The sequence below is a fragment of the Myotis nattereri genome (genome assembly GCF_964212035.1).
Source record: "Myotis nattereri genome assembly, chromosome: 1".
NCBI classification, from domain to species: Eukaryota; Metazoa; Chordata; class Mammalia; order Chiroptera; family Vespertilionidae; genus Myotis; species Myotis nattereri.
The window spans coordinates 190695129-190767217 of record NC_138075.1 but is presented as its reverse complement, the minus strand read 5'-3'; positions in this window follow the sequence as shown (position 1 = coordinate 190767217).

Below are 72089 nucleotides of genomic sequence, written 5' to 3'. Positions count from 1 at the left end.
TCAAATTTAGAGAATTGATTTCCTTATCTTTTTGACAGAAATTGAAACCAATCCAATAATAATAGATTATATATTTATTTTCTGTAGAATAAATATATATCTAGATATACTTAGAAATAGATTTATGGTCATCTTTGGTAGAAACAATTATATAAATTAAAAATTAGAAACAGAGAAAAATATTCCTATAACTAATATGATCTTTATGACATCCTGTCATGAAGAAATACTTAAATAAATACACATATACCTCTTCCATCAATAGGGCTTCTTTCTCCTTACAGAATACAAATTTAATTCCATAATGCTTATCTATATTTGTTAGAAAGTGAGTTTTTGCCTTCCCCACTAGAAGTAATGCTGCACTTTATGATAGTCACATTTTTTATAATTGTATCTGAGAATTTCATTTGAAGTGATAAAAATGTATTATATTTCATTATCTGTATTACCCATTACATTTTAAAGAGTATACTTTTAAACTTATTAAAAACTCATTTAGCGCCAAAACCGGTTTGGCTCAGTGGATAGAGCGTCGGCCTGCAGACTGAAAGGTCCCAAGTTAGATTCCGGTCAAGGGCATGTACCTGGGTTGCGGCCACATCCCCAGTAGGAGATGTACAGGAGGCGGCTGATCGATGTTTCTAACTCTCTATCTCTCTCCCTTCCTCTCTGTAAAAAATCAATAAAATATATTTAAAAATAAATAAATAAATAAAAACCTCATTTAGCAATTTTTATTTGCTATGTGCCAGCATTGAAAAAGAATAGAAAAATTTACTAAAATTACAAGTGTAGAACACACAAAGTCAGCTAGATTTCTATAAATCTTCATTAAACAGAATTGTTGTAAGAGAGTCAATGAGTTCTCTCAGATGACTTACATTATGCATTATTATCCACTCTAAGACCAGGAAGGAAAAAAAAAATACATAGCCTTAATTCCATCATATGATGTCAGATTTACTAATGCAGCTTCTTAGGCATATACATGAGATTGAAATGACCCATGTAAGTGACAACTAGAAGTGAACAGATAACATGACATTTTGCTCAATTAAGATGATATATATATATATATATATATATATGTGTATATATTTATATATGTATATATACATACACATCATCCACTTCAGTGACCTAAAAACAGTGATGTAGTTTGATTTATCAGAAATAATATGTCCTTATTTTCTGAAGAATATGCAATTATTGATAATACATATAAGAATTTCAGTGACCATTTATTGAGCCTCTACAATATGACAGGCCCTGGACTAAATACTAAACAGGGATGATATCCTTTAAACCTGTAACAACACAATGAAGTGGGCCTTTGTTATGATTATTCCATTTATTGAGATCTAAGGAAATCTAAGTTTCGCAAAATTAAGTAACTTGGTCAAGGTCATAAAGTAAGTGCGCAAGTTGGGGAGGTGACAATAGGGTAGTCCTTGGCTTCTGACACCAGTGGGATGTCTTTCCACACAGCTCCTCCTTGTGGCTCTTCTGCAGATAGCAATTAACTTTTTGGTCCTCCTGGAATTTTCACAGTAATTGTGGGGGAGGGGCAGAGTGGTTCCAAAACCACAATACAAATTTATTATACTGATATTTATAATAGCCCCTTGGTCGCTTTCATGTCAATATGGATGCCAAATCTGGTTCAGACTGGTTTTTCTTTGTCTCAGTTACAGAAAATTGAGGAGCCGGGAACCAGGTAACAGGTGGTAAAAGTCATGTCAGTTAGTGTTCCAGAGAGGACAGAAATGGTGAGGGATGGAACTTGAGGCCTTTGTGCCCTATTCTAACTTTCCTGCCTCAACATTGAGAAATGTCAAACTTACTTAAGGGACAGATAAGTTCGCCTGTGAAGTAAGATCTTAACTTTTGTGAGAAGGAACCTGAAATAGGTGGCTAAATAAACAAATAAGGATGATAAGGTAAATTCCATTGAAACATAAATAATTGGAAAGCAAAGACCTTGCTAAAACCAACCTTGATTTCCTTGACGTGTGTCTGTGCAATTGATGGGGAAACATGATTACAAGATCTCCTTATCCACATAGGCTTGTACAAGCCAAAATAAATCAACTTAAAGGAAGAGATTTTAACTAGATATAGAAAATAAAACATCTTGTTGGCTTTCATGATAATAAGACATTGTCCCTGCAAATCTTGAGATGGCAACATGCAATCACATATATATATTCAAGAGGACGGAGTAACCAACAAGCGTCAGAGCTACAGATTAGGTCATATGATCTCCAAGGTTTCTACTGACTCTGTTATTTTATGATCCTGAAAATCAATAGCAAATAGCAAATCACTCCAGTATTCCAATAACTCACACACACACACACACCTGCTATATAAGACTCTAAGGCTATATTTTAGTTAGACTTGTATACATTTTTCCTACTCTCACCATCTATCCAATTATTTGGATATCCAATTATCCAATATATTCCTCATTATGCATATATTATTTTATAATATCATTATAGATATCAACTTTGAGAATGAATTCAAACTTTTTACTATTTATAGGTAGCTGAAAATTTTTATCCATAATGGGCTAGTTTTTAATAAACAAAATGACTCATTTGATTTTAAAGTTTGTTTTAATTTCTCAACCAAAAATAAAATTCTAGTATTCAACTTCATGAAGTCCCAATGTGATATACCAAGAATACTCTCTAATATTTGTTTTTCAGCATGAGTAGCATTGTATAGCTAAACTCTTCTATTTTGAAACAAAATCTTCTAGACCTAACCTAACTTTATTTTGAATGAATGACATCCTAAAATGTCTAAATTCCAAATGCTACCTTATTAATCTGGAATTTCTGAAGCCTCAAATCATCTTAAATGAATTTAATGTACAAATTTTTAATTTAGCTCAAAAAAGTATGCTAATTCAAATAAACACTTATGATTTTTATTCTCCAACCAAAGTAAATTATTATAATAATTAACCGTTAAACACTCTCATAGACATGAGTCATCCATATATTTATTTCCTTGCTATCAACAAACTCAGACAGAGTTCTGAAAGTCAAATGTTCATGTTACACCTATATTTTTGTTTTCCTCTATTTCTGCCATACCTCTGCTTGCTAGTAGCAATTACTGGCAAAAAAAAAAAAATATTACACTGATACTCCTGTCAAAACAGTTTCAGAAAATTGCTACTAAACAAGGTAGCAACCTTTCAAATTTACCCACTTCTTCTGCCCTCTCATTCTCCAAATGATTGCCAACAATCGGACTTTAATAAATACATCATAATACCAGCAATGAACCTAATAGGGTGCATGGCATGTGTTTAACATCCTATCTTTGGAGAAAAGAAAGTAGGAAACAGAAACCAAGAATAAAGGCAATGCTGACTTTAAAGTCTCAGACTTTTTCTTCGAAGTTTCAAAACCATATTTGCTCTGATTTATTCTTATCTACTGGGTCACAGAATAACTGATTTTGTGAAGTCCTTACTTCTTATGGGTATTTCTGTTCTGCTAGTCGTTGTTCAAATAGTCTAAAATACTGCCACATTTTGTAACTCCAGGAGGCACATTTTGTATTGTGCTCTATATCCTGCGGTGTATAGTCTATTTAAAAGAATAGATAATTAATTTTGATAGAAAATTGATTTTATTCTAAGTAGCATGCTATTGTACTGACAGTACCATATGTTCTCATTAGTCAAAAATCTCAACTGACAACTGTGTAACTGCATTAAATTTTGGAAAGCAATTCTCAAGGAGGTTTTAACAACATAACAAACTCAGGTGGTATCCATTTTCTATTATGTCAAATAGAAATTCTAGATAAATTATAATAATTAAAGAAAAAAGCCTAATTTAAAAGAAATAGATAGCCTAAAGAACCAAATTAGGAGATCAAATGAATCAAGATCTTTAAGATAAATGTGATCGGTGGTCCCCCATGAAGGATTGAGGTTAAGATAAGATCTCAGAGTAGGGATCTGGATTCCCAATGCCAACTATAAGAGATGAAATCTGTCATTCAGCCCACATCAGAGCACAGTCAAAAATCAACTAAGGCAGTGTTCCTCTAGCTCAGGATCCAAAACAAGAACGCATCCATTAGCATGGACCAAATGTAAGGAAGCTTACAGTATTGCTGGGATATTTGGATAAAAAGTGATTTTTAAGAAAACAAGGCCCTCTTTATGCCTTATACATGGACTGGGGTTTGAATTTGCAGAGTGTGCATTTGGTAATATTTCTGTAAAGAAGACTTAGAGGAAAATTGGAAGTTCATCTCTGGGAGAATGGTTAAGTAATATTTGTTACATATGTACTTTGGAATACTAGATTAGTAAGCACAACTAGTTTATATAGAGCAGCATAGGTAAATATTAAAATTTATTTTTAAAATAAAATATACTTTAAGTTAAAATTTCAAGAAACAAAGTGAGATCTACAGAATGATACGATTTATAAAAATAGAAACTCATACACTCAAATGTCACATGCAGATTTTATAAAAATGAGTTCATAGTAAAGGACATGTATCAGATCGATTAGCATGGGTGTTTATGGTGGGGAAGAAATGTGAGTTTGTAACTGAAATGTAAGGGAGAAAAATAATATAATTTGTTCCAAATTAAGTGAGGGGCCAATTATGAGACTATGCTATGATAAATGGCAACAAATATTTCTAAAAACTAGTGCCCATTCACTAATACAATAAAACAGAACATAGACTTCTAAATAGTTGATTGAGGCCCAAGTGTTATCTGTGGGGAGCTCGCCTTGTCCCCAACTGTTGCTGGAGAATGTGTGTTTCTTGTGATGCTGTGAGAAAAGGAATTTTCTGAGACTCGTACTGGAGAATGAAGTTACATCCCTGAGTTGCCAAGGCTCCATATCCTTCCATCCCACCATAGAAGAAGTCCCATTTTGCCCTCAGCAGAGCAAGGATTAGAGCCATTGCCCATAGTTTTTGTTTCATGTCTGCACAATCTAGTTCAGCATCAGGCAGACTAGCCTAGCTTGTATTTCCAGCTGCAGCCCATCAGTCCGTTGCTTGTGAGGTCCGCAGGGCCATGTACCAAGTGGCCTCTAGGGGCACAGCGGGTGAATGCAAGGGAGCCACAAGAGATCCAAGAGCGCCAAGAGAGGGAACTCCTTTGTCAGAGGGATTATCTATCCTCAAATTTTCATGGGTTTGCATTGGCTCCACCTCCTCTAGCCAATCCATGATTCTCTAGGCTTGACGAACAGTCACCTTCCCTACATAACCCTGACTCACTGGCATGCACCCATTTCCTCTTTGTCCAGTGCCTTTTCCCAGTGATTTGCAGGGAATGGACATCGGCTCCCTGAGTAGTATAAAACTACAGCTTCCTAGAGATGTAATTCAATAAGCATTGCTTTTCTTTCCTTCTGTTATGTTTAACTTTCACAGTGAGCTGCAAATCAAATGTTGAGGCAAAATCTAGCAAGAGAAAATAGTATGGCTTCTCCTTATCCATTGCTTAGCATTATACATTTATTAAATAGGTGCTTAAATTTACATTTAAAACAGTCACGAATTAAAATGAATGGATGCAAATCATGAAATGATGACACTGTTCATTTTGAAAAATTTGCTTCTGGGAAAAATGTGTTTTAGTTTTTACTCTAAGAAATATTTCAGCTTCCACTTAAAAAAATGAAACCTTTCACTTGCAGGATAAATCAATATAAAATGTGAGATTTTATATTTACCTGCTTCCAGCTAATTATATTGCTATCGGACATGGTGGGATGTATATACTGACTTTGACACTGTAGGTCAGTGTTGTAAATAGTGACAGTAACAAAGTTTCTGTGGGTCAATCAATCTCTGCAGTAATTTTAAAAATGCCAATTTGCTTTGAAGATTTAAAGTACATTTTGGATAGTACATAGCCTCTTCTATATCAGTGATCATGTTCTCTTCTCAGCCTTCTCCCATCTGGCATAGTTTCTCGGTATCAGACAAAGAAAATCTAAAGTTCAAAAACTACAAGAATAAAGAATCAGTAGAATTCTCAGCACTAGTGGCTTTGGCAGGCAGAGGGGAAGTGATAATGACTGTAGATATCAGTGGGGTGACACTACAGGAGTGGAGGATTTTTCTCATTTACTAAAGTTCTCGGGTAGAGTCTGGGATCTGCTTCGTGAATAAGAACATTGGAGCACATTAGTTAAATTTTGATTGACAAAGTATATAAGGGAAGCAACAATTAGATGCTCTGAGATCACTTTCCTTGCATGGTATAATATTGTCCCTAACAGGGTTAAAGTATATCTATATTCTCAAATCAAGATGTGGGTCATAACGAGAAAAGTTTGGGTGCCTTTATTAAACCTCCTTATATTTTTGTTCCATTGCATTTGCTAGTTAGATTGGAGCAAAAATAATTAGTCAGACATGCTATTGTTGCATAGAAACATTCCTAGACTGTTTTCCTATGCTTTTAAGTCAGCTTATTTTTTAACCTAACATTATATATATTTATTTTAGGCAAATGATTGATGGAATAAATTCTGAACTGTAATGTACTTTCATTCTAATCAAAAGAGATTCGGTGATATCATTAAAAGAGAAAAATGATAGCATCCCAGATTTTGTTCCATTATGTAGTGAATTCAGTGCTCAACTTGGCAAGGACAGAATTTGAATGAACTAGTGTTAACCATGAGTATTAAATATATGCATATAATAATTAAATTCACCATATACTCAATTATCTGGACACATTTTATATTTGTCACTTTAAAAACTAATAATGCTAAATAATTTCATGTCTTGTTTATAGGCTAATAAGTATGGTTAAACACATATATTTGTTTTCTGCAGTTTATCTTAGTTTCCTACTATTTCCATTTGACATGTACTTAAATCTCTTTATCTATTTTCTATCCTGTTCTTAATCTTTTAGGGGTAGGGTTTTTATTTTTTTTTGCATTTTCTGTCCCTCTGGCACTATATTTTAACACTCTTCATTAGGTCTTCTTCATACCCATACTTTGGAAACTGTAGCCATTCTTATAACGTAATTTATTATCTATATGATGCTCCTTAAGCACATACATATATTTCAAAAATAACACACTCACAAACACATTTTTATTATTTTAAAATATATTTTTATTGATTTCAGAGAAGAAGGGAGAGGGAAAGATAAATAGAAACATCATTGATGAGAGAGAATCATTGATTAGTTGCCTCCTGCACACCTCATACTGGGGATCGAGCCCACAACCCAACTGGGAATCTGAACTGTGACCTTCTGGTTCATAGGTCGATGCTCAACCACTGAACCACATAGGCCGGCCCTCACAAACACATTTTTAAACTGCCAATCTGTTACATTTATTGGATATATTCAACGCTCAACATATCCCATTGTGAACTAATTTATGCTCTTCTCCTGTGGGCATCTAACTCCACACACTGGCTCCTCTCACAATATCTAACTCTGCTAAGTGACGCACTTCCTGTTCAAACAAGGAATCAGCTATGTTTCTATGCCCACACTGTGATCATATGACTTCAAGTCACCATAATCTCTTGCCTGGACTTGCGTCATTTCTCTGCTTGTTTTAACTCCTTCCAGTTTTCACCCATTCAATGTATTCTCCACCAATTAGAGTGAGTGACACCTCTAAAATAAAGTGAATCCCTCCCTGTTTACATTTCAATGCTAAAGTTTCCTTGGGAATGATCTTCAAACTCTTTACTATAACTTGCAAGATTCTTTTTGATTGTATCTTTCTGATGTCTCTAGACTTACCTCTTGTTACTTCACCTCTTCACTTTAATCTCCAGCAATAAATCCCTTTTAATTTTTGGATCTAATTTTTGACCTCCAGGACCTGGTATATTCTGATAGATTTACTTGGAATAATTTCCCATTTTTCTGCTTAGCCTAGACAGCTCTTAGGCATCCTTCAGGCACAATTTAATGACCATTTCTTCTAGGATCATTTCCTGTTCTTTCAGGCTAGGGTAGGTCCTATTGTGTTTACTCATTCTATCTATCTCATATTTCCTCTACCACAGCTTATTATACATCTGGTACCTCAAACCTTGTGATCCATAGATGATATTTAGTAACTATTTGTTTGAATGAACAAATTAATGATTAAAGAAAGGATTACACTCAGGCATATGCTCTGGATAGTTAGATAAGAGCAAAACATTTTTCTATCAAAAATCATGAAAGATCAAAACAGTTATATATATATATGTGTATATATATATATATATATATATATATATATATTTACATTTTACTTTTTAAAAGTATGTTTCATACATGTATTGACAAATAAACAAGATATGCTTTCCCCAAGGCATTCCATAAATCTAGAATTTGGAATCATGTCTCTGTGCTATTTTGGTTTAATATTTCCCCACCTTTTATTTTTAGCAGTTTCTTTTGCTCAGCTAGGTTTCAGTTTGTAAAGCCATGATATTCTGAAGTATGAAAATACATTTAGACAAATAATACAGAGTGACAAGAATAACCCTTTAATATGTAGAATCCATGCAATAAATATACTAGTAAGTTGGGTGGATTAATAAAATTGACCTGTATATTAAATACAATTATTGGAAATAGACAATTGGTTTTAACTTCTAATCAATTGTTAGAGGTTGTATTATACTCAGTTGCGAAGAGGATAAGTAAAATGACACATGATAATTAGCAAGGAATAATATCATAATTAATTATTGATGTCGACCAGGAGGGTAAGAAGGAGAAGTGATGGCAGGTCCGCCACATATGTGCCATCATGATATTGTGCGGTTATTCAATAGAGAAGCCAAAATGAAAGCCAAAGAATCCACATAGCTAGCATAGAAGGGGTAGAAATTTGGGCTAATGGTATTTTAAAATACCAATATATAGTAAACATAAGTTACAATACAAGATATATACTCATGTACACTCAGACATACATAAACACATATAAAAGGCAATCATTAATCTATCAATATATATAAAAGCCAAGCGACTGGAATGTTGGAATGACTGGAATGACCATTCACTATGATGCACATTGTGGCGGCCAACCAGCCCGATTGGGTCCCTGATCAGCGCCCCACAACCTCCCATGTCCCCTCCCCCTGGCTGGCCTGGCCCAATTGGCCCCCATCAGGGCAGGCTGGCTGGACCCACCCATGAATGAATTCGTGTACCAGGCCACTAGTGATATTATAACTGAGGTAACTATTGATTGCAAAAATTTACTGATTCTTCCAAGTTTGATATTTATAATGGCCTAAAAACATATCATTATATATTTTAGAATACTTTTCACTTTTAAAAGCATAAAAAATATTTTATCACCCTGACCGGTTTGGCTCAGTGGATAGAATGTCAGCCTGCGGATGCAAGGGTCCCAGGTTTGATTCCAGTCAAGGGCATGTACCTTGGTTGCGGGCACATCCCCAGTGGGGCGTGTGCAGGAGGCAGCTGATGGATGTTTCTCTCTCATCGATGTTTCTAACTCTCTATCCCTCTCCCTTCCTCTCTGTAAAAAATCAATAAAATATATTTTAAAAATATTTCATCGATTTCTAATATTTCTAATATTATATTAAGAATGAATATTAATTATATTCATTTAAATATTTTAGAATTCAGAAAGAGTCTAAATTTAATATAATATTTGCCTTTTCTAAGCAAATCTAGAGATTTATTTACATTGTAAAAATTTCATTGTGGAAATATGAATTTTATAAAACCCATTTATTTCTTTTTATTTATGTACTTCAAATGTTTTAGATATTTGCCCTTTTATTAAAACAAACAAAAATACTTATACAATTTATTAAAATAAATCCTGTACTAATACTTTACATAATTGTCTTTCATGGTTTGTAATTCAAAGTAAAATAATTGGGTTTTGAAATATATATAATTTTTACTTTTAACTGAGAGGATTAAGTTTTTCTCATATAGCAATCTTTTACTGTAATTAAATATGTCTTTTTACTAGACAGTAGGCATCATAAACAGAGATAATATTATGCTGGACTTTTTTTCCTCATCAGTAATTTCTAAGCATAAAGTATATTGCCTGGCAAATAATTTGTGTGCAAAAAAAAAAATTCAATGATAAGCCACAGAATGCATATATGACAAAACTAATAAAAGTGGACTTATATACACAATGAACTATAGTGTTGATGTTTTTAAATATATTTTTATTAATGTCAGAGAGGAAGGGATAGGGAGAGGGAAATAGAAATATCAATGTTGTGAGAGAATAATTAATTGGGTGCCTCCTGCCCGCCTCCTACTGGGGATGGAGCCTGCAGCCTGGGCATGTGCCCTTGACCAAAATCAAACCAGTGACCCTTCAGTCCACTGAGCCAAACCAGCTAGGGCAGTGTTAATGTTTTTAGAGAACAAAAGGATACCTTTTGATTTTAGTGATTGGAAAACTGATATCAAAGGAAGGAGATTACCATAAACATCTAGTAATGGTAGATACTAGTACTTGAATTCTAATATTTTCTGTTCTCCAAGTAAAATGCACTTCAAATTATATAACTTTAAAAACTAAATTTCTCTTTAAGAAATTGGTTGTATTTGACTAATTCTTCGTAGAGAATTCACTCATAAATAATATAATCTGTTACTACAATGTACCCATTCATGTAGTTGTAAACTACCTAAATAACAGCTATTAGTCCTCAAGAGACTTGCTTGAGCTCCAGGGGAGGCAACTGGCAAGTGATGTTTATTTAACTGTTTTCATCCAGTCACTCCACAAGGTGGCAGTGTAGGATTATTACCAATCACTCCATGAGGTGGCAGTGTAGCATTATTACAAAAAATACCCCATATACATATTTTTAAAAAAATAAATGAGAAAAATTTTCACACACATTGATGAATTATTTTGATTTTTTTCCATATGAGATATTTTGAATGAATATTAGACTCCATAAATTGTACAAACAAGGTAAAATGAGCTGATTTTAGATGCCTTGAATGATGCAACTATCCAAGATTTGTTAAATATTACATCAATATCTTGAAGAAAAATCTAACTGTACTGAAATACAAAAAAAACAAAAAACAAAACCCACACAACATTATCTAAATATAATCAGAGACCTTACTAGATTTCATTTCTTATTGTCTTATAAAAGCATACTATGTTCAAAGTGATGATTTATAAAATTTTATCCTGGACCAAAACAGGCTAATGATCTAATTATAAATTTAATTTCAGGTTTATTCATATAGTTTTGCTTATTATAAATAGAAAAGTGTAAATTATTTTGATTGCAAATATAAATTGATATTACCAATAGACAATTTTTAAAACTTTTAAATAAATTAATAATCTTTTAAATAAAGATCACCAGAGTCATACAAAATCAGTAAATGGAAGGACTTTTTGCTTACTTTGTATGTTTTATTTTCCAAGCAAAATTTTGAATTATAAGATTCAAGTAATCTAAGTCGATATGGGAAGCCAATGTACACATGCAGCCAAAGTGTGTCTCATCAACACTTGTAATCTGCAGTAGTTTTCATAGAGTGGCTGTGGTCATGCTCCACCACCCACGATATTCTAAAAATCCACCATTCAGTAGAACTGCAGTTAGAGAAAGGTAAGCTATGAAGCTTTTAATACAGGAAGGTTGGATGTTGGCAGAAAATTTATGATAATTTATTTTACCATTCTTCTTGTTTTTGATATGTTTGAAGCCTTATGTGTTAAAGGCAAAGAAATGTATATAGAGAAGCAATTTTATTTAATGTCTTCACAGAGTAATCTCCAACCAAATGAATACATAAGATAATAAGAACAATTCTGTTAGATATCTTTTTTTGCTTCCTTCTTTTTCTAAATCTTATTTTCTACCTTAATCAAGTATTGCTTACTAATAAAAAAGTTGATAAAATGTGAAATATTAATGTCTCCTAAATTTGGTTCTATCTTTCCATGATTACCTTCACCTTTTAAAAAAATTATGTTTTCTTGATTCAGAGTGAGGAAGAGAGAAGGAGAGAGAGAGAAACAATGAGAGAAACATCAATTGGCTGCCTCCTCCATGCCCACTACTGGGGTTTTAGTCTATAACCCAGGCATGTGCCCTTAACCAGGAATCAAACCGGTGACCTACTAGAGCATGAGACCATGCTCAACTAACTGAAACACACCGGCCAAGCTATTTTCACTTTCTTTTTATGGTACTAGATACCTGCTATTTCTTTGAAAAAAACCATTACTCCCCAACTCAAATGACTTTTTTTCTGAAGGACTTCAGTCATAATGTAGCTATAAGGTTGGACCAGTAGCCCAGGTCAACCAAATCACTCATGGGCTTGGTCAGAAAAAATTACTTTACAGGTAGACTGATGACAAAATCCAGGCAATCACAGTCCTTCCCTGGAATATGCTGTATTAGATCTTGGAGAGAGAGAGAGATTGATAAAATTTGACTGCAGTAAGAAAGAATTTAGGCAAGTACAGAACATAAAAAAAAAAAAATTGGGGCAGGGTGGAGATTCTTGACAGTACTTGATGGTTACTGCTTATCTTCTGTAAATTCTGTGAGTCTCCACAGGATTAATGCCATAAAAAAAGAAAAAAGGAAAGAAAGACTGAAACAGTTTTTTCAAAATACTTCTTTTAAAAAATATATTTTTATTGATTTCAGGGAGGAAGGAAGAGGGAGAGATAGAAACATCAATGATAAGAGAGTATTATTGATCAGCTGCTTGCTGCACTGCCCCACACCGGGGATCGAGCCCACAACCTGGGCTTGTGCCCTGACTGGGAATAGAACCGTGACTTCCTGGTTCATAGGTAGATGCTCAACCACTGAGCAACACCGTCTGGGCTCAAACTACTTCTTTATTAACAAATGGTATATTTCAAACATTTGCAAATTATATTTTTTAAAAAAAACACTTCCTTGATTATCTAGACAAATTCAGTAGATAAATGAGAAGAACATAATCTAAAATATATAATGATAACACTTTAAGTCCTTTATCAGTATGAGATTTGGAAGGAGAATTACAATAAAAAAATAAGGATATTTACAAAATACGTAAATATGTTGAGTTGTAATTTAGATAGAATTCTAATTTAAATAAGGTGTGTTTTCTTAATTCAACTTTCAACACATCTACTTCTCCCGCACTCAATACTTCCCCCTTCCACCCCAACACCACCACAATCACAAACATGCACAGGAAATCAGTGAATTGGGCAAGGAAATGGATCAAAAGGAAGAAAGGTATTCAATGATGAGGACTTGTAAAATAAAATTCAGAAGCCTGGTGGGGATGATCATCAGGAAAATATAAAAGAAATGTCAGGCTCTGTTTAAATGTGGAGTTGAGGAGAATAATCAAGTCAGTGACCATGGATCAGAATACAATGCATGAAAAGCCCACAGTGGAACATAAGAAATGGCATTGTAGAAATGATTGAAAGTTAGGAACCAGTAGAGAAAAATAAATATTGAAACTATGGGAGCTTACTAAAGGAATTTAGTATTGTAACTTAATTATTCTAGATGACATCTTTGGCTAAGTTATGTTTATGTTTATCATTCTTTAGTTTTGCTTTCACTTTGTTGTATTCTTTGTTTTGTTTGTTGTGACAATTTTAAGGGTCAAAATGCATCTACTAGATTACATTTGAGAAGCATCTTAGTGTCTCCAATCAAATGAACAAAAATGGTTAAAAAAGATTTAGCTCCTGATAAATTTTGTGGAACAAGAAAATTTAGATCTCTTAGATCTAAAATTCTGATAGTATTATGTAAAGTTAGTTTAAAGCATTTCTTGACTTGTATAAAGAAGATGGCAAAAGTAATTAAATGACCATTTTGAAAAATGTAAAGCAATGAAAGGCACTTATATTTTGAAGTGGAAAGTTGGTGCTGTTGATAAGAAACAAACAGAATCAATGACAGTGCTATGGTTATTAATTTTCCAAGAGTAAGTTTGGTTCAGAAAAATTGTGTCAGGAAAAAAGAACAGAAACGTTATCAAAGGAAAGCGTTGTACTAATGCTCAATTCTACATTTTCAGAGCTTCACTGCCAATTAAGAAAAAGCAAGGAGATAAAAAAAGTCCATCAAACTATGGGGGATTAATTTTGCCACCTTTGTGGAAGATAATTTTTTTTAGGCCATATTGATGGGCCTTTGTAATGAGGGTAAAACAATTTGTGAACTTTTCCCCCGAATTTATTCTTCCTATTTTCATTAAATTTATTGAGTTGGAAAACCTAATTGATTTCTACCTGATATATGTATGACATAATGAATTTCAATTGTAATTATTCAGAAAACCCCAATTCTGTAGTAGTGTTTCTTTTTTTTCTTTCAATTCAGGCCGTTATCTGCTTTCCATCCTTTATATTCTCTCTGTGAATATGAATGATGATGATATTTCCTCATTTGATAGCATACACTTTGAAAAGATTTAATCTGAAAAAGTGAAAAATCAAATGCATGCAAGTTTTTGTTGTGTTTTGTTTTGGCAACGTGATAATTTGCCTAAAATAATATAGCCTGATTTTTCTGGAATTATAATATAGTACCCTTTTTTATTTTCAGAAAAAAATAGAAAATAGTAAAATACTAATTTTCAGCCTAAAATACACTCAGAGATCCTCCATTATTATCCAAATAACGCCTTGTTTTGTTTTTTTTTCATATAAATTCTAGAGAATATAGAGAAGGAATTAGGCTTTAAAAATCTATATCCATTGATTATTATAGGTATATGATTCCAAAGTCTTGGATTATTGACACAAACATGTAATAATTGTTAATATATATCATTTTAAGTCTATTTCTTTTTAAAAATTATTTTTATTTATTTCAGAGAGGAAGGGAGAGGGAGAGAGATATATAGAAACATCAGTGATGAGAAAGAATCATTGATTGCTGCCTCCTGCATGTTCCATACTGGGAATCAAGCCCACAACCAGGGCATGTGCCCTGACTGGGAATCAGACCATGGCCTCCTCTCATAAGTTGATGCTCAACCACTGAGACTCACCAGCTGAGCTTAAGTCTATTTCTTTTCCTACATCTTCTAGATGGGAAAAAAATATTCTGTATGCAGGACCAGAGAAAGAAAGATTTACTCAAATGAAATGTTGGGACACAGGTGACTGGTGAAATCATAATGGTTATACTAAGAAAAAAAAAGAGAAAGGATTTGAAATAAGTTGGTTTGCATTAAAAATGTTCATAGAAGACAGTGTAAAGTATCGAAAGAAGAAAGAAAGAAGAAAGAAAGAAAGAAAGAAAGAAAGAAAGAAAGAAAGAAAGAAAGAAAGAAAGAAAGGAAGGAAGGAAGGAAGGAAGGAAGGAAGGAAGGAAGGAAGGAAGGAAAGAAGGATGGAAGGAAGGAAGGAAGGAAGGAAGGAAGGAAGGAAGGAAGGAAGGAAGGAAGGAAAGAAAGAAAGAAAGAAAGAAAGTATCCACAGGGCCATGTTCCCTCTGCAAGGTCTAGCAGAGAATTGATTTTCTTACCCTTTTTAGCTCCTTGAGATGCCTGGATCCTTGTCTTGTGGTCCTCTCTTCAAAGCCAGCAGTGTAGCGTTTTCAAATCTCCTTCTGATTCGTCAATTCTACTTTAAATGAACCTTATGATTAAGTTGCATCCACTTGGATAGTTCAGGATGATCTCGGGGATTGAACCCCCAAGCCAGGTATGTGCCCTGACCTGACCGGATATCAAACCGGCAGCCTTTCTGTACACGGGACAATGCTCCACCAATTGAACCATTCTTAAACTCTGAGAAATAATTTCTATAGCAATTCTTATCATGTAACCATGAATAGTTTTACAGTATTATTTTCATTGTTATTTATTTATCTCACCCTTCTAGACAGCAATTATGTTAAGTTTCTTCATCGACTTCTTACGGTTTGACACACTGAGGATCAGTCTAACACCCCAAATCCAAGGATACTTTGATTTTCTCCTTAAGGATTTCTTTGAAAAGTCTAAAATAAAGACATTCGCTTAAATCAATTGAGGTATTATACCACGGGAAACAGTTATTTATACGATGCTTCTTAACAATCGGAGCATATTATTTGAGAGCTCACTAGGGATTCTTAACAAAACCACAGGACTAGTGCTGATACAATGGCCATGAACAGAGATAATTTATTCTGAAGCTGTAATTTGTCAGACTTGGTGGCGAAGTTAGGCAGGTTCTTTGCAAAGTATCCAGGCACTAGACAGTAAGTGACAGGGAAAAGGCCTGGCTGATGCACACTTCCGCCCCTGCTGCCTCGCACATTGCCCACGTGCTCTCGCAGAGATTGTCCCCGGTCTCAGTAGCTGAATCAAGAGGAAAACCTATGGGCACATGGAGATAGCCCATCTGGAGGACAACCTGACTGTGGAACCAAACTTGTGCCAAAAATAAATGTTGCATCTAAATGGTCCTCCTCACATGACTGCCACTGCTGAGACAGGGCCAGCCACAGACGGAGCTAGATTGACAGAGAATGCAAATCATCCTGGTTTATTTGCTAAGTAGGAACACGCTGTTCAAATGTAGCCTACTTCCGACAACACTTCCTAATTCACTTTCCCTGGAGAGGCTATGAGTTCAGGTACATTAAAAATGGAAAGCAGTAGTATTTCTCTGTTTTAATATGTGATTTCTCAGATTTTGAGGGATTTAAAAGCTCACAGATATTATAGAATAAATATTAGCTTTACTTTAAGTAGCAAATGTTGATTTCTGCTTCTTCCCTTTGTCCCTCACATATGTAGTCTCTCTCTAGATACTTGGGATATTTTGCAACTTCTGAACTTAAACTTTCATTGTGAAAGTATAGCTTATTAACCATTTTGTTAATACAAATAAGATTCTGAACTCTTATTTATATCACCATATTTTGGTACTCACTGAATCTATAGGTGTGATACTGCTAACTAGATTAATAGCTATAAAAGCTCATTTAGTTTGATTCATTCTTCAGAAAATGGATATAAGTGTATTGTAGACAAAAAAGAGGGTAGGTTTGACACTTTGTTTACTTTACCTATATTCAGAAACACTATCTTTATATATAACTTTTTTTGTTAATATTTTTCTTTTTTTCAAAGAGGGAGGGGGTACAAAGTAAAGATAAAAATAGGTTGTCAGGCAACATCAATATAATTCAGTTCTTTGAAAGTTTATATATGTTTTACTTATTTATTTGATAAACACAAGCCTTTTTAACTTGGCTGAGTGAAAGCATGCGCTAACTAAGATGTGATTGATCGGATAAAGAGTTTATATGAGGTTTAGAGTAATGGCACTAGACCACTGTGCATTTTTTAATGTAATCTTTATTGCGCTTTTCTTTATGGTGTCATGCATATGTTTACACTAATGGCCATTGCCAGAAATTCATGCACGGATAGGGTCCCTAGGCCGGGCCGGCAATCAGGGCCAATCTATAGGGCGACAGGTGAGGTGATTGGGGCTCCCCCACTTGCACCTGCCTTTGCTGGCCTGGCACCACTGGTCAGGGCCTGCAGGCTGGGGGCAGCTCCTGCATAGGGCGTCTATCCCCTAGTGGTCAGAGCATGTCATTGTGACTGGTGATTCTGCCAGTCGTTCTGCTGTTTGGTTGATTTGCATATTAGGGTTTTATATAGATAGACTAGAGGCCTACTGCAGCGGTTCTCAACCTGTGGGCCGCGACCCCTTTGGGGGTCGAACGACCCTTTCACAGGGGTCGCCTAATACCATCGGAAAACACATATATAATTACATATTGTTTTGTGATTAATCACTATGCTTTAATTATGTTCAATTTGTAACAATGAAATTGGGGGTCACCACAACATGAGGAAATGTATTAAAGTGTCGCCGCATTAGGAAGGTTGAGAACCACTGGCCTAGTGCATGAATTCATGCACCAGTAGGGTCCTTTGGCCTGGCCTACAAGATTGAACCAAAACTGGCTCTCTGACATCCCCCGAGGGGTCCCAGATTGCGAGAGGGCATGGGTCAGGCTGAGGGACCCCACCAGTGCACGATTGGGGCTGGGAGAGATTGCAGGAGGGCTTCAGGGTATGTCCAGCCCATCTCACTCAGTCTCAATTGGCCCGACCTCAGCAGCAAGCTAACCTACTGGTCAGAGCGTCTGCCCCCTGGTGGTCAGTGCACATCATAGCGAGTGGTTAAATGACCTTAGCATATAATTAGCATATTACGCTTTGATTGGTTGAACAGCCGACCGGCCAACCAGACACTTAGCATATTAAGTTGTTATTATATAGGATATAAACAAATGATGAATGCACCTCTATTATTTTTTTAGAAACACGGGTAGTTCAGCATCTGATTTCATCTTCGAGTTATTATTCTGCAGATGCTCTGTTGCTCCATGGTGGCAGAGGGTCCTGTCTGATAGGCTAGGTGGTGAGAGGCAGCACATGGGCACGAAATACCCAAACTTCTGTCATGCAGAATGGAGTGTAGACTCTTCACTCTAATACTTACGGAGTGCTCACGGGCATCGGCATAGTTCTTGGGCTATATATTCATTATATTATTTAAGTTTAACTTAAAATTAGGTGGGCACTGTATTAATTTCCTGTTGCCATTGTAACAAATTGCCAGAATTTTAGCGACTTAAAATAGCACAACTTTATTTTTATAGTTATGAAGTTCAGAAGTCCAAAATCAGTGTCACTGAGCTAAATCAACTGTGGGCAGGGCTGTTTGCTAGTGGAGGCTGCAGAGGTGAGTCTATTTCCTTACATGTCTTGGCATTGCACAGCTGCCTTTATTTCCTGGGGCGTGGTCCCTTTGTCCTTCCTCCTCTAAGTGCATCCCTCTCATCTTTGCTTCTGCCATCACATGGTCTTCTCACCTTCTGTAGTCAAAGCTCCTTCTCTCTCCCTTTTACAAGAACACTTATGACTACATTTAGAGCCAACGGGAATAATGCAGGATAATTTCCCCATCCCAAGACCTTCATTTTATCTTTTTACTGACTTAATCATATCTGTAAAGTCCCATTTGCCATATAAGGTAATTTTTATAGCTGCTGAGGATTAATACACAGATATTTTGGAGGCAGATTCTTCAGCCTAACACAAATACTATTTTCGCCCTTCTGAAGATTTTTTTTTAAAGGCACATATAATTAGCTTTGTCAAGGTCTCAAAAGTTACAAAATCAAGATTTGATTCCAGTATGATTCCAAACATATTTTAAGCATAAAATTCTTAATAGAGTAGTAGGAAGATCCCTTCCATATAACTGGAAATTTCAAACAGAAGGTGCATGAAGAACTGTTAAGAATGCTGTAGTTGTAATTCCTTTATATTTATAAGACTCTCTGTATATTAAGCTTTATAGACTTCTGGCTTTCAAGATAAAAATTTGTAACTAATAAGAGGTAAGGATTCCTAATAGAGAAAAGTCCATTTTTGATACTGTTATAATAAGTTTATAAATGATGTTGTTTCAATAGTGATTAGGAATAAAGAATGTGTGCCAGACAGCTTCTAAGCATGTTTCACCTCTTAGTTTTTGGCTTCCATAATGATGTCATTAGAGACGAACATTAAGTAGGCCCACATGCTCAGTATTCTTTACTCAATGAAAAATGAAAATAATGTCAAAACACAAAATGAGTATATTATACTGCTGGGCTAGTAAGACTCAATCTAGGGAAAACAGGCAAACCAGTTTTGCATGTAGACTCGAATGCACTATTTTAAGATTCAATATTCTTCTTAATAAAAAAAGTATGCATTCAGAATCAGACACTTTGAACAAATTATATTTTTATTCAAAGTAATAATTGATTAAATCCATTGTTTTAAATTGGGTTCTCCAGAGGCAAAACCTAAAACATAAATTTGTTGCACATTGTTTATTGAGTTAATACTTTCAAGGAACAAAAGAAACAAAATAGAGATGTGTCTCAGAGACCATAGCTGTAGCTGATCCCACATAGAGCTCTGGAACATGAATTGCACCACAGAGTTGGTTGGAGACAACAGGGTCTGGCTTGCTGTAATCTTTGTGAATCCATCCTGGGTGGCAGGCTTTTTTGAGACTGTGGAGACAGGTATGCAATTTACCTGCCAAGCTGACTCCTGTGCAACATTTGGCCAAGAGCTAGTCTCCAGAAAAGAAGTCAGCTGTAAGCTGTTAGGTTCTGATGCTCACAGTAACTTGGTTGGGCACCAAAAATATCCCCTACATCTCTAGTGCCACAATCCTGAAATATCTTTTTTAATACAAAGTTTATTTCTTTGGGAAAGCATTTAATTATTGTGTGTCCTATCTTTCCCCTCACCCCAAAGTTGTAAATATCTCTGGTTTCCATAATGATTTATGACTATCCTATCTAATAAAAGGGTGATATGCAAATTAACCATCACTCCATCACAAAGCTGGCGGCGTCCATAGCGGTCAGGGTGGGACGCTGGCAGCATTGCCCTGGTGATGCGAGTCCAGCGTCCCGTGCCCCGGCTGCACGGAGGGAGGGAGGGGCCTCTGGCCAGAGGCCGGGGTGTGGGATGCTGGCATCATTTCAGACTGGTCTGAGGGACCCCACCCCCCCCAACCGCCCACCCCCGTGCACAAATTTCCTGCACCAGGCCTCTAGTATTCACATAATTAAATTACCATGGCTGGGGAAAAAAATAAAGTTAATTAATTAGTTGATTAATTAAAACAATTCAGCCTACCAAATTCTTTGGCTTCATATTATTGACAAACACTCTCTAATAAATCCTCCCTGTACAAATAATTGGGTAACTGAAATACTAATATTGTGTATTCAAATATCATTCTACTTTGCTTTATAAGATTGGACTAAAAGATATTGGCTATGGAAAAAGTTAATCACTTTGTGGTTTCAAAATACCAATTATTATATGTTGAATATATTGTAGCAGTTTTTATTTCCAATATTAATCATGTAAAATTATGACCTGTCAAAAAACTGGTGACTAACTGACCCACCTTATAAAATATAGTTCTTTATGCTTACACTAAGGAGAAACAATGTCTTGAACAGCTGTTTCATCAGACCATGAAACTTAACTTTTACCAAGTAAGTTTGTTTAATAAATGCCGATGTTCCAACTAAGTTAATTGCTCAGTGATCCATGACCTCAAAGAAAACAGAGTTGGCACGTCAAGTGCTTGCTATGCATCTGAAGAAATAACTATGGCAACAAGTTCACTCTATTTATAATTAGCAGTCTGACAAAAGTTTCGAACACTCTCTTATAAACAGAAAGCTGTGACATTGTCAGACTTTGAGGCCACCAAGGGCACAAGCATTATTTGATATATTGTTAAGAAAGAGGCCCTGCACTTAAATGTGCAGTATATTTGGCTGATAAGCTGCCATAGGCCTATCAAGTGTAGGAAATGAAGAAATGAAAGGAGAAAGGTTGCTTCTGAGGTCACAAAAATACTGCATTACAATTTCCTTAGCCTCATCAGTGAAGTAGACACAACCAATTAGAGCTCCCAGAGAAATCTTACGAACTTTGCTATCTGAATTTATGTTTAATATCTTTTAAATAATGACAAAGCCAGACGTGCATTTTTGTTCTGATATGAATTCCATTTTCACTTTAAATGTTTCCATCTTCTCTGTAAACACACAGGTACATTGCCAAGCTAATACTTTCAGTTTTCAAAAAATCTATTACTTTTTCTTCTTTTTCCATTCAGAGACCAGATTTGGTAACAAAGATAAGCAGGAGAGAGAAGCAGAAAGTCCAAACACCACCCTCCTCATAGTTGCCACTGGAATAAGAAAACACCAAGTGCTTCAAATTTAATTCCACCCTCAGGTCAATTCCTTCCCAACCTTGTGCAAAGAAAGTGTTGAGTTTTTCCTTCTTGGTTTTTCAAGACTCTGGGTGTTTGTGTGAATGAAATAATTATGAATGCACACAAATTACATAAAGAAACTACATATAGAAGTTGACATAAATCAATTAAGAAAATTGCATGTTGCAATGATTTCTATGACCTTAATATAATTAACTAGAACTTTGGATTCTTATCTAAATAGCTATATCCATTAATAGTCTCCTGTATTAATTTAAACCTTCTGACAAGCCACAACTTTCAGCAGTCCAAGGCCATAATTTGTGGAAGTATACATATTTTACATATCTAATTTTCTTTTTTATTAAAATATATTTTATTGACTTTTACAGAGAAGAAGGGAGAGGGATAGAGAGTTAGAAACATTGATGAGAGAGAAACATTGATCAGCTGCCTCCTGCACACTCCCTACTGGGTATGTGCATGCAACCAAGGTACATGCCCTTGACCAGAATCGAACCTGGGAACCTTCAGTCTGCAGGCCGACGCTCTATCCACTGAGCCAAACCAGCTAGGGCCACACATCTAATTTTCCATACTATGGAGCCAATCTGTGTATTAAGTACTGGTTACATTTACCTGCCATCTTTTTTCTAAGTCTAAGGACAACTCTCATCTCTAGATAACTTACCTAATTTTACCCTAGCTCAATATCTTTACCTATAAAGGAGAGAAGAGAAAAATCTGAATCTAAACAGGAGAGTCAGACACAATATGTAGAAACAGAGAAATAAGAAATTTTTCTAGTTAAAACTTGTTTTGGGTATTGTATAATAATAAATCAAATCAAGAATTAAAGTAACTTCATATTCACTTATAAATTTCTGCTCCTGATATTACCCTCCCCAATTTGCCACAGTTTTAAAAAATATATTTATGTACTTTATTAAAGATATTATATTGTATATGTAACTATTTCATATTATATTGAAAGAAAGTTTTAGGTACCTCTGTTTCTCTTTCTAAACCATTCTCCAGGAAATGGGAATGACTAATAGGATTGTTTATGTTCAGAGGACATTGGTTAGATTACGATTACTAATGGGTAGGGTCACCATTATCTAAAAGAGTCATTTGCCTATAGGTGCTCAAATATTTGACTATGATCATTTGTCCAGTTCTTTATACTTATGTGTACATGTGATGGCCATTGATAGATTTTTTTTATATCATGAAGCAATATAAAGCATAATAAAAATAGACTTAGATTTGGAGATAATTCTCACCTAAACCATATGTTTCCATGAATCTTTTCCCATGTTCTGGGTGATGAGCCAATTGCCTCATGTTAATCATATCTAGTGCCTTTGGAATCTAACATAGGAAGGCTGGAACTGGGGAGGGAATGCCAAGTAGAATTAAAGGAGATTTAAAAAAAAAAAAATTTAAATACAACTGAAATGCAATTCCAGGCTGAATCTTAGTCCCAACATAGGTAAATATCTTTAATGCTCATATCTTGTATGGGTTAAGCTTTAATGGCAGCTGACAAGGGCCAGGTTTGTTGGTTAAAGTGAAAGGAATTTTGCATTGAAAACTGGATTTTTGCTAAGCAATTATAAGGTCCAAAATGTAGGATCCAAACTAGCCTTCCAGAAATGATTCCTAGAACAATCCACAGAACTGACTCACAAGCAGCAATTTCTCCATGATCAGAAAGTTCAGGACACAGGAAATCTCTGCTTGAACTTCTGGTATAAACTAGGCCACCGTACCTTCCATAATCAAGGAAATCAGGAAGCTAACTCTTAAAACATTGGCCCCAAGTACATACTGTTTTAGCCATAATCAAAGCAAAAGGGGTGCCTTTGCTATGCCTATCACCGTCATATAATCCATCAAGGCCTTTCTGCCACCATGCATGGAAAAACAAGCACATCACAAGAAAGCACATTATGTCCTTCATGATAAAGCTTGCTAGCAAAAGCATTGCCTGTCTTCCCACCCAGTGGCATGCACAAGACATAAATGAGCATGCTATGTCCTGCTCACCACATCCAAACTTTATGATGTCATCAATTTATTGAACAAGCATAAAGTGTCCTGAGATGGTAAGAGATCATTTGAGTTTCTCCAGACTAAATTATGACACCAGTGAGCTGGATGCTGTTATGTCTGAGAAGAAAAAAAATGGTGAAACTATACTGCTTCCCTGTCAGTTTCAAAAAAGCAGATTCTATTATGCACAGAATAGCAGCACACAGAAAAAAATACATTCATCATATCTATAGCCATATATGTATTAGATATGACTACCAGTGTAAAGATCGTGTCTGTGAAAAAACAGCTACCATTGGTGTTACCACCTGGTCACATTTCCTATAATCCATGTTTCCTTCTCTAACTTCCACATGTCCTATGTATGTAAGCAGGTAATTTACATGAGGATGTGATAGAGGTCAACACCACTGCAGCTTTCAGGCTCTGATAGTAGCAATCTCTCTAATGGCCCTGGAGATTGTGCTTTCAGATACTTTTTCTACAGGGAGAAAAAGCTTCAGGGGCTTCTTCTTGGCTCGAACTACTATAGTCAGCCTCACTCAATGAACAAGAAAAACAATGTTAGGTCCTGAATATCTGTCTCAGTTGGCTGAGTGTCATCCAATACACCGAAAGATTGTGGGTTTGATCTCCGGTCAGGCAACAGAAGGCAATAGATTAATGCTTCTCATATCAATGTTTCTCTCTCTCTCTCTCTCTCTCTCTCTCTCTCTCTCTTCCTTTCTCTCTCTAAAATTAAATAAAAAACATATCCTAGGGTGAGGATTAGAAAAGAAAATCAATGTTAGGATTCTGCCTATGCTAAAAATATACGTAGGCTGACTACCGACTATACACTCAGGAACATGGGTTCTGTTCATAGAAACACTATCCTCACTAGACTTTGAGACAGACGTGGACCCAAATTTGTTTTATCCCCTGATCTCCAGTTCTTTCTCCTGTGTACCTGAACTCTCCTTCATTCAAGGCCGCAGATCTGTGAACTAACTAATGTCCTGAAGTACGAAAGAAGCTATGAATCTATAATGGAGATTTTCATCACGACTGCTCATTAGACCTAGTGTTGTTTTTTGTTTTATTTGTTTTTCTTGTGGAACTAAAGTTCAATATTAAGAGCTACTGATCAATTTTACTGGCAAAGAGTCTGATCAATTTCAACTAGCAAAGATCCATAGGAATCAAACTAGTATAATACCTACTCTGGCCTGATGTCTATGACATGAGCACTTCTACCTTGCCATGGGGTGTAAGTGCTACTATTGTCTACTTAAGCACTATACATATTCAATCATTCACCTAGAAAATGAAAGGCATTATTATCCTTATTTCTAAGTTAAAGATATAAGTACATTTACATGAGTGAATAGGATAATGAGCTTATATAAACAGCAATGAGTGTATTTCATACCATGGAAGAGATACACAAGGGACTATGAGAGGTACATGCTTCAAAAAGAAAAAGAATACAAGAGGATCCTGAAAAAAAAAATCATTTACATAAAAGGTGTACACATGAATGTCAAGAATACTCCAATTATAGAATCAGATGAGATAAAACTTTAGTAACTAACAAAGCAAGCCAGCACCACAGTAAGGAGAAACATCTTTCAAACTAATGCTGATGCTGCAGGAAAGATGCAAAGGTCTGTAGCTTAGTTTCTGTAGTAATTAGCTTTCATACAGTGGTAAAACAGGATGTTGATGTTTATAAGCTGGAGTCCTGGCCATGACTGTAGAAAATAATGCACATCTTGCAAGTCACAAACTTCTAGAAATAAACCAAGTGACCTGTAGTGACAAGTAGGATAGTGTGCTGTCTACACCAAGAAAACCTGTGACCTTCCCATAATGTACTATATTTTCAAAGACCTTCATCTCTAGAAACTTCAAGGCCTGCTGTTCAGTGTTCACTGGAGCTTGTAATTATGTCACCTTTACTTTTCCAGATCCTGACTTACATAACTGTTAAACAATATCGTATTAAAATAGGAGGGCTTAATATTTGAAGACAATAGGAAACAGTTGAGGGAAATCTGGTAAATGGCAAAAACATGATCTAAGATGTTTATTAATACAGACCATTTTGGCAGATTGTGGTAGGATGGATTCCAGGTGGACACAAAAAGAGTGAACATATGGAATTGCTTAAAAGCTAAGGAGGGTAACCTAAGTAAGAAATTAAGTCCTGAGAAAGAAGGGGTAGGCTTGAAAAATATTTAATAGGTTGATTTAATAGATTCAATGAGTAATCAAAATGTTGGCATTTTGAAGTGAGGACTCTAGAATGACTACCAGTGTATCCTTCTATGTAACTGAGGTGATGGTGTTGACATTTATAAAGGTTGATAATGTGATAAGCATAAAGAGAAATGCCTCCCACTAATTTGTCCTTTTTCCCTTCTAAAACCTCCATTGGGTGTTTGTTTCCTTTCATATACACACATTAACTTAGTGGGTGGGAAAACTAGAGGTAGCTTTACTGAGGTAGGAGCTAAGAGATAATGAATAATAGTATAGAGAAGACTAAATCACCTTTGCCCTGAAAATTGTCACTTGGAATCGTTTTGAGTGTCTTAGAGAAAAGCATGGACAAAGAACCCAAAGAATCCATAAGAAGAGTCATATCATGGACTCTGGTGGCCCAGGAAGGCTCAGGTTGGAAAAGGAAGACTTATCTCCCCACACCTCACAAGTATATTATACTATTTATGCCAGGAGAACTGAAACATTTGGTTGCACTGGAGAAAGAATAATACAAACTACACTGCCAATTTAATGGTGGGAAGGGGCAACCACAATTCTTCAATAAGCATTATAATCAACTCCCAGGTAGAAGGATGACATATGCTCGTGGTAGCTGCAAGAAATAAGATAATTTCTAGACATGTATGAAGAGTCTCTGGGTCTACCTCCAGGAAATATTTAGAGTATAGGATTGATATTGAATGTTTAGAAAAAATAAGACTAAGGTAAGAGAAAGCATTCAGATTAGATATCTGATATTAAGGTAATAGAAGATTGTCCAAGTGGAGACCTTTGTTAGGCATAGGATATAAGGCTCTGAATTTTATGATACTGGTTTGGGCTAAAAGCATAGAAACAAATATTTAGGGGAACTAAATGTGGAGGTCATTCAACAGGAAGAGTGTGAAACTTTGAGGAACATGGACATCATCACAATTTCTAAATGTTTTTAAATCTATATTTTATAGATTAATAGAATTGAGAATTTCTTAGATTACTTGAAGAATTTTTTTTTCCTTATCTTCACTTCAGTTTTTAGTTTCACTGTTTGGGCTTTTAATACTGTGTGAGGTTGATTTGTAGAAACTCCCAAACATCTTCTTATTTTTAATTCACAATATTTTATTTTCCAGCTGTCTTGAGATATAATTGACAAATATAAATGGTATATATTTCAGGTATATATTCAACATATCTTCGTGGGTATTTCTGGGACCCAGGAAATCAGAAATTTAATGCCTCCTTGGGGGTCTAGATCTGGGAAAGTTCCCATTTAAAATAGAAATGGGGGTGGAAATCATATGTTGTGATCTGTCTCTCTCTCACTGTCTTCTCATTTATTGCTCCTCCCCTAGTCCCTCCACCTCTCCTCCTCACAGACTTGCAAGAATGTTCAACACACTTAGTTCCTCTCTTGGGGAATTTAGAAAATTCCAGGTGGCTATACTAGCTTTATATGAATGAGTCCCAAATATAAGAAAGGTCTTACCATATCAGCTGATAGATCTTTAAAATTAATTTAGCATACGAGAAAATTATTTCATTTTTTAAGTAGAGATAGGCTCAATACAAATATCTCTGGAGATATTTGAGGGTGTGTGTGTGTGTGTGTGTGTGTGTGTGTGTGTGTGTGTGTTTTGTTTTGTTTTGTTTTTTTCTGTGGTGGACAAACGTGCCTCCAATATTTGGGAAAGTCTTTATCCAGTTTCAAATTGCAAAATATTAGCCTGAAAATGGCCAAAGGCTCCCTCCTCAGATCTATTTCTTCCTTATTCTACTGTGGTTAAGAACTCAGTCCCAGCTTCAGACGGACTTGGGTTGAATCCTGGCTTCATCAATTATTAATAGGGTTTATTTGCAAAAGCTGCTTGACCTTTTAAAATCTGTTTTCTAACCTGTAAAATGAAAGGAATACTTAGATCTCAAATGGCTATAGTAAAATTTGAAACAAAATCATCAAGTTCTTGGCATATATGAAGCATTCAAGGCATATTAGCTGTCACTGTTAATAATACTTTCTACTCTGCCTTTATTTTCTGATTTTACAATTTGCTACAAGGACAATTTCACAGGTGGCATGACTGTGGATCTGGGTATAGGGAACAAAGAAAAATCTATTAACAAAGGGTAGAGGCCAACCGAGTAAAGTACTAACAGGAAAAAAGTGGTCATAGATAAAAATATGTAACTTGAAAAAAAACAGGTCACTTCTTTTATTGAAAATTAGGCACATTTGGAATGATCCATATTATAATGTTTCAACCACAGGATAGAAATAGTCAGAGATGTCAGGAAACTAGCTCTTGGAAAGCTGCGATATCAAATTGATGTGATTATACTTTTAAATGCCTCATTATTCATATGTATTAACATAAAAACCTTATATTAATGTACTTCCCTTTTCATAGCTTATTTATACGATTTGAAAAAATAATGCAAATTTGGTGTTTATATTTTAGTACCTTTGATCTAATTTCAATCCCTGCAGTGGAGAGATTTAAAATTAGAACAGAAAAGGACTCCTCTCTTGTTTCTATTTTTGGGTGAACAAAAAAGGGTGTATTTTTAGTACATCTTATTGAGCACATTCCTCTGCAGGACATTGATAATTCTAGCATACTGTCTGAAGCACAAAAATCGTTTGAAAAATTGTATTTGTTAATGTTCTATAGTTTTTTTGACACACTTTGGCATAATCCATCTAAGAAATAGTCACCACATGTCCTTTTTTATCGAAGTTGCATGCTGTATGCAAATGGTTTATAAATTTAGCCTGAAATAAATCCATTGACAGAAATTTTCATATCCTAGAAGGAACCTAGCAAAAGGGAAACATTATACTCTCCTTTACCTGCAACTTAATACCTAGAAGCTTCTATACCTATCACCATCATTGTGTTTTCTCTTCCTGGCAGCTTGCCATTCAAGTATACCTTACAGAAAATTCTCATGCAGTTTTATTATCTGTGAGAAGGCACTATAAAACCTTTACCTTCGGCAACTGAGTTCTCTTTTCAAAAGCTTGAATTATATTCTCTTTCCTTTCTTTAGTTTTGCTTCTTGAATGCTGTCTCCATAGGAGCAGTTAAACCCGCCATAAAGCACTTTGTTTATGCCCATCCAAATACACAATCTAAAAGAATCTAACCTTGGCAAGTCTGCTTTTTAAAACATATATTTTAATTGATTTCAGAGAGAGGAAGGAAGAGGAAGAGATTGATAGAAACATCAATGATGAGAGAGAATCATGGATAGGCTGCTTCCTCCGCGCCTCCCACTGGGATCAAACCGACAACACTGGCATGTGCCCTGACCAGGAATCAAATCCTGACCTCCTGGTTCATGGGTCGATGCTCAACCACTGAGCTACACTGGCTGGGCAAGTCTGCTCCTTTTTTGCTTAGAATTGTGCCTTGAACTCAGATTTTAGTTTTCCTCTAAGGATTCATCATAACTTATCTTTTCACTTTGTTTTGTTTGTTATTATTTAGAACTCAGTTACCCTGGCTTTGCTTTGGGCCAGCAGCATGTGAATGAAATTTTGCTTATTCTAGAGGGTAAGCACAGACAGCATTCACCCTCTCTTTAAGAACTCCAAGAGGATAGAAACACGTAACTTCTGCTGTCTTTCACATCGTTTGTGTCCAGGAATTTCATGGTCTACTGGGCATTGCTTTACTTTCACTTTGCAGTATCTTTGCTCTGTGTAATAACTATCTTATTCCATTAACCTCTCTCTGATTCTGCAAAGCTGAGAATGTTTTGTTTGTACCACTGGAAATGATGACTCATCATTATCTGATTGTGTGATAATTCTAGGTTTATCTTGTCTGTCATACTCTCCCTCCGCCCCCTTGTTCACTGGTTTTCCTAGTATAAGCAATTATTCCACTACAACTGTTTCTTTCTTGGCCCTCTTTCAGTATCATTGTTACTGCTCTAACTTTCCCTACAAGAATAAGGAACAGGAAGCATAATTTTCAAAACATAATATTAAAATTACTTTAGTAATAGCAAGATTATGGCTCTAATAATGTTCTCAATATTTTGCTAGTTTCTCAGCTTCCCACATCTATGTAAAACACAGGAATCTGTATTTTGTGAAAGAAGCAACATTGACTTTGTATTAACTTTGAACAACAGACTCCATTTCTCTTTGCCCCTGAGTTCATGTTTCCCACATAAGATAACATAAGACTGCTTAAGAAGCTCATTGGTATTAATTCAAATTCAATTTTGTGAAAATGGTGGGTGAGTTCAGAGATGAATTGAGCTAATCTGTTTCTTTGATTTGAAGGGAAATTTTCAGAAACTAACCAAAGAAAACACTTCACTGAAACCTTTACTTTGATCAATAGTATTTTATCCTTAATGAACTACTGCTTAACTGTACAGATTTATATTATATCATCCAAGTAACATTTGTTCTTTCTCTGGTTTGATGTGAGAAAAATTACCTCATTCATCAACTGAAAAGAGTTTAGATCCTTAATTTTAATGATGAGTATTACGTTGAAGTACTGAAAAAATTAGGGAAATCTATAAAATATTTTTTATTTTCTTGCCTTTTACTCTATAACAATCCCTGTTAATAACTTACTGCATATTTATTTTATTATAATTATAAAGTTTGATTTTAATATATAAACTCTTAAGGAAACTAAAAATCACTTGCAATCTTACCAAATGTCACTGAATATTTATGACAAGAAATTAGAAGTCACAATTAATTTCTCTCTATGCTGATTCTATTTGCAGTAATTACATGAATAATGCTCTTGAACTGAGTAGTTTTATTAACTCTTACAATAATGACTAAAAATAATGGCTCAAATGGAGCTTTCCATTAAACTGAGTACTTGTTTATTTGTGTTTCTTTATTCATTATTCACCAGTTACTTATTGGACTCTGTAAGCAAAATATTGAGATAGAAAATGAGAAGAGAAAAACATAGGGATGTTATTCCAACCCTCAAATCACTCATATTCTGTTGGGTTGGCATAAATATATGTAAAAATTATACTGTGATGAATGTTACAATACCAGTATGATAGAAACATCATAATGCATCAAAAAGAAGGAGTTATCATTAGAGAAGTTGATATTTGTCCTAGACTTTGTTAATTAAATAAAATTCTGCCAGACAGAAAAGAGTAATATCACGGGCCAATGTAATAGCACAGAGGATAAAAGCATATGGTAGATTTGAGAGCCATGAGTACTGGCATCACAACATGCATGGTGGGGTTTAGTAAAGGATGAAGCTGGAAAAGAAGCATGAGATAATGTTGTTCAAGGAATTGACTGGCATGCTTAAAAAAGTTTAGATTTTTTTTTTCTGAAATGAGAAATCCAAAGGATATTATCCAAAATCTCAGAAAAGCATACAGAGCATTTAAGGTTTGACTTCTGACACCTGTTCAGCCTAACTGCCCAGGGTGTCTCCAAAATGTATATACGCGCTTTGAATATTTATAAAGGAAGTGTTTATCAAAATACATTTAATTTTCAAAATCTATCTATCAACTGTTAAAGTGTGTATACATTTTTGGGACACCCTGTATTTTAACCAATTGCAGTTCTCCGACACATCTGTGGCTTTACATATCCTGATGACTACAGGAGGAACATGTTTTCCTTTCTCTCCCTGGCCCTTCTTCACTTGGCTTATTCCTACCCTGTCTTCACACCTCAGTTTACAATCACCTTCCAGGAGAAGTTGACTAATTCTAGTAGGTTGTTAGTTTTTCCCATTAGATTCATTAACTAATTAGGTAGCTGAGGACAAATACTGTGTCTGATATCAAAAACTCCTCATACCACTGAAAAACCTGAGATACGATCTTACCCAAGTGATTAAGGTTAACATGATCAGTGATAAGGTACATGGACGTCCTGCACCCCATGAGAGGATTAACGGAGAAGGGCACATCACTTATTTAGTACATTTGCAAAAATGCACACCTGATCTAATCATGGAAAACTATATGCAAACCCAGATTGATATGCATTCTGAAAAATACCTGATCTTCCAAATGTAAAACAGGAAAGTAAACAGGTCAAGTAAAACAGGAAAGATTTAGGAGTTTTCACAGATTGGAGAAGACTAAGGAGATATAACAACTATGTGCAGTATAGAATCCTGGGTTGGGTTTGGAACAGACACTATAATGTTAGCAGGAAAACTAGTGAAATCTGAATGGAGTCTGCATTCAGATGGTGGTATTGTACCAATGTCAATTTCTTAGTTATTATAATTGTACTATGAATATGTAAAACTAGAGGCCCAGTGAACGAAATTCATGCCTTCAGGGCAGGTGTCCCTCAGCCCTGCCTGAGCCCTCTTGCAGTCTGGGAGCCCTTGGGTGCTGTCCAACTGACCACTTAGGCCTGCTCCCCACGTAAGCCTGCAGTCGGACATCCTTAGCACTGCCTCTGAGGAGGGAGAGGCTCCCGCCACCGTCGCTGCACTCGCCAGTTGTGAGCCTGGCTTCTGGCTGAGTGGTGCTCTCCCTGTGGGAGCACGCTGACCACCAGAGAAAAGCTCCTGTGTTTAGCATCTGTCCCCTGGTGGCCAGTGTGCATCATAGCCACCAGTCGTTCCACAGTTTGGTCAATTTTCATATTAGCTTTTTATAATATACGATGATAATGGAGGAAAATTGGTTGAAGGTTATATGGGAACTCTCTGTACTATTTTTGTAACTTTTAGGCAAGTCTAAAATTATATCAAATTATAAAGTGAAAAGAGCTTCTGAAATTAATTCATTAGAGAGTCATGGTGTTGTGGCCTGGAAATCACTATTTCCTGTTCTGTACTTCTAAATAGCATTTATTGAATACTTAGTCTATAACTTGCACAAGTATACTCAGAAATCCCTGAATAACTTATGAATAGCAACCACTATACCTGTATATTGATGTGTTATTATGAAGACATTTTTTATGAAATGTAGTTTAATATTTTGCAAGTATATACATATATATATATATATATATATATATATATATATATATATATTCCATTTTCTCATATTTTAATTTCCCAGTGAGGTTTTTTTTGTGTGTGTGTGTGTGTGTTGTGCGTGTGTGTGCGTGTGTGTGTGTGTGTGTTCAGGTGCTACAATAGTATTACTTTACTAGTTTTTATTAAGGTCAAATTAATAAACAATGCATAATGGTAGGTAGCAACAAGAAAGCTATACCACCATGAAAGATTTAATTTCTCACAGAAGGAGTTATGTTGTGTAACTCTGGGAGATCAAAGGACAAATTTTCTCATGAATGTCAATCATGAAAGTTCTCAAAAACACTTTCAATATAATTAAACCATTGTTTGGGCAACAAACTAAAGATGTAGTTTCTGTCTTCAAAAACACTTTTAAAGCAATAATCCAAATATGCTACAGGGGCACAGGGCTTTTGAAATTATACTCAAGGGAGAGCAAAAACAATATCTTGTGATATGTAGTAAATCAAACCTTCACATTAAAAACACACTTGTAAAATGTCCATAAACATTGTAAAGTTCAGATTTATTACTGATACCCACTTATTCTAGACTACTTGAATATTTGGGGATTTTATGACTATAACATGTGTAACACAGCTTGCGGAAGCTAAAGGTTACTCTCTGTGTTGTTTCATTTTCACAGACTTGCTGACAAACAAAATACTGATTTAAATATTCCATTTGATGTAATAAAAAAAAGTTTAAAATAAACATTTTAAAAGTAAAAAAAAAAAGATTGCATTTATGAAAGTCTTTTTTTAATATGCCATAAATTGTAAAGGCCAATGTATATTTTAGCTCACTTTCAACTTCTGCTTTTTTAAGTGTTTTCATTTCTCTTGTTTATTTTTAAACTATATCAGTCAATTAATATCTGGTACTTGTCTACAATCTAAGATTTACTCAAACTAAGGTCCATTCTCTTTGTGGGGCACTGAGATTGGGAGGCAGAGTCTCCCATGCGTACTGTGACTCAGTGTACGATTCCCTGTGAAAAGAGAGGGACTTGATGTCTCTAGAACACTGACCATTCCAGGAAGGTAAGTCTTCTTTCTCACATAACTATTTGTTTGAATACCACAATGTTTATCTCTCTTCAAGTGTCCTTTAAAAAAGATTTTATTGTGATGAGAGTACTCTAATATGAGATTTACCCTCTTACATTTTTGAATATACAATATTGTTGACTCTAGGTATGATGTTGTATAGTAGATACCTAGAAACTATTCATCTTGTTTAACTGAAACTTTATGCTTGTTGATTTCTATCCACCCCAACCCCCTGGAAACTGACATTCCATTCTTTGATTCTACGATTTTGACTATTTAGATACTTCATATGAGTGAAATCAGGTAGTATTTGTCTTTCTGTGACTAGCTTATTTCTTTTAGCATAATGTTCCCAAAGTTTACCCCTATTGTCACATTTTGCCTAATTTTCTTCCTTTTTAAGTTTGCCTATTCTATTGTATGTATATAAGACATTATCATTATTCATTCAACTGTTGATGGACATTTATGTAGTTTCCACATCTTGGCTGTTGTGAATAGCGCTGCAATGAATGTGAGAATGCTAATATCTCTTCAAGATTCTGATTCCCATTCTTTTGGATAAATACCCAGAAGTGAGATTGCTGGAGCATATATATGATAGTTTTATTTTTAATTTTTGGGGGAACCTCCATATTGTTTCCCATAGAAGTGGCACAAATTTGCATTTCCACCAGCAATTTGCAATGGTTCTAATTTCTCCACAACCTCACCAACACTCTTGCCCTTTTTTATTTTTTGTAATATCCATCCTGACAGGTACGAGGTGCTATCTCATGTGGTTTTCAATTGCATTTATCTGATGATTAGCGACAGTTTTTATCCTATGTACCCCTATTTCTGATCAATCCATTGGTCCAACTTATTTAAATTTATGTTGATATTTCATCTAATGCTTCCCATATTTTTTAAATACTTTGGTGTATTTTGTAGGCCAAATTTTTGAAATACACCTAAAGTCTCAGTACTATTTCTGGCTCTGAAACTGCTATTATTAGGCTTTGCAGATTTGTATTTATACTTTATATGTAAATGCTAAAATATTATCTCTTAAATAAAAATGTTGGACAAATAACATTTATGAATGCAAAGAATGGAGTATGTAAGATGTATGTCATTTCCTTGGGTGCGCTCTGGTTTTCAGTAGTAAGTGACTAGGATAAGCATGAGATGCTTGAAGGAACAAAACCTGCTGATTTTCAAAGTTCAGAAAAAAATGGGGCTGATTATACAACATTCTGGAGGAAAAGGGCTGTCCTCAATTACCATTTTATTTTCCTTCCTCTCCTGTGTACATTTATGAAAATAAGTGTTCTCGGTATCTACTTGATGTTGGGAAGGACACTAAAAGATGAGAACGTAACTATGTTTATTTTATTAGTATGCTGAACTTTTTTCATATCGGTTTTTTTCCCCATCTTCTATTAAGCTGATTAATACTCTGGGAGTACTTTTTAAGCTCTAAATGCAAAAAGAAAATTTAAAACTAACTTACAAATAGATATTTTTAAATAAAGCTACTTTTATTTAAGGCAAACATCTTGGCAAATAGCAAAACACATTTATACAATATATTTTGCTTCTGTGAATTAAATGAAAGGATTGTTAGAATGCTAAATATTCTGTATATTTTCATTAGCACAAAAAGAGATTTTTGATATAAAAGCTAACACACATGCACACATGCACATTGCTGGCAAGCCCACTCTGACCATGACTTCAAAGTTTGGAAATGTTTGCCCCTCTAGTTCTCCCAATGATTTGTTCTATTTTCCTAGCTGCTGCATGTGACAGAAATTTATGCAGAACACTCCACGCAAATCCTTCTCCCTCTTTCTCCCCCTCTCTCTGTTTTTCCTGTGGTGCTGTATGCCATGGAGGTTAACCTTCCCTACATGACATCTTACATATAAAAAGCATACTAACTTTCACAAAGTGTAAGAAGAAAATATTGTCCTAAGTTCTTAACTAGGTCATGGAACCAGGTCAGCAAGCGGCTGCAGGTTTTGACAGCTGTTTCTGGCTGTGGCTTTGCTGAGTGTCGGGGCTGCCCCGCTCTCTCCGGATGCCAAGGCGCAGAGCAGCAGGGTGCCGATGGCAGTTAGCGCTGTGACAGTCAGCCAGCTTGGTACATTTCCCCAGTTGGAAGGCTTTCAGAAGTTAGCTTTGGACACTCCTTTCTCTTGTGTTTACAATAAAAACACAGCCCCATGCCTGGCCTGCCCATCTGTGCCACATTAGGCATCTGGGCAAACTTGGCCCTTGTACGCACATCAGTGTGACAGCTTGCCGATTTGTTTCGTCACCTTTCACAGACCACTTGTCAATGTACGGTTCTTAAAGAAAAGCCTCCTTACCTGTATTTCTAAGAAGCTCTTTGTCTTTGGATGTCTGACTCATAAACTGGATACTTTTCAAGAGCTTAAGGAGCAAGCAGGTTTATAGCATGTAGCTTTTGGAAAGTCTATTCATCATGAACGTTTTCTTGCTTATTTAATTTACCAATATTTAAGTAGCTTGCCCTCCCCATTACATTAATTGTTGTGAACAGTATCTAATTACACTAATAGCTGTTTACAAATTACACAACATGAGTTTAGTTGGAAATTCTTGAGGATGAGACTTCTGGCCCTAATCCATTTTATGAAATCTTGCTAAGAGGCATTTACAAAGGAAAGCATATAGGCATGTTTACATAAATATTTTCACTTCAATGATGTCTTGTTGCATATCTTTTCTATCCTTAACCCCTCTCCTCACCCTTCTTCCTGAACCTGCTATTATCATTAGTTCACTACGACTTCTCCACTAGAGGTGCACACTGACTTCCCACCTGCCAGTGCTCATCTGATTCAGAAGCACTTGACAAGGTTGACCACACCCTCTTCTTTCAGTTTTTCCCTGTCAGCGTCTATGACACATGAAATAGCTGATTCTTAGATTAACTTTCCTGATCCTTCTTAGTCCATTGTCCTAGGTCCTTTCTCCCTTCACACTTAGAGCAGTGGTTCTCAACCTTCTGGCCCTTTAAATACAGTTCCTCATGTTGTGACCCAACCATAAAATCATTTTCGTTGCTACTTCATAACTGTAATGTTGCTACTGCTATGAATTGTAATGTAAATATCTGATATGCAGGATGGTCTTAGGCGACCCCTGTGAAAGGGTCGTTCGACTGCCAAAGGTGTCGCGACCCACAGGTTGAGAACCACTGATTTAGAGGTCAGCATTTTCAATATTCTGTCTCCATCTTCTTTGCTATCTTATTCTCTTCTTGGATTTATCTTGTCCTCATCATAAGATTACACACAGCGTATAATTTGTCTCCAGTCCAGATCTTAAGCTCAGGTAATGATGAACTACCTACTAAACATGCCGTGTAGTAGATACACCATGACTTTGTCAGTGTTTAAAATATTTTATATAATACTTTAGCATATAATAGGTATCCAGTAAGCTTTTAATTCTCTTATTCTCTTCTCTGTTGGTTTACTATTGCTGCTGAAACAAATTACTACAAATTTAATCATTCAAAATTAAATAAACACTATTAGTTGGAAATGAAATGGGTCTCACTAGACTAAAATCAAAATTTCATCAGGGCTATATCCCTTTCTGGAATATTCCACTTTTAAGAAACCTGTGATATTATCAGACTCACCCAGATAATTCGGAGCATTTTTCCTACTTAAGGTCATCTGATTAGCAACCTTAATTTACTCTAAAACCTTATTCTCCTTTGAAAGTAACCTAACAAATTCACAGATTCTTCTGATTAGGACAGGCATCTTTACTCTCCCTACCTCCTCTTTATCATCTTTTTAAATTAAATCATTACTTCAGAATAAAATCTTCTTGATATAATCATTCAAGATTTAGTGTAAGAATATTTAGAACTTCATCTCTGAATCTTAGGATTTGGGAGATTTAGGGGGAGAAAACGTTTTAGATTTTGAGAAATTTCTGAATCTTTGTGTTAGGCTGGGTATGTGGCATTGCTGCTGGTAATGAATATAAAATAAATAAGGTGCTGAATCAAGGGAACATGGGCACTGCTGGTAGTGAGTATAAAATGAACTAGATAATGTATCAAGAGAAAAACAGGGACAATTTAAAGTTCCAGAGTTGAGTGAGAACTTTTATAATATAGGTTTTTTTCTTCATAATGTTGATGCTTAACATAATCATCAACTCACAGCTTTATGAAATTAGATTTTATAGTGATACTGTGTTCATTATATATATGTATAATGTATATGTATATACATATATATTAGGTTTGTGTGTGAGGAAGGATTGTGTTCAATGCAAAAAATATTCATTTAGAACTTACTCTATTTAAAGTTTGCTAGCAATTTCAAAGGCCAGGATAACAAACAACCACTGCTCTACCCTCCAGGGGGAAGAGAGAGAGAGAGCAAGGGAATCCCAACAGAGCAAATGAGAAGAGCAGTTGCTCTACAAAGGCAACACTCTTCTGAGAACAGTATAATACATGAAAGTGTTTTCTGCCTTTAATCTTCCCTAGTCTCCCAGAGGAAGAGAAATAGAACTCCTGGAGAGTAGCTTAGACCAGCGATTTTCAACCTGTGTGCCATGGCAGGCACACTGGTGTGCCACAAGAAATTTTAATAGTCAGGGGCACTGGCCTCTTTTCTCTTAGATTGTCAAATAATAAAATGACAACAGCCAACACAGCAACAGCCATCTGATGTGAATGAATCAAAATATACCTATATTTTTGTCAGATCTGCAAAAAATATATTTAGTAATATATTTTAGTAATCAGCTTATGTGTGCCATGAGTTGAAAAAGGTTGAACATCACTGATTTAGAGTCTTGCAACCTGGGTTATTTTGCTTTTGGCTTGTTTCTTATCTGGTACTCTGGTTCTATTAGCCAGGATCTTCCTTGGCTTGGGATTAAGGTGTCACTTTTTTTTTTTTTTTATTTTTAGTTTTGAGATGAGATTTAATTCTAATTATTTCCTGTGCTATTCATAGCTTATCTGTGGACAACACTCCCTAGAGTGTTGTTTAGTTTTTGTCCTCACAGCTCAGACATTTGACCACTATGATTTCTGTGTATTTTTGGTGACTGACCTGTCCTTATTGTCTACTTTAGCCTGATGGGATTTTTTTTATTCTGAATATCTGTCATCTCTGCTGTCAGAGCCCTGGTTCTGAGGGAATATTCCTAGGATGTTATGTTTGTTTATTTTCTCCACAGAATGTACCTTTTCCTATTAATAAGACTCTTTTGTACTGGGCATTCGCATAGCACATTGAACACTACTGCAGGAGACAGAAAATGTGTTAGTAGAAACAAAGAATTCTAGTTCAACACTTCCTGCCTTTTCTCCCTATAGCATCCTTTTCCAAGTTTAGCTATTGTGTTAAGTCAGGGTTCTCCAGAAGAACAGAACCAACAGGAGATATCTTTATATCTTTATATATATATATATAGCCAATATATATATATATATATATTGAGCCAATTCCTATAACAAATATATATATATATATATATATATATATATATATATATATATATATTTGTTATAGGAATTGGCTCAATAGATTTTGGGGGTGGAAAAGTCCCAGGATCTGCCATCTCCAAGTTGGAGAAACAAACAGGCAGATAGGGTAGTAATTCAGTCCAAGTCCAAAGATGTGAGAACCAAGGGAGCCGGTGGTATAAGTCTGTGTCCAAAGGCCCAGGAATTGTGGGGCACGTGGCATAAGTCCTGGTCTGAATTCAATGACCCAAGGACCAGAAACAAACATGCCCAAAGGCAGGTGAAGATAGATATCTCAGTTCAAGTCGAGGGAGAATTCACCCTTCCTCTGCCTTTGTGTTCTATGTAGACCCTCGATGGGTTAGATGTTCACCACCTACATTGGTGAGGGCCGATCTTCTTTACTCAGTCTACTGACTCAAATGCTAATCTCTTCTAGAGACACCCTCATAGACACACCCAGAAATCATGTTTTACAGCCTTTGGCATTTCTTTGCCTAGTCAAATTGTCACATAAAATTATCCATCACAGTTATGCCTGTGAGATTTATTCTTAACTTTTGAATATCATAGTTAATAAAATCTGTGTAAGAAGCAATGTGGTAATTAGATTGAAGTTTATTGTGACATACAGACCCCATTTCTTCTTGAGCTAGTATTGTATTTCTTTTCTTCCATTTTTATTAAAACTTTGAAAATTAATTGTCAGTATTTACTGTTATCAGACGTTTTTCTCCTCATTCTGTCTTGAATCCATTTTTATTGGAGCTAGAAACCCATCACTCCTCTGAAAGGTTTTCTAGATCTCATCCCTCTCACCAATAGTGGCCACCTTCCTAGATCTACTGGCCAGCATTCAAATCTTACTTTAGTTCACTTACCAGTAACATCTGACATAGTCAATCACTACTTCCTTGACATAATTTTCTTCATTTGACTTTTAGAATACAGTGTAATCTTGCTTTTTTTAAAAAAAATTATATTTTTTAATAACTTTTTAAAAATATATTTTATTGATTTTTTACAGAGAGGAAGGGAGAGAGATAGAGAGCCAGAAACATCGATGAGAGAGAAACATCAATCAGCTGCCTCCTGCACATCTCCCACTGGGAATGTGCCCGCAACCCAGGTACATGCCCTTGACCAGAATCAAACCTGGGACCCTTCAGTCCGCAGGTCGACGCTCTATCCACTGAGCCAACCCGGTTTCGGCTATATATTATTTTTATTGTTGACATTGCTACAGATGTCCCTGATCCCCCCGTTTGCCCTCTTCCACCCAGACCCACCCTCCTCTCCCTCTGGTCCTCACCACATTGTGGTCTGTGTTCATGGGCTAATGTATACATGCTATTTAACTGTTCTCTTCACCTTCTTTCATAATACCTCAATGGCTGTTCCTTCTCTTTTGTTTCCTGGTGATTCTTCCTCTTTTCTCCAACCTCAAAGCATTGAGAGTTTTTGTTCTCATTTGCTCTATTGTAAACTAACAATCGGCCAACAACTTCAAGATTGATACCTATATGGTAGACCTTTTTTCTCTGAATTCGGAGTACCATATGAATGTGTAATATATATTTCAAACTGAACGTATAAAAACAAGATTGAGTTCTTGATCTCTGCCCTGTAATCCTCTTGCTTCAGTATTTTTTATTTTAGTTAATAACAATTTTTTTTAATTATCCCAAATAAATGAACTTGGAGCCATTCTCAATTCTTTTTTTCTCTCACACGTCACTAAATTTTGGTAGATATATCTTATAACCTCTATTGCTATTATCCCAATTTAGGTTGCAATCGTCTCTTGCCTGAATTTCTGAATATCCTCTTAACTGATCTTACCACTTCTGTTCTTGTCTTACTTTTATTGTAGCATCTAAAAGTGAAATCATATTTTTTCTGATAAAAAGTAAGTCACATTTTTGTCATTCCTGTCTTTAAAATCCTTCAATGGCTTATTACAATAAGATTAAAATCCAGAATCCTAATAATGGTTTACAAGGCTTTAAAGATCTGGGTTCTATTCACTGTCTTATCTCACACCCTGCACTTTCCTCTGACTCTGTTCCAGCTACACTGACTTCCTGCTGTTCTTTCAAACCACTGAGCTTCTCCCTTCACAGGACCTTTGCATTTTCTTTCTTTTTTTCCTGAAATTCCCCAGTGTCTCCCATGAATAGAATAAATAAATCCTCACTCACTGTCATGGATAGATTCTTGAAACTTTAACTCTAAGTGAAATGGCATATAATGAAACAGTTTGCCAAAGGCTAATGGATAAAAACTGAGTTAAATTTCTATGGCATATTTCTAGTCACAAAAAAGTCACCAAACTTTTAAATAAAGACAACACCCCCCCCCAATAAAAAAACCCTTCTAATATTAAGCACTGAAATAAATGTGAGTTATATACACATTTAAGAATGATTAATAAAAACAAGAATGATCATTGCGTTCCAACCTGCCAATTGGATGGCGCTGACTGCAGCCTTTCCAGGAGCTCAGAGCCCAAGATGGGACCCAACCCCGGGCTGGATGCCTTTCCAGAGCAAGGCACACTCACACTCACACTCACACCCACACTCACTCAGACGGGGGCAGTTTAGACACACAATTCACCTGACATTTGTATCTCCGGAATGTGGGAGGAAACCAGAGTAACTGAAGAAAACCCACTTAATCATGGGAAGAACATGCAAACCCCACACAGACAGTGGCCCTGGTCAGGAATTGATTTATTTTTTCTCATCAAGGTTACAAAAAGACAACATTGAACAAAATGATGTTAATCAAGGATTTGCTGTATCAACAAGGCTCTTGGTTCTGTAAAATATAATATAAATGGAACCACTTTAAAATGGAGCCAGGGCTGCCATACCAGAGGAACGGCCTTGCACATCTTTGGACTGGGCTTAAAGCAACACTGTGTCACAAAGAACTGATGGCAAGAATAACAAGAAAGCAGATATCATGACAACCAAACTAATGATTACCAGACTAAAAATTAAAAACATTGTTTAAGTTAGCGTCATTACATTAGTTTATCTGTACCAATATAATTTTCTTACTGCAGGGCGGGTGTGCTCCTTGTTTGAGCTTTGACCTATGAACCAGGAGGTCAGGGTTCAATTCCCTATCAGGGCACATGCCCAGGTTCCTGGCTTAATCCCAGTGGGGGGCGTGCATGAGGCAGCCAATCAATGATTCTCTCCCATCATTGATGTTTCTATCTCTCTCCCCTTTACTCTCTGAAATCATTAAAATATTTTTTAAAAAATAAGTAAATAGATTATATTTTTAAGAAAGAAATTCCTCCCTTCTATTGATGTAATTGTTCCCCCTTCCCTTTTTCATAAATACCCCTTGCCTTTCTCTCTCTCTCTCTCTCTCTCTCTCTCTCTCTCTTTCTCCTCTCTCTCTCTCTCTCTCATTTTTTGCCTTTAACTCTTAATCCAAACACTATTTGGGCTTCTGCCTGAATAAATGCTTCCTGAACAGCTATTTTTAAATCTCAAATAAATGCTTATTGCTTCTCATTTTGGCCTTTCATTCCTGGTTGACAGTTTACAAACTGGCCCCAGAACCCAGAGGGGAAGGAGGGACTGAAGAAAGAGGCAGACTCTCCAGATTGGTAGGTGTCAGTGTTAAATGCAAGGGGATTTAGGAGGCTTGACTTTGGTGGCGGCAAGACTAGTAGTTTTCTGCTCCTTCCCACCAACATCTTCAAAGATTACATAGAGGCCTTAACTCTGTTAATACACATAGTCAGTCCAAATGGTCTCAGCAACACCTTACTTCCTCAGGAATGCATCCTTGAAAACGGCTCCCACTCTGGGAACCTTGGGTAACATGCATTCCAAGGACAGGGGTGGGGTTAGGGGCACACAATTGCCCAGGTCCAGGACAACCAGTGGTCACATCCTTCCAATGGCTTCCTTCCACAAAGGTTCTTGCCCTCATGCTTGTTCTTCCTGAGCTTTTCTATCCAAGAAAAGGTGAATGAAGTTTATTCTTAACTTACTTAAAGTTTTAAAAATCTCTCATTATCTTATGATGTATTTTGTTTCTAATACACTATGTATCTGTGGCTTTAGTAAGCTGCACTATTTATCATCTCTCATTTCTTACTTTTTCTGCTTAATGTAATACATTGAAAGGTGGACTTTCATGGTGGTGGAGAAAACAGCTGCTGAGGTCAGAATCCTTGAGTTTGACTCTTTGATCTCTACTACTTAATAGTTCTGATGCATTGGGAAGTATATTTTTACTCTGCATATTAGTATGATCATCTGAAAATAAGAAGAAAATAAAATACCTATCTCCTAAGGTTATTGAAAGAAGTGAATGAGTTAAAACATAAATAACATATAAAATGCCTGACAGCTCGGTAGGCATTGAGTGTGGGTCTGTCTCCACCAAGTGTTTTGATGGAAGGAATCACATTCATGTGTCACCTTTGGGTTGTAACTAACATTGAGTTGATTTATATCTAAATGACTCCAGCATGATTTCTTAAATTCTGTGAGCCTCATTATCCACATTCAAAAGTTGAGGTAGAGTTGCCTCTCTGCTTACCTACCAAAGTGGTTATGAACAACTTTCAGAACTGTAAACTTCTATCATCACAGCAATCATTAATTTTACCTTCGTAGATATGTATTTTCTTTTATAAGAATAAAAATAACTCCTGTGAAGCCCAGATATACTCTTTTCAGTAACATGAGTCACTTTGTTAAATACAATATTGAGTGTGCAAAGCTTTATCGAGTACCACACAGAAGATCTCAAGGAATATACAATCTAACTGGGTTGGTGAGACATACATACAGTGAAGGAAGAAAAATGCAAGGTACAGATGATAGGTACCAATTGAGATGTAGCTTTAAACATTTCCAGAAAAGAAACAGAGTTTATACATTGGATACTAAACACAATGGCGCAGTTTATCCCTTAATATTTAAAAGAATTAAAAAATGTAATAAATAATGAGTTTTTAAAGCATAAATATTCAAGGCAATCTGAGGAGAGAGATTATTTCTCCTTTGACTTTCAGGAAAGCTTTATGTTAGATCTTCAATTTGATCTACACTATGAAAGGTAGGATTAAATTAGTTGAAAATTATCAGCAGAGGGAGAAGTGTGAACCGAAAAAAGGGTGTAGGAAAAAATAAAGTTTATTAAGAAGCTATGTAGATGGAATGGAGAGACTGTGATTTAAAGAGAAAAAAATACACAAAACAATGGTGTCAGAAAACTGTGTTTTTATCCGTGTTCTGCATATTGGGTCAACTTGAGCAAGTGGTTTGATCTCTGAGTTCAAGCTATGAAGTTGGCGAGTAGTAAAATACAATTTCTATTTTCTACAGCTAAAGCAGAGAGTGAGTAAAATATCATGTAAAAAAGAGATTATGAATTGTGATGCTCAAAACAATTTTAATATTCACAAAGAGTATACAGTGGGGCCTTGACTTACGAGTTTAATTCATTCTGTGACGGAGCTTGTAACTCAAATTACTCGTATGTCAAATCAAAAAGTGAACGAGTGAGACACGTGATGCTGGGCTGATGTTGTGGCGTTCACTGTGACGTTCACTGTGCCAACTAGTGGTGGGGTATCTGAAGCTGGCTCGTAACCCGAATTTTAGCTCGCAACTCAAAGCAAAAAATTGGCCGAGAGACTGCTCATACATATCTCGAAAAACTCATTAGTCTGAACACTCGTAAGTCAAGGCCCCACTGTAGTTCTCATAAAAGGAAATATATAGAATTATGACATAAAAATGAAAAGATTGATTTGGACCAGATTCAATCAATTTATAACATGAATGTTTCAGGATGTTATTTTTTTAAAATGAAAATATGACTGAACTACTTTTGTTGTTGTTTAAGAATAATTAATCTAACTGAAAATTCTGGAAGAATTGACTTGGTAAAATATTTGAATAAAAACAGCTATTCAACAGTCCTTGCAATAATCCTGGTGTTAGATGATAAATAGCTGTGGTGGTATTAAGCATGATACATCTGTGAAATATGTAAAGAATAAAGGTATATGATATTTCAATACTGCTTCGTACTTAATGGCTGAGGAAGCTGAATATTATTAGACAATAATAATTTGGTATGTGAGTGAGAAAGTAAATAAGACTACGGTAAATATATTTGAGATCTGGGGGAAAAGTCAAGTGAGATGTTTTAGAAAATTTAAGTTAGACAACAGAAACATCAAAGGGAATAATAAGCAGTTCCTAAAACAAGAGAAAATTGGGCTTCAGATACAATCCTCCCAATAAAATAATGACAGAAATAGTCAAAACATAATTTTAGACTGAAGTTCATCTGGGAGCTTTTTTCACTGATCTGTTTTCCTCACATGACCCTTGTTGCATTTCTCCTTAGGAAATTTCTCTTTTCTCTCTGATCGTGGCATTGTCAGATCCATTTTCTGTATTTCCCACGATGCTGTTTACATTTTGTCTCAGATCCTTTGAATAAAAGCAGTAAGTGTTAGTTACTGGAACTCAGAGATTTTGGTGTAGTTCTGTTTTATTACTACAAAGATAAATAGCAACAGAAGATCAAAGACACCTAGGGTGCAATTGAATTGATCAAATCAATTCAGTATATCACAGAGTAAAATCAACAGCCCAAGACTCTTTGACAATTAACACTGAGAGCTATAACATTACAATTCACCCTATGCTCAAGTAAACCATATTGTATAATCATTCAAATATTCCAACGTGATTATTAAAGTATACATCACCTCCTAAGCAAGTACATGGTTTACCCAAATGAATTTTGGCAATCTCAGAGAATGTGTTGCCTTTTTCTTTTCTTTTTTTCTTTTTTTTTAATTTACTCCCATATTTGTTTTTCAGGTTGACAACACAGATTATGATTATGGAAAAACATTTTGGGTCTGAAAAAAAAAAACACAAAAAAACAAATAAACAATGATGACAATAACAAAAATTTCAAGCCCTTATCAAGTTTCAAGTGCTTATAAAATGGAAAACCCCAAGTGTTTCTTGATTTGTGTTTATTGCTGCAATTTCCTTCAGAGTCATCTGAAAAGTCAGCTTTCACAATGTTCCCAATTGAAATCTTGACATCATTGTGAGGGCTTACACTGCAGTTTTTACAGAGAATCACTCTCTTAATCCTTAGAGTGCATTAATAGAACAGACAAGAAATTGCATCTTCAGGCAAAAGAGAAAAAAATCAGGTGCTTTTTTTTGTAATTGAAACCTTAATGATGATGATAATTACAAAATGATAATGATATAAACACTCATTTGAACTAGAACTTATAAGAATAATACCTAGCAAAAATACATTTATAATGGTACTTTAAAATTATGCAAATCAAGGGTTGTAACACTTCCTAAAGCTATTTGATTTAGGTTAATAAACTATTTCATTCTTTCAATAAAAATAATATAGTTCACACACACTGCAGAAGATTTTAAAAAGAAGTTGAACATTTTACTATTTGTTATAGTTTGTTTACCCAGAAAGCAAGTCAGACAAAGATTAGTGTGCAAGCAGCTTACTGGGGAGTGCTCTTGAGATCAATAGTTTAGGAATAAGAAAAGAGAAGGAAGTAGGACAGTGAGGCTTCTGGTAATTCAGTAGGTCTGAAGCTGGGATGGTCCTCTAGAGTTTTTCCGCATTTACCTAAGGGGTGGGACCATTTTATTCTGAGTGAAACAGTCATTGAAGGGGAATGGCTCTTAGCAGTGTGGCTGCCTTCTGCCCTGGCCATGTGCAGGGGAACTGACCCCTGAGGGCTAAGCAATAGCAACCAACCAAATTCCAATATCCTTATACTTACAATTTTCTGGATATTTCCAAAATCCTGATGCATCATGCCAGGTAGTACATGCCTTTTTGCAGGTAGCCTATCCCTGTTGCCACCAATAAAATATTTAAGAATTGAACTGAGACTGGTGCTACAGGTCATTTGTATTCTACCTACAACCAGTAATGGAGTTCTTATGGCAATCTGGGTGGCCAACAGTAAGCTTCAAACTAAGTGTCGACTTACTTAGTCACCTGCAGAAGCACCTGTCATAGATTGTGTTCCACTCTGAACAAACTCTGATGCAGGTGTTAGCAGGGAGGAATCACAACCTACGCAAAGAAAAGTAAGGAAATATAAGAAAAAAAGGGCAGAAGCTGGGCTGTAATAAAGTCTTAATGAAAACCTCATCTGCACTTCTAGAGAACTCTGACCCTAGGACAGTCCTTCAGATTTCTTCTGGGTTTCAATGATGTCTTTGTACCCTGTTTGACCGTTCCTTAGATGCAAGCCTCCTTGGAAAGGAGATGGCTTCAGGTGATGTGGCTCTTGGCAGCCACAATTGAAGAGGGTTAACAGGGACCTTGTTTAGCCTGCAGCACTCTCAGCAGTGGGGACAATAGTCTCTGAGTCCTGTAGGGAGGTTTGCATACAGCATCCCAATGCAAATCTATAGTTCAAACTCCCAATATCATTGCACTCATTAATTAGAATTAACCACAGGTTACAATTATCAGAGTTTAATCAAAAGTTACCTTGTTTCTTTGTTTTAACTTCATCAAAATCTTCACTTCTCTACCTTCTAAATGTGACTTCTGCCCCAAATATTTGCCCTGGCCTATTTCTGCATAGGATAGTTGAAATAATTACATGAAGTTGTGCATTAAAAATCACATTGAAATTTATAAAAATACTTATATTTTGCTACTTAGATTTAACAATATCTGTTCCTATTCATTGCTCTGCTTGATTTTTTTCTTATAAAACAATTTATTCTAATCTAATAAAAAGTATGTCCTTGTCTATACCATTTTAGTTTGAAAGGGCCTCTGATGACTTAGAAAAAAATTAATTCTCTTTTCTTCTAAGTGAGCTTTAAGAAATATAAACAAATCAACATTATTTCTTTTCATTCTGATAATTTCTGACAATGAAATGAGGGCACTTATTTTACTTTCATGTTGCATGAACCACTTTTGTCTTTGATTAGAAACCCAAATCTCTTCTTTGACCCCACAGGAATTAGCATAAGTGGCATACTTAGCATATTTAACACCTGGAGCAGATACTTTTTTAACACCATACTTGTCTGTATATCAAAATTATTTTTAGTAATAACCATGGCATAAAATGAATAATAATAATGGGCAGAAAAGGAATGCTGAAAGGGAACATTTAGAATTATTGATATTTATATGTATAATTATTGCAGTAAAAATTAAAATAACCATAAAAATTATGAACTTTAAAAATTATATTAGTGTATTTTTTGAAATGGAAAGATAAATATATATTGCTTTGTCATAGTAATGAATAATGATCCATTTCCAATTTCTGAGCGGTAATTCTGGTAAGTTGTCAATGATTTTATCAAAATTTGTATTCTTCACATAATCATATTTGATAGAGACTCTGAAACTGGCTTTGCTCATTGTTTATTGAACAATGATTTGCATTAATTTTTATTTCAAAAAGTTTCACTCACATGAACGAACAGATTGAAAAAAGTCTTAGACATAAGATAATTTTAGTAGAAATGCATAAAAATCCCATTTAACAGTGAATTTTAGAAATAGCAATTCCATCTTTGTTTCTTCAGGATTAATTATAGCAGCTTCCAAATGTCTCTGCAGGTATATATATGAATATATACATACTAGAGGCCCGATGCACAAAATCGTGCAAGGGGCTTGGCCCTCACAGCGCCTCGTAGCCTCGGCTTCGTCCAGAAGGTTGTCTGGAAGGATGTCCAGTCTAATTAGCATATTATGCTTTTATTATTATAGACTAGAGGCTCAATGGATGAAAAGTAGGCCTCCCCTCAGCTACTGGCACCGGCTTCCCTCTGGCACCCAGGACCCGGGCATCCCTTACAGCCCTGGCTTCATCCAGAAGGTTGTCCAGTCTAATTAGCATATTACACTTTTATTATTATAGATGGAATACATATATATATGTATATATATATATATATGGAATATATACATATGGAATATATATATATATATATATATATATATATATATATATATATATAGAGAGAGAGAGAGAGAGAGAGAGAGAGAGAGAGACTAAAAGAAAAAGAAAAAAATTGAAAACTCCAGGTGGTCTCAGTGAATGACAGAATGGAATGATGTTCTTTTCCTATGCCTGTAAAATCACTGATATCAGTGTTTATTTTTAATTACATGTGTAATACCTGAAATTTACAGTACCAGAAGAGTTGGAAACATGTTTTATTCCCAAAGTGAGCTCAAATAATCACAAATCTTAACAAATTTAGTTTCAAAGCAAATGCATATACAGAGTGTCTCCAAAAAATGTATACACACTTTAACAGCTGATAGGTCAATTTTGAAAATAAAGTGTATTTTAATAAATACTGCCTTTATAATTATTTAAAGTGTGCATATGTTTTTTGGGGGGGACACCCTATCTTTGAGTCCATGTTTTCTGGGGACAAAATTCAGAACACAATTTAATTTCCACATAAAATTTATTAATAAAGGGTAAAAATTAAAATGTGGTCAGTTAAAAATTGCATATATTCATAAACTTGTAAACATAAATATATATTTAGAATTTAACAGTCACTGCAGCAATTGCTTAGAGGAACATTTTGTCACTGACACAGTTTAGAACATTTTGTCACTGACACAGTTTAGAATAGCACATGTTGGTAATAAAACACCAGCCAGTTTTAATTGTTTTTTATTGTTGTTTCTAAATTTCCTACAGTTTATTGCTAGCACTGAAGCAGACCACTCCTGTCAGCCACCCTTATAATCTTGTCCATTACATTATTCTTGTCACATTTTTACAACTTTGTTGCTGCTAACTTCAGGAGTGAGGACACAGGCAGAATTTAAAAAATGCAAAAATGTTCACTTAACTAATTTCTTTTTATTCATGTAAATACACAACAACAAAATTCTAGCTACTAAAAGGAACAACTTACTCCCTAAATATTCTATGCCAGTGTGTTTTGTTGTTGTTTTGTTTGGAAAGCATTCAGATCATGGGAATAAGGACTTTCTGAGATCTAGGGGTGCTATGCAGACATTTTGAACTCGAATTTCTGAGGTAGGTTCTGAAATTCTAATTTAAAGAGATAGGAGAAAGATAAGAAAGAGAAAACACCGTGGCTGTACATGTAATAGCATCTTTCCTCACTTCTTGAAGCCTTCTGCATCTGGGAGTTAGCTCTTTCTTTTACCTTGAAAAAATTTCTTTTCTTAGTTTGTGTTATCATCTCTCCTTCCTATTCTGTCCCTTTTCCGTGGCCTCTTCTAGACTCCTCTGCTGGCTCCTCCTCTTCTCCGAGTCTATTTAGTAGATAGCTTGCTTGATGTCTCAGTTTGGGGATATTGTCTCTCTCGAGGCTATTGCATTAAAAAATCTAGTATGTTTATCTCCATAAATAACTCTACATTGATTTTTGTGCTCATTTAAACAAGTCTATTCTTGCCTGTTTTATAAGCATCTCAAATGTCATGTATCCAAAACAAAGTCATGATTTTATCCTCATCCTTCCCACTTTCATCAATGACTCCCACTAATGTTTATTGTCCAGAAAGATGGCTTTATCTTTTGTGTCTTCCTTTTCTTTGTCTCTAACATTCATTCCATACTCAAATTCTGTTTTCAACACCTTAAGTACATTAAACCAATAATTTTTTTCTCTGTCTTCCCTATCACCCCAGTTTAAGCCATCTCTTTTTTGGACTTTGGCAAGAGCTTCTACTTTTCTCCACCAATCCATTTTACATACAGCATGCTCTTAAAGATATAAACCTGCTATATAAAACCTGTGCCTAAAATCTTCCACTTCCTCATATTGCCATAAAAGCATCCTCCTTAGTATGGGCTATGGGACCCTCCTGACATAGTCCTGTTCATCTCTCAACCTTATTTTATTTAACATTTCCCTCTCTCACTATGCTCAAACTGCATGGGTCTTTTTGTGCTCCCAACCTGTTCAGCTCAGTCCATTATTAGATATTTTTACTTGTTCTTTCCTGTGTCTAAAATGTTTTACTTCTATAGGTCTTTCTTCTAGAGGTCTTTATGAGAATGGAGCTTACCATCATTTAGAACTCAGATCAGTTGTCACCTCTTTCAAGAGATCTTCACTAGCCCCCGCTATGCGAAGTAGTCCTGCTCTGGATGCAGGCATTCTCTATCACAATGCCCTGTATTGCTATCTAACCACCCTGTAAAGTGTTCGCATTTTTATTTTTTGCTTGTTTGTTTACATACTGTCAGTGCCTTCTCATACATTCTTTCAGCTTCTTGAAAAAAGTGAGTTTTTGCTTCACTATACCTTGGGATAATTCTTAAAGCCCTTTTCTGCCCCTCACTCTCTCCTCCTACAGGGAAACAAGAATGACTTAACTGACAGGTGAGTTTGAAAGAGGATCACGTATGGTCCAGTTAATTCCCTCTGTTTTCTGTGAGATCTGGCTTCATGAATAGAGGACATGCTCTGGTCTGTGTTTAGTAATTCGTAAGCATCCTAACTCTCTGATTATGTTTTGCAGTATAGCCTGTGGCTACACAGCAAACTTGCCAAATTCAGAAAAGTAATATTAGCAATTGGTTATTTAAGCTCTGTTGTAGTGCACTGTGCTTGAGAAATATATGAGTTTAATCAGAAATAATATGACTATTATGTTCAAGGTGTTTCTTTTTTTGGGGGGGAGGGAGTAGACTTTAAAAAATAAGTCTCTTTTTCATAGAAGTTTGTACTGGGATAATTGAACTATGTGAAGTTTTTCTGTTTGTTTTGATTGAGGAAGGGGGAAGGGAAGGGAAGGGAAGGTTGATTTTAAGTGGGGGAAGCCTAGGTCAGTGATGGCGAACCAATGACATGGGTGTCAGAGGTGACACGCAAACTCATTTTTTGGTTGTTTTTTTCTTTGTTAAATGGCATTTAAATATATAAAATAAATATCAAAAATACACATCTTTGTTTTATTATGGTTGCAAATATCAAAAAATTTTTATATGTGACACGGCACCAGAGTTAAGTTAGGGTTTTTCAAAATGCTGACACACCGAGCTCAAAAGGTTCGCCATCACTGGCCTAGGTGAACAACTTTAGGACTTAGGTTTTTAGCAAGCAAGGATTTGTGATCTTGGTGTATGAGGAAATCTAATTGCAACTTTGCCACACAGGTGACAGAGATTTTATACAGTAAAGCTTTTTTAAAATGTCAGGTCACAGGCACCCACAAAATAGCTTTGGCCCTCATTGGCCTTAGTAGATGAAAGGCCATGTGTGGGTTAAACAGCTTGACCTTGAAATGTTGAAGCATAGGGCAGACTGAAGTGAGAATCAGATCTTAGAAGCCTATGGTAAGCAGAACAATTTTCTACCTTTAGTGTATTTTTAGGCAGGCCCACAGGCCAGGACTTTAGTTTCACAATTGCTGCAGATTACTAGCAATGTTCAGTGTTTACATTGTCAATGCATACCTAAGTATGAGATGCTATCTAAGCTATCCAAACCCCAATCTTTGGTCTATTTCAAACTACTTTTCAGAAAGAGAGGAATTCTTGAATTTATGTTGCTTGCCTTTGGGACTATAATAAATTATCCCCACTATGTGGTCTCGGGCTGGCAGCCCTCTTAAAGCTGGGGTTCAAACATCCTAAAACATCACTGCCACAGGTTTGTAGTAGTCAAAGCCATTCGCAGATTAGCTTATGGAGAACTGACTACCTCTACATGTGCAGAGTGGCATGTACATGCCAAAATGGTAGAAATTATTGCTAATCATATTTTAAGATTCTCCAATAAAGTCCATCTGTGCCCATAATTTACACTTTTCCCACCTATAAATACATCTATCGCACCCACAAAAGTCTCATCCCATTATATCACCAACTTTAAATCCAAGATTTACTTATCTGTACTTGGAAAATTATAAGACACTGAAGAAAAAAATGGAAGCAGATACAAATAAGTGGAAGCATATATCGTGTTCAAGAATAGGAAGAATTAGCATCATTAAAATGTCCATAGTGCCCCAAGCAATCAATAGATTCAGCACAATTCCTATCAGGATTCCAATGATGTATTTCACAGAACTAGAACAAATATTCCAAGCATTTATATGGACCCACAAAAGACTCTGAGTAGCCACAGAAATCTTGAGAAAGAAGAACAAAGTTAGAGTAATCACACCACCTGATATCAAACTTCACTACAAGGCCATAGTAATCAAAAGAGCAAGAGACTGACATAAAAGCAGACATACAGATTAATGGAACAGAATGGAGAGCCTAGAAATAAGCCCACACTTTTATAGTTGATTAATATTTGACAAATGAGGCAAAAACATACAATGGGGTAAAGATCATCTATTCAATAAAGGGTGTTGGGAAAATTGGACAGACACATGCAAAAATAAAGTAAATTTAGAATATATTCTTACACCATACAGAAGAATAAGTTCAAAATGGATTAAAGACTTACATGATAGCCTGGCCGGTGACTCAGTGGTTGAACATTGGCCTACGAACTAACAGGTCATTAATCAATTCTTGGACAGGGCACATGCCCAGGTTGCAGGCTCCATCCCATCCTTGGTGTGGAGTGTGCAGGAGGTCTCTGATCAATGATTCTCTCTCATCATTGATGTTTCTATCTCTCTCTCCCTCTCCCTACCTCTCTGAAATCAATAAAAGTATATTTTAAACGAAGACTTACATGACAGACAAAGCCATAACAATTCTAGAAGTAAACACAGACAGTAAAATCTCAGACATTTCTCCTAGCAATATTTTTTCTGACACATCAACTCGGGCAAAGGAAACAAAAAGAAATAAACATATGGGATTTCATCAAGTCAAAAAGATTTTGCACAGCAAAGTACACTATCAACAAAATGAAAAGACAACACACTGAATGGGAGAACATATTCTCCGATGATAAGTCTGACAAGGGTTAATATCCAAAATTTATAAATAATACAACTCAACACCATTCACACTAAAATAGGAATGACTGATATAGATTCAGATGTTTTCAGTTAATAAGTGCAAAGACTTATACTATAAAACTTTAAGTGCTAGGAACACATTTGGGACACACCAGCTGGGTGTATTAGCATCTGGGTGGTCACAATGACCTAAAACTAATGCAGGTCCTAGTGTAATCTTTTTTCACTGTTTGGGCAGCACAGCCTGATTTTATACCAGGCCTGGGTGTTGTGAAAGGTAGAAGCTTTCCAGGATCCTAGTGTTTAAGTCCTTTTTTCCCCAGTTATAATATTTGACCCTTTATTTCATTTTTTTCACCCATCCACCATCTATCCACCCATTTGGGTTGTCCTTTTTAAAATTAATTGAGAAAATAAGTATATTATTTGTTAGTTCTCTCACACCTCAACGTGAACCTCATTTACACATAATGATGCCTAGACTATAGTAGGCTTTAAATAAACATTTGTGAAAATGAAAGAATTCTGAATGCACAGTAAAATATGAAGACACCTTAGAGAAATCAACCAGAAAAAAATATCTGTGACCTAGAGGAGACATTCCTTCCAACATATGTCAAACCTTGTCCTTTGATTTTTGCCGTAGACCAATTCCAGCATGTCATAATTTCACGAGTTTCATCAAAAAGTTGATGAAACTTGGGGACTCAACAGGGTTGAGTCACACATGTAGTCATCTGTTGGGAATGGCTAAAGGCATTTCCCCAAACCTGAATAAGAAACTGATTGTGGCTGCCAGACAGCTAAAGGGCATCTTAATCTACATGTTATTGCCTCCTACTGGCCAAACACCTGAACAGCCGTAGGCTAATTCCCCCATTCTGACAATGCTTCTGTACCCTTTGAAACCTTACCCTTTAAAGTGTATTATCTCCACCTTGCCTTAGGACAAATTGTGTTAATAAAAGCAAGGGTCCTAGACAAGGAGGCAGTCTTCAGTTCCTTTAGCTGAAGGTCCTCTGACCCCCAATGCCTTTCAAAATTATATCTCGTCTCCAGACTCTTTATTAGTCTCTGGATTCCTATGTCATCTACACTCAGCTCCTTTTCCAGATTCCTGAACCCTTCTTGATGCTGGGACATGAACCCTGGCAGATTTTCTCTAAAATGAAAAAGGTTCATCTAAAACCAAATAACTCACTATACAAAACAAATGATATTATTAATGACTAGAGGCTCAGTGCACAAAATTCATGCACTGGGGGGGGGAGGGTGTTTCCAGCCCAGCCTGCACCCTCTCCAATCTGGGACATCCCTCTCATAATCCGGGACTGCTGGCTCCCAACCACCTGCCTGCCTGCCTGATTGCCCCTAATCACTTCTGCCTGCTAGCCTGATTACCTAGCCCAGTGATGGCAAACCTTTTGAGCTTGGCTTGTCAGCATTTTGAAAAACCCTAAAGTAACTCTGGTGCCGTGTCACATATAGAAATTTTTTGATATTTGCAACCATAGTAAAACAAAGATTTATATTTTTGATATTTATTTTATATATTTAAATGCCATTTAACAAAGAAAAATCAACCAAAAAAATGATTTCGCATGTCACCTCTGACACGCATGTCATAGGTTCACCATCACTGCCCTAGCCACTCCCCTGCCAGCATGATCGACGCCTAACTGCTTCCCTGCTGACCCAATCACCCCCAACTGTCCTCCCCTGCTGGCCATCTTGTGGCTGTGGTGGAGCAGTCAATCAACATATTCCCTCCTTATTGGCTTTGGGCACCGCCATCTTTATGATGGCATGAGGGTCAATTAGCATATTCCCTCTTTATTAGATAGGATTAGTTAGTGAAAGTTTTTAGGATATTGCATTGGGGAATTCTGGGAGGGATTTGTTGCAAAAAACACCTAACAAAATAAGATCAGTATTTGTAGGGCTGTAAAATAACTGGTTGAGATGTTTTATTTTTTATTAATTTATTTTTTATTATAATTGACATAAATCATTGTATTAGCTCAGGTGTACAACAACATAATGGTTCAATATTTCTATACCTTACAAAGTGATCACTGCAATGAGTCTAATAACCATCTGTCATCGTAGTTATGATGATGGCATTGACTCTATTGCCTATGCTGTACATTACATCCCTATGACATTTTATAACTGGAAGTTTGTACTTAATTCTCATCCTCTTTCTCAGTGCTCCCCCACCCTTTCCCCTCTGGCAACCACCAATCTGTTCTATGAGTTTGTTTCTCTTAAATTTTGTTTGTTCATTTTTTTTGTTATTTTAGAATTCACAAATAAGTAAAATCAAACAGTCTTTGTCTTTCTCTGTCCAACTTGTTTCACTTAACATAATAACCTCTAGATCCATCCATGTTATTGCAAATGGCAAGATTTCATTCTATTGTGTGGTTGGGTAACATTCCATTCTATGTATAAAGCACATCTTATTTATCCATTTACCTATCAATGAATATCTAGGTTGCTTTCATATCTTGCCCGATCTGCACCCTCTCACAATCCAGGACCCTTTGGGGGATGTCTGACTGCTGGTGCGGGATCGAGCCTAAACTGGCAGTCGAACATCCCTCTCACAATCTGGGACCGCTGGTTCCTAACCACTTGCCTACTTGCCTACCTGGTGGGCCCAACCCTTTTTCCTGCCTGCCTGATCACCCCTAACCACTCTGCCTGCCTGCCTGATCACCTCTAACTGCTTACCTGCCTGCCTCATTGCCCCTAACCGCCTCTGCTTTGGCCCACGCCATCGTGGCTTTGTCCAGAATGACGTCTGGAAGGTCATTTGGCTGTCTGGTCTAATTAGCATATGAAACTTTTATTATTATAGATAGACAAACCATGGTATATTTATATGAATCTATACTTACAACATTTCAACACATATTCAGTGAAACCAAACCGTGTAATTAAGGATTATAACTGTATCTCAATATCGGGGCAAGATATTAAATTTAGCAGAGACTCCATTGCTTCTCTTTTAGCAACATTAACTGCTAATTATCGCTTCAATACCTAACAATTGGAAGTCAGAGCAGCTTGAAAGTGAAAAATTGTATTTCTGTCAAAACAGCAATAGAATGTTACCCTCGATTCAGCCTTCTATATCCTAAAAAATGCACTAGTCTTTTTTTTCCCCCTTTTTTAGGATAAGCTCCAATAGCAAAAACAGACATATATGTCTAGTGAAATAACATTAAAATTAATCAATTTAAAATCAATGGAAAAAATATCCTCAGGTGAGGCTTAACAACAACAAAAGGGAGGAATATATTGAAGGAAAATAATTCTACCAGAAAATCTAGGCAGAGTAAAGCTACTCCAATTGAATGTAAATCGTAATTCTAACTTTCTAATTAATCAAACAATATTTTCATTAAAGGAGAAAAATATTTTCCTGGCTCTGAGATTTTAATCTCTACGTTCCATAGAACTAATTTTGTTCTATGATATAAATTAGAGTTCTGATTATTTCCATTGATTAAATTGATTAAGTTAATCACTGGATCCCATAGGTCTAATTAAGATTAGGCAGTCTCTTAAGTATATATTCATATACATCATAGAAGTTCTAACATTCTGTGCCTCGGTATTTTCCAGTTCAACAAAGCTACATAGAGTAGTCTCTATATGTGAAGAATGAGAAGGCAGGTTACCAAACCAAGCTGGACCCGGTCAAGCAGTAAGTAACTTTGGCCCAGCCACACTTATCCAGTCTAGTACATTTCAGAAAATCCCTGCAGATATAGGAGAAATATCTGTGTTGTTTTTTCAAGATTGATTCTTCCACCTGTGTTCATAAATTCATTCCCCTCCCCCTTATTTCCACTAGTACCTTATTGCATCAGCAATTTCAACTCTTCTTTACATGTTGAGCCCCACCTCTTTAAATAACAAACACTTATTTGTTTCCTAATATGTATGAGAATGCTCTCAAGCTACAATATATATATATATATATATATATTTTCATTTTTTCTTTCATCCCCTCTCCAGTTTTTTCTATACCTTTCCTATTCCCTTCACTGCCAGTCCCCTGGGGTGAGGATAGAGGTAGAGAACACACATTCGGTTACCACTTTCTTATTTTGCTAACACTTATTTTTCCCATCAAGTAAGAGTTTATATTTCCTTTTCTCATTCTCTATTGATGTCCAAATGCACACACCTACTGTGGCCCCCATAGATTTCTGACTCAGCATTTTCTTGTTTTCATAATTATCTCTACCATCAGATTTTAAAATTCTTAAGATTAAGAATAATTACTCATTAAATATTACCACCACCCAACATGTAGTTCAGTGCTTCCTACAAGGTCAACACATCAACTACCTTGAAAAAAATAGATTTTTATAAAAATATTTGTTCTGTATGTATATTCTATATGTTTATAACTGCTGAACTTTCATACATTGGACACATTTTTGTAATTAGCACCAGACTGAGAGACAAAATATTGCCAACATATTAGAAGCTTTCTAATTCTATTTCCTTGCCATAAACTCACCTCTTCATGGTGAATAACTTTTCAGACATTAACAGCATAGATTGTTTTCAACATATTTTATACCTTATAAAAATGGCAATATATTGTTTGTGCTCTTGTATCTAAGTTTTTTTATTCAACATTTGTTTGTGAAATTCATTTACATTCATTTTATCATTTTTCCCAAGACCATTAGAACTTTAAACTTTAAACTTCATTTGCTCATTTCTCATCTTTCATGCAATTATTATCATGCACAGTAGTTCTACATATATTTCAAGCTGCATGTGTTAGTTTTCTATGCTATATATCAAACTGTCATGCACTTAATGGCTTAAAACAAAATATATTTATTAGCTCACAGTTCCCAAGGGTCAGGTATTCAGGCACACTTAACAGAGACATCTGCTCAGTCTCATAAGGCTATAATCAACGTCTCAGACATATGGAGGTTCAATTGAGGAAGAACCCCACTTCCAAGCTCACATAGGTTGATGACAACATTTGTTTCCTTGTTCCAGAAGGCCTGAGGGCCCCAACTTCTTGCTGACTGGGGGCTGGAGATCACTGTTAGCTCCTAGAGGTCTCTCTAAGCACCTGGAGCCTGACCACAGTTCTAAGGATTGGCTGCTGTTCTTTGTCATCTCAAGCAGCCAACAAGGAGAGTCCCTAGAGCAAGCGTGCCAGGAAGGCAGAGCCTCCTGTAACACAGCATGATCTTGAGAGTGACATCCCATATCTTTGCCATATTCTGCTGTTTAGAAGTGAGTCAAAGATCCTGCTCCATAAGGGAGGGCAATATATAGAGACATGAATACCAGAATATGAGGATTTTTAAGGGTCTCCTTAGGGTCTGACACATTCCAGAAGACAAGAAATATTATTTTACATACTCCATAGTCAAATTTATGTCCCCACAAAGTTACCCTTCCTGGTGATTTTCACTCCTTTCTACATTTCCATATTTTTTGGTTTTATTATTTTCCTTCAGAAGAATTACATTTTATTATTAATTTTAATTCTTTTATTTTGTTTCTAGTTCAGGTATTTTTAGCTTATCAAAAAACTATCTCTGTATTTGTCCAGAGCTATTTATATTTATTCTCTATTTTAAGGTTTTCTGTGGGTTTTGTTTGGTTGTTTGTTTGCTGTAGCATAAAAAGGGCAGCTATTTTTTTTTTTTTTAGCTATTTAAAAATGTCATTTCTTCACTACCTTCAGGCTTCCATTGTTTTGCTCAAAAAGTCCCCTTTAATTAGGATCGTTATTCCTTTGAATGTAATGTTTCATTTTGTTTGACTGCTTTTTAACTTGTACTGAATATATTTGTGTTCTGTTCTGTGTCCTCATCACATTTATTCTTTTTGCTTTAGTTTGGGCATTTTATTTTGTATTTATTTTTAAATTAAATCTTTATTGTTAAGATTATTACAGCTGTTCCTCTTTTTCCCACCCACAGCTCCCCTCCACCCAGTTCCCACCCCACCTTCTGCCTTACACCCCCCCCCCCACTGTCCTCATCCATTGGTGTACGATTTTTGTCCAGTCTCTTCCCGCACCCCCCACATCCCTTTCCCCCCACCCCCGAGAATAGTCAGTCCACTCTCTTTCTATGCCCCTGATTCTATTATATTCAACAGTTTATTCTGTTCATCAGATTATTTATTCACTTGATTTTTAGATTCACTTGTTGATAGATGTGTATTTGTTGTTCATAATTTTTATCTTTACCTTTTTCTTCTTCTTCCTCTTCTTAAAGGATACCTTTCAGCATTTATATAATACTGGTTTGGTGGTGATGAACTCCTTTAGCTTTTTCTTATCTGTGAAGCTCTTTATCTGACCTTCAATTCTGAATGATAGCTTTGCTGGGTAAAGTAATCTTGGTTGTAGGTTCTTGCTATTCATCACTTTGGATATTTCTTGCCACTCCCTTCTGGCCTACATAGTTTCTGTTGAGAAATCCGCTGACAGTCGTATGGATACTCCCTTGTAGGTAACTGACTGTTTTTCTCTTGCTGCTTTTAAGATTCTCTCTTTGTCTTTTGCTCTTGGCATTTTAAATATGATGTGTCTTGGTGTGGTCCTCTTTGGATTCCTTTTGTTTGGGGTTCTCTGTACTTCCTGGACTTGGAAGTCTATTTCTTTCACCAGGTAAGAGAAGTTTTCTGTCATTATTTCTTCAAATAGGTTTTCAATATCTTGCTCTCTCTCTTCTTCTGGCACCCCCATAATTCAGATATTGGTATGCTTGAAGATGTCCCAGAGGCTCCTTACACTATCTTCATATTTCTGGATTCTTTTTCTTTTTGTTTTTCCGGTTGGGTGTTTTTTGCTTCTTTGTATTTCAAATCTTTGACTTGATTCTTGCGATTCTTTAGGCTGCTGTTGGAACTCTCTATAATATTCTGTATTTCAGTCAGTGTATGCTTAATTTCTAGTTGGTCCTTTTTTATAACCTCAAGAGTCTCACCAGATTTATTGAGGGTCTCACTAAATTTATCGACGGTTTCAAGAAAATTCTTGAAAAGCCTTATAACAGTGGTTTTGAACTCTATATCCAGTAGTTTGCTTTCCTCCATTTCTGTCATTTGTGACCTGTTACTTTGTCTCCACATATTTTATGCTTCCTGTGTTGATAGAGTGGTTTTCTGTGCTAGGTGTCCTATAGGGCCCAGTGGCTCAGCCTCCCCAATTACCTGAGAAGGACACTCTTGGTTCACCCCTTTGTGGGCTGTGTGCACAGTCTTGTTGTAGTTAAGCCTTGATTGTTGTAGGTATCACTGGGAGGAATTGACCTCCAGGCCAATTGGCTGTGAGAATCAGCTGTGTCTGCAGTGGGAGAACTTCTGTGCTGGAGACAGCCTTCTGGGGCAAGACTTGCTTTAGTGGGGCTTTGGGCCTCACTGAGTCTGCCCCCTGAGTGTGTCCCTTATGGATCTGAGGAGTTGTAATCTGGATGGTCCCACTCTGACCACTGGGTACACTGGCTCTTGGATTTCTAAGGAGGTGTTAATTTAGCCTCTGCATGAGGCTACCCAGCAGGAGCTATGGAGAGATCTGCAGATTCCTCTTCTTCGTTTGAGGTTTGGAGGTGCCCAGATGAGGCTCAGCTGTGAAGCAATGCAAGCTGCTGTGAGGCCTACGGCCTTCTTTTGGAAGTTCTGGGTCTCTCTGACCCAGCTGCAGTTTGTTAGGTAATTTTCAAATTTCAAAGGGCCAGGCCTTTCATATGCAAATGCCTCTGCGCACAGCTTGGGTGGGGCGGGGTCTCACGGAATCAACAGGGTGGAGCAATCAGCTATGGCTGCTCCTCAGTCCTACCCTAAGAGGCTCCTCGTCTCAGTGTCCCAGTAATCACTGCAAGCACCTCTGAGTAAAGCCTCCCTCGGGTTCCAAATGATACCAGACAGTCCAGTTTCCCCCATATGAGTCTGGGTCCCCAGAGACTCGCCTGGAACTGGAGTTCAGAGAAGTCGGGAGCTTGAGATTGCCTCCTGATTGAAAAAGACAACCGTGTCCTCAGTTGCCAGCTCTTTCCATGTGCACCTCCATATCTCTGCACTTTACTTCCGCACCTCCTCTGAGTCTCAGTGGGCTTTTCTCTTTCCTTTTAATTGTAGAATTTCCACTCAGCCAGCCTTCCTGTGGTTCTGGATGATGTCCGTTTTGTCTTTTAGTTGTATTTTGGAAATGGTTGTGCGAGGCAGCCATTTCTGGTGTTTACTTATGCCGCCATCTTGGTTTCTCCTCTAGGTTGGCCATTTTAAATTCTACATGTATGTATTACACTTTGTCCAATCTGCTATTAAAACCTATTTATTATTTTAGATGTTATATATTTTCTATCTATAAGATTGAGTTCATTTTATTGAAATTATTTGCTGAAATATCCATTACTTTGTCTACTTTCCAACTTCTCTATTTTCTTAAACATATTAACTGTTATTTGAAAGTAGTCATATACTAACTCTCATATTTGGGTAAAATGGGGCCTATTTATACTGCCTTCTTTTCTATTGATTGTGGATAATGTCTGTTACCTTCTCTCATACCTAGTAATTTTGAATTGTATTCCAACAATGTGAAAAAAAAAATGCAGGGGCTCCAGATGATCTTATCTCTTTTCAGAGGTTTTGTCTTTCCTCTTTTAGTCACTGAGAGACTGATTATTTAAATTATATCAGAAATTAATCTGGAGTGAGATTGGGTAGAATTTTAACAGACCAAGTCTACCTACTTCTGTTCTTAGCTTGCATTCTGGAGCCATACTGACTGGGTCATAATCTCTTCTCTATCTTTCCTAGATATATGATTATAGGGCAATACATTTGTTGACCTTTTTATAACTCTGTGTCTTCACTTGGATAACAGGAATAATAATATTTTTCTTTGTTCATTCCAAGACTCAATAAAAATGCTTGAAAAAGACTTGAGACAGTGTCTGGCACATAGTAATTACATCCAAAAACAATAGGTTTTTTGTTATTTTATACACAATTTTTGTCATAGCTAATTTGTAGATATATACTCACAAATGTTAGTAATATCTACTTTGGCTTTCTAACCTCTAATGTTAAAAGCAAATGAAACATTGTTTTATAAGATAATATCAAATCTAGCAATGACAATCATTTCTTGTGCCATATTCTCCTATTCTCTCTAACTGAGAAAACTCCTATTTTATTCAAATAGAGGAGATGTGTCAAATGTCTATCAGGAAAATATTACATTTCTCAGTATCTCATAGACATCTATCAGGAAAATATTACATTTCTCAGTATCTCGAAGACATCTAAGCAGGTAAAAGATTCAAGAAGAATTCACTAAGTGAAGCTACCTAGAAAACTTTTAAAGGATACAATTTTGGTGTGTACATATTGTGTTTTGCTCTTCCCTTTTATCCTGATGGAAGCCAGCACAATGGCTGGAGGTGAAGCAGCGATCCTGTAACGGTTTGAAAATCATGAGAACAAAAACCCTGTTCCAAGGATCCCTTGGTTAAGAGAAAGGAAGTATTTAAACCCCTGTTGGCAATTACAGACTTACTGTGGTTGCCCTGATTGTCTATACCTACATATTGCTTGTGAGAAAAATAAAATAATCTTTGCTTAAGCTATTGTAAAGCTGGTTTTCCATTATATATCAATGAGAAGTTAGAGGAAGGAAATTAGACGGGGTTTAAAATCCATTCTGAAAAATTGAGAATACTGAATGCAAAAATAAATTCTATATATTAAAAATATAGAGAATGAAAAAAAATGCCTACTGAATTCTTCTTTCTTCATGTGTCTTTCACAAGCTCCAGTATTTCTATAATTCTTCAAATATTATAGATCTCACATTTATTATAGTGGGTCAGATAGCTGTCCGCACAGTCAGTTATTATTTTGTTTAAGTAGCTCAGAATAAAGAAAGCTTGATTGTCCACCCAGATGACAAATTTAAAGGGTATTTATATATGTTTTTAGTAACAACTATTTTTTTTTATGTTTTCTGAAGCTTATTTCAAATACCTTTTTATAAGTTGTAAACTCTGCTTCTTGAGGATAAGAAAACTGATAATTTACTAAATATAAATTATATTGCTATTGTATGAATGTGCATGTTCCTGTTCTAGTATACTAGAACAAGAGAGGATTTTTGTAATGCTCCCCTAGTTGTGAAATTATGGACTTTAAAGCATGGCTCCACTTCCTTGGCCTTAATGGTCTGAGTTAACGTACATGATAGCAATATTATATTTTTCTCCACTGATCCACTCTCTAAGCTCTAGCTCCTCCTTTGTACCTCTTCTACTTTCAATGAACTTTTGTATAATTTGTAAAAATTCAAATTCATTAGTTTGTTTTATATAAATGTTATAACATCGCACAAGTTAGTCCAGTGGTCTAAATTTTGATTCTAGTATGATTATAAATAATGCCCAATATTTTCCTGGTCTTTTTGTTCTTACCACTTTACTGTACCAGGTTCCATAAGACAAAAAATAGAGTGTATCACTCGGGTATACTTATGACATGTCACAAAGATGATTATATAGTAGTTTTATTCCTAAATTGCTTTATTTCATCTTTAACTATATTAAATTTATCTCCTAAAACTTTCTATGTTCTCATCCTTGGCTTTATTCACAAGAGTTTGATATCTACTGTTTTTTCCAGATAAGTAAATGATCAGTATCAACCATACTGAATGGAAACAAGATCTTTTTAGACTTTTGAAACAAACTACATTTCTAACATAAACGATTTGTTCTGGGATAGTCATTTCAAAGTTTAATTCTTTGCCTTGCCAAAACTTACCATCACAAAATTTTGATTTGGACACAAATTAAAAATGTAATACCTTTGTTATTAAAAAAAAACTCAGCACTATTTAAATTTTTGAATAAATGTTATTCTGGATAGCATAATATAATGTTATAGGCTCAGCTTGAATCAAACATAAGATGTACAACCTAAGCCAGTTTGGCTCAGTGGATAGGTTGTCAGCCTTTAAACTGAAGGGTTCCAGGTTTGATTCTGGTCAAGGTTATGTACCTGGTTGCAGGCTCGATTCTCTGATCGGTGTGCATGTCCTGATGGCAGAGCATGTAGGGCAACAAATTGATGTGTCTCTCTCACATTGATGTTTCTCTCTCTGTCTCTCCCCTCCCTTCTAGTCTCTCTAAAAAATCAGTGGGAAAATATTCTTGGGTGAGGATTAACAAGAACAACAAGAAATGTAAGATACACAGTAGTGGTAATAAGAAGAAAGTCAATGCATGCATTCTTAAACCAGAGAGGATTTTAAAGTCCAAAGAATATTTTATTTATTTCACATTTAAATCGATCTAAATTTCCCATGCAGGTATTTCTATTCTACACATAATGGAAGTCTGGACATTGGGGGATTAATATTCATCACAACCTTTATTATTTTCACAATTTTACCTTATTTTCCATTGGGTGGTATTACAATAGTTACATTTAAATTATAAAACCTGCAGCTTTTGCTATTAGTGTCAAAACATGATGTATTAAAGCATATAGCTTAACTATATATTTATAGAATTAAATTGATTTATCTTTGGCCTTTTGGAGGTGGCTAATATGTTACAAATGAAATATATATTGTATTTTCTAGAATTTCAATTGCTTTTCAAATAAATGAATCTGTATTTCTCTTCTTGAGCTAGTTATTTGAGGGAAATTATCTGCATTTTGCAATAAAATAAACAAAGGAGTTGTAAAGTTAAAAACACAATTCAAATCTGCCTGAGTGTCTAGATATGAACTAATTGTTAATATTTTAAAAAGTGATATTTTGCGAATGACTAGAAAGCATTATGCATGTTTAAAATGAATACATAAACTGGTTAGTAAATGTATCCAGGTGCATAAATATCCAGCCAAATTATTAGATGTTATGTATGTAATCATATCCAGAATACAAACCACTTGACTATGTATGGTTATTCTTTAATCATCTGTAGATATAGGAATTCAAAACATTTATAAGATCTGTTTGTATCATTCCTCCCATTGCCATACTTGGTTAGGTGGAGCAAATAAAGGATGGGTAGAAGAGATTGTAAGAATGGGTGGATGATTAAGGCACATTTGCTAATTGAGAAAATAAGTAAATATTCTGAGGATAATGAGAGCTAGATTTGTCACTGCCTGAAAAGAAATCACTAGCAGGGAGCTGAGTAGTGCTACAGAGAGAGTGTGTGTGTGTATATATCTGAATGCATATTTAAATACAGATGTATGTGTACATATATATTAATGTAAGCATAAACATTTTTCACATATTAAATTCATATATATGCAAACATACAAGTACATGTGGATATATGTATGCAAATTATATATAACACTAGAGGCCCGTTGCACAAAGATTCGGGCAATAAGCCTTCCTTCCCCTGGCTGCCGGCACTGGTTTTCCTCCAGCACCTGGGACCCAGGCCTTTGGTCCGGCCTCCGGCCGCAGCAGCGAGGCTAGGCTTCTCTGCTCCAGCTGCAGTGGAGAAGCCAAGCCTCTTCAGTCATCTACAGTCTTCAGTCATCTTCAGTCTTCACTCTGTGCCTGCATATGCAAATTAACTACCATCTTTGTTGGGTTAATTTGCATACTCATCCTGATTGGCTGGTGGGTGTAGCAGAGTGACACCAATTAGCATGTTTCTCTTTTATTAGTGTAGATATTATATATGTGTATATACACATATCTGAGTAAAGAAAATAGAGTAATTTGTTTCTTAAAAGTTTTCTGTTTTTGTCTACATTTGCACCTATTTGAAAATAGGAAAGATATTTCCAAAAGTAAATTCCATCAGAAATATTATTTTTTTCATAAACCTCTAAAAATTAAGTACTTTTAAAAGAAAAGTATTGATGCAAGCCTAGAATTTCTAAAGCAAAATATATTATGTGGCCAATATAAACTTTAAAAAACAATTATAATCAACAAGCAATTCTTGAACCTCCAACTTAAATCAATTCTGAGATTGACTTAGGAAAAGTTTTCCTTTGGGGGCAGTAAAAAAGTATCACAGTTTTCTAACAAAGTTTTTAAATGTCCCTTAAAATATTTTGAATATTGCTAAACAAAACTATCTGCTTCCTAAAGAGCTTCTTCCTTCTCATGTCGAGTCTTAGGGTTGAATAGGAATATCCTGAAGCTATCTTCAAAAATCTTGAGGTGAGGACACATAATTCCATAGCACTACAAGGTGTGCTATTAAAAGTCATTTTTAAGACTTCCATAACTTGCCATTTATAATTTTCTATTACACTGCCTTTCCCGTAAGTGAATAATCTGAGGAGAAAAATTGCTTATCCTAAGAACTACATGCATAGTATACAAGCAAGAAGTGTTTTTGATTGATTGGTTAGGTAAACTCATTTAGTGAACTTATACCTTTATACAGGGGTCCTCAAACTTTTTAAACAGGGGGCCAGGTCACTGTCCCTCAGACCATTGGAGGGCCAGACTATAGTTTAAAAAAAAACTATGAACAAATTCCTATGCACACTGCACATATCTTATTTTGAAGTAAAAAAAACAAAATGGGAACAAATATAATATTTATATTTGCATGTGGCCAGTGGGCCGTAGTTTGAGGACCCCTGCTTTAAAATATAAGCAATTTTCTGAAATTAACCAAATTTAGAAATAATAAAACATTAATTCACGAAATCATCAATCAGTCCTCTAAGGCTATTATTCTTGTATAGTATTGTGAGATTACACAAAAATAGACTATTTGAATATTGTTTAATAATAATAATAATAAAGATTGTCATTAATTAAAGGTCTATGACATTTGTAGTAGAAGCATTATCTATATTATTCAATAAAATATTCATAATCATCTTGGAGAATGAAGAGGAAAGTAAATTAATATTTTATAAGCATTGTGTCAGGCAGTATTCCAAGCACTTTAAAAATGTTACTTCTACTAATGTGAATATGTTTAAAAGATAAGAAAATTAAATCTGAAAGTTATAGTACTAGTAAATATCAGTACACGGAAGTACAATCATACATGATTTTAAAATTCAAGATCATTTACTCATATATTAAGTGTAACAATATAATATGTATTTATTAGTTAAATGAGACAGATCAATCTTGTCAAAAAATTATTTCTATTTAATCCAAAATATCATTAAGTACTTTCTGATTGCAAAATAACATTTAAGTTTTTGTGGGAAGTTTTAAAAATATATAATTTATGATTTCTGTTTTGTTTGTTTTTTTACTCATAATATTATTAGGGAGATAAGACATAAGCATAAGTATATTTATGCTTATAATATTATAATAAATAATATTATATTTTAATGCCGGTGCTCTTGTCCCAGCATTAAGAAGGGTTCAGGAATCTGGAGAAGGCTGTGCGTAGATGTTAAATAAGAGGAGTCCAGAGATGAAATATAATTTTGAAAGACATTTGGGGGTCAGAGGAGCTTAGCTAAAGGAGCTAAGATCCAAGATCTAAATTCTCAGGTCTAAGGTCTAAGGCCTTAGGTCTTAGGTCTCCTCATCCCCAGAACCCCATGCTTTTTATTAACACAACTTGTCCTGAGGAGAGGCAGAGATATACACTTCAAAGGGTCAGGGTTTTTGTATACAGAGGCATTGTCAGAATGGGGGAATTAGCCTACGGCTGTATAGGTGTTTGGCCAGTAGGAGGCAATGGTATGTAGATTAAGATGTCCTTTAATTATCTGGCAGTCAAGAAATCAATTTAATGTATCCTATTCAGGTTTGGGGAAATATCCTCAGCCATTCCCAGATGCAGCCCTGCTGTCATGCTGGAATTGATCTCCAGCAATATTTTAAATGCTTAAGAGTGAAGATGGTAAATCCTCTAGCACTGAAATGAAAGACATATTTTTCTCATTGTTATAGAGAAAGGGAAGTTTAAGTTAATATGGGCTCAAAGTCAATCCTTCTTTTTTTTTCTCTCAATGTCACTTAATTTAGAACAAATTTCAAAATTCTAGAAACACCGGGTAGCCTTAACTGGTTTGGCTCAGCAGATAGAGGATCAGCCTGCAGAATCAAGGGTCCCAGGTTCGATTCCGGTCAAGGGCATGTACCTTGGTTGCGGGCACATTCACAGTGGGGAGTGTGCAGGAGGCAGCTGATCGATGTTTCTCTCTCACTGGTGTTTCTAAGTCTCTATCCCTCTTCCTTCCTCTCTGTAAAAAATAAATAAATAAATAAAAAATAAATCAATAAAATATTAAAAAAACAGAAGTATCTTTAAAAAAAAAGAAAGAAAGAAAGAAACACTGGGTAAGTTTCTCACAGTTTAATAATCCAAAAACCATTATCAGACCACTATTAGGAATTCTTTGTTTTATAAAAAATTTATCCTATATAATAAAAGCCTAATATGATAAGAGTCCAGTCATCAGGTCAGCCATTCAACCAATCAGAGCATAATATACTAACAATATGCTAAGGCTGCTCAATCACTCACTATGACATGCACTGACCACCAGGGGGCAGATGTTCTGACCAGTAGGTTAGCTTGATGCTGGGGTCTGGCTGATTCGGGACTGAGTGAGATGGGCCAGACATGTCCTGGATCCTTTCCGTGATCCCTCCCCAGTTGGCCAAACTCCTGCATCCCTCTCCACCCTGATCGTGCACTGGTGGGGTCCCTCAGCCTGGCCTGCACCTTCTCGTAACCCGGGACCCCTGGAGGGTTGTCAGAGAGCCAGTTTAGGCCCAATCCCACAGGCTAGGCCGAGAGACCCCGCTGGTGCACGAATTCGTGCATCAGCCTCTAGTAGCTGCATAATAAGACACCATTTTCCCATTGATTGACAAAGTCAGTAGTTCAAAGTCCATAGCATCATGTATTTGACTCTAACTTTTAGTCATCCAACAAACTTGAGCTTTTTACTTCCTATTTTTCAGGTGTTCAGCACTTTCTTTAATGTGAGACATTTAAACCTATATTATAGAAATTACTACTAATTGTTATATAGAATGGGCTGTTGACATTGATTAACAGATTCTGAGACTTGGATTTGTATACACAACAGTTTTGGAGGAGTGTCTCAATAACACCTTTGGGCAGATGGAGAAGATAAACTGTAATACAGTCTCAGTAAGCTCTCAGCCAATCCCAAAGAGATTTCTGAAGCTAGGATGGCCTTCAGGGGCTAGCCTGAGAGTTGCTATTCCCTTAATGGCAAGAGTATGAGCATCTTAATCCTAAAGAAGAGATCAGAGTATCTCACCATAGCATACACTAACTGTTATAAACAGTTATAACTAAATGTGAATTTCTGAGGAACATGTGGAATGTAATTTTGTTGACCTTTAATAAATACTATATACCCTCAACTGTGATTTTCTGATATTATAATGTTTCTGAAATTAGGATGCATTTTATAATCAACTAGAAGCCTGGTGCACGAAAATTCGTGGGGGTCCCTCGGGCTGGCCTGCGCCCTCTCGCAGTCTGGGAGGCCTCAGGGGATGTCCAACTGATGGCTTCCCTCTGCAGGAGGTGACCAGTGGGCCAACTGGAGGATGGCGCCAGCTGGTGAGTGGCCGGCCCCACCCCCCATCACTACCCTGCTGCTTCTGGGGCCTCCCTCTGCAGGAGGTGACAGGGGGGATGGTGGCAGCCCCATTGCCTTGCCACTGTTGGTTGCCACCACCCCCGACTGCCATCCACTCCCTCTGCTCACTGGCCTGGCTCCGCCTGTGCACTGGCCCCGCCTCTCGCTGACCAGTAGTTCCGCCATTTGGTCGATTTGCATATTAGGCTTTTATTATATAGTATGAGTACCTTTAGGTTCTTTTTCTGAAAAGTTTTGGAACCAGCATTACACTTTATAAGAAATCCAACTATAAAATGGAGAAAATAAGAGTACGTATCAAATGGTGAAATTTAAGATAATGTATCATACCCTCATAAAGATATACCTGGTTTTAAGAGTCCCTTTCTGATGCCTTCTAAGCAGATAAGTGTGTGACTAACATTCTACTAACAAATCCATGGAGAGATCTTTAGCTAGGGTCTTGCTTTGTGGTTTTACTAAAAATCCTAGGGAACTGACTGTTAGTCATGTTGATTTGAATCCTATTTGGGTGACCTGGGATAACTGTTTATTTTTATGTTAGAATATATATTTTATAAATTATTATCATCTACAAGTCTTTCTGTAACTTTCTATATTGCCATTTTATCTTCTCATGCAAAATTTGAAAATCATTTTGTTTCACTCCAATTACCAAACATAATTAGGTACCTATGGAATTTCCCAGGCTGGTACATCACTGCTTTGAGAGGTCATTTCTTTAATTGAGAGAAATGTCTTAAAATAAAGGTAGTAGGGTTAATCATTTTCAACATCTTTCCTGAAA